Raw genomic sequence first — 72,089 nt, 5'->3', positions numbered from 1 at the left:
AGGTATAAATATGAAGATCTGCAGAAGGGACATGGAAAAGAGTTAAGAGCCTCGGACAGAAGGTCACCAGGTTGATGGACTATATGGAATGGATAGAAAGGACTGACAGAACCCGAGACCAGGGAGAAGAGACAGTTGATGAAGATTGGAGGAAAGTTTAAAAATTTATTTAGAGAAATATTGTAAAATTAATGAGTGTTAGAAAAATGTTGGAATGAAACTATACGGCTTTAGTAGAAATGTTATAAGGAGTTATGTACAAATAAGTTTTAGGGTTTTTTATGGTAAGATAAGGTTAAAATAAATTAAGACAATTAAATGACAGAAAATAGTGAAAGATGGAAAGGATTTGCTGAAATAATTAATAACTAGAATACAAAAAAGGGAGCTGTGAGGAGGTCGATGAAACAAGTTAATGAAAGATAAAGATATGGAAATATTGGATGTGTTTTTAATTGTTTTTGTTTTTGCTTTGATGTATTGTGTGCTTTGTTCTTTTTTACATGTATTGATTTGTATTGTTTAATTTCTTTTTTCTCTCTTTTTTTTTACTTTTTTCTGTAATCTTAAACTTTCAATAAATATCTTTAAAAAAAAAAGAGGTTGGGGGAAGGCGGGGGACATGTGGTGTTGCTATTTTCATTATAGCTTAATACTGTGGCACTGATGGATTGAAGAAACCAATTTAGCCCTGTATAAATGATTATCACAAATAATAAATGGTCTGAATGAAATGGCGAAAAGGAAACTTGATCGTAACATAACAGATTACCATCAGATGGGCTGCTGAATCAATCACTCTTCATACTTGGTGATGTACTTGGCAAACCCAAGGCTGTGTAATAAATTACACATTTGGTTTGCCAGAAGGATTTGGCAGCAGATAACCACCAAGCAGTTAAAAAAAAAAAGCAATGATAATTTAATAGCAGCTTATTTGACAACATGTATGTTGCCTATAAAAACGAAGATTAATCGTCAGGCCTTTTTCTTTTCCAGGGAATGCAGTTTTACTGCTGTTTACATTGCACAAAGGCAATCTCTCCTTGGCAAGCATGCAAAACTTGAGATGGCTCACCGGTTGATACATGGCTTCTTTATACATCCAGCAAAAGGAGTATCACTCTTACTATTAGCTAGAACTTGCACAAAATTCCTAAGCAGCTCGTATCAGGTTGCCAATAAATAGAAAAATAAACATCCATTATTCTTAAGGTATTTTTATTTAAAGAATACTTTCTAATTGCCAGAACCACTTATTGGCTTTACAGGCATGCTTCCAAATAGTTCAAAGGTGTAGAAAAAGCAGATATGGGTGTATTCAGATATTTACACACAGAGAGAGGGAGAGAGGGAGGGAGAGAGAGTTTTACATCTGATGTTGCTCAGGGATTCTAAGAAACCAAAAGATTCTAAGAAATCAGTGGTTAAAATCTGCAGTTTTCAAAGATTCAGTTCTCCACCTTACTTCAAAATGATATCCAATTGTATCCAAACATAGAGGGAAACCTGCTCCTTGATCTTAGGAACAATTGCGCAAATGTCAATTACAATACCTTAAGAAATGTCAAAATCCATAGCAAACAACTTTCTAAAATATTACAGTATATATAATAAACCATATATAGATTGGGTCTGCACTGAAGATCTGCACTGAAGTAGGTAATTTCAGAAAAATTCAGAGCTTGTCCGAACCAAAATAGGATCTTTCCAAAGTGTTCTGAACTGAAGCAGGGAAACTCCAAAGTATTTCGGGGCATTTCAGAGACTTAGACACTGGAAAAAAAAACATTATGGACAGTGTGTCTGCCAAAAGTGAATCTCTTTATTCAGATTTGCCATATCAAGAAAATGTCAAGGTGGGGAGAGGGGAAGGAAGAGATATTTTGTGACCGACAGGTCTAAGCTTTAATCAGTTATAATGATTTCACCAGGGTTCTCTAGTCACAGTGCTTGAGGGGAGGGACACTGAAATAATGTAAAATCTTGTTCTTGTCTATTCTGTGTTCTTTGCTCTTTCTGCTTTGGTTCAGAGTCCTTGCTGATGGATTAGGAAAACGTCATCAAGAGCCATGATCCAAACCAATGACAGGGTGTGGGGAGAATCACATATCCAGATGAACCTTTGCTTACTATTTCTGCTGCATCTGTTCTCACTCTTATAAACAGAGAAGTAGCTATAGCAGGATTTAGACGCAGGGTTGCCATCAAGCAATTTGATGCTTCAGATTCATTGGGACCTGATCAAGCCACAGGGATGATAATTGCGCTGCATTCACTTCTCAAGTTCCTATAACTGAAACCAGCCTTTAAATAGTTTGTGGGGGTATTAGGTAGCTGCCATTTCAGCCTGTACGATGCTAGCTGATACATCAGTTGGAAGCCTTTACCTTTCCAAAGGCTAAAGCATTTCTGAAGCAATTAGTGGTTTTTAGCAGTCGACAAAGCTTCTTACAAGCCTAATAGCAATTACTCCCTGGGTGTTCAACCTTTTCAATGGGTATTCAGTACCCCCATGTAATTCAGGGTGTTGAGAGAGGACATGGGAAATCCAGGATCAAGCTTACTTTCAATCATGGAGCTCACTGGGTGGTCTCAAGAAAGTCAATAGCTCGCTCGCATTAACATACCTGGAATTTTATTTTATTTCTGGTGAAAGTGAATGGGAAAAAACTTGTATTTTGAATCAATTATTATATTTCGTACCCACCCTACACCATAACGTCCCAGGGCAAGTTGCAAGAATTTAAAAATACAGGGTGGAATTTAATATCATGCTAAGGAGGTTGGTCCATCAGTATGTGACTTCTGCTCGCCAGACAGAATAGTCCCTCCCCCACACCGTCCTGTTTTGTGGTTTTTCTGACCCTTCTGATCAGATCTGAGGAGGGTGCAGGGGCACACAGGAAGGAGAAAGGAAGTTCCATTGCATTAGGGGTAATCCTTGCACTGGTTTCCACTAGCACAACAACTTAGTTGAGCGCACAGTATTTAAGTCCACTAAAGCAAATTATAGCCAAGAGAATAGGATGGGAACTAAATCTCTCTCTCTCTCTCTTTCAGTCAAAGGTTAGGATAAATATATTTATCTGCAACAACCTGATACAATGAAGGTGCAAGGAATGCCACAGTTTAAGGTTTGCCTAAACTGCATTTAAAGAATGCCCCATTTTAGGCTGTCAATCCCTCCTGCCCACGGCTGCTGCTGAATTTCTGAGGATGATGGAACCGAATGGTGTTGCTCACAAAAATTGTGAGAAATAAGGAGGACAAAAATGCATTTCTTTTCCCAATTATCCTGTTCTCCCTCACCACCCAAAGACATGTCCCCGCTGTCTCCCTCCACATTATGAAATTGATGCACCTATGTTTAAATCCCCATCTCCTACCTGCAGCCTAGGCATGTTGAAACAGTACTGGCAATGAAGAAATTCCATCAAACATTGGTCTGAAGAGGCCCTGTGTGTACGCAGGGAAAGCATGGGGCGGCGGGGGGGGGGGGGGACACGACATTATAAGAACACTTCTTCTGTTTTGTTCAATGATCTTTTACTGCAGAATTTAGACTCTGCACAGATATTGGTAACATAACTGGCTTATTAACAGGGTTTAGTACAGTTTCCTAGCAGGGCTGTTAACGTACAAGGAGGAGGAGGAGGAGGAGGAGGAGTAGGAGGAGTAGTAGTTTGGATTTGATATCCCACTTTATCACTACCCGAAGGAGTCTCAAGGTGGCTAACATTCTCCTTTCCCTTCCTCCCCCACAACAAACACTCTGTGAGGTGAGTGGGGCTGAGAGACTTCAAAGAAGTGTGACTAGCCCAAGGTCACCCAGCAGCTGCATGTGGAGGAGTGGAGACCCAAACCCGGTTCACCAGATTACGAGTCCACCACTCTTAACCACTACACCACACTGGCTCTCTGGTGAGGCGGCTTCTGTAAGGAAGAGCGAGGCTGGGGTGCACTTAAGGGGGAAATGCACAGAGAATTACCTATGTCTGAATACAGCCCACCCACTTTACAAAGTGGTAGCTGGTAGCTGGTTGCTGGCAGTGTCTTTGGTCATACGTACATAATGGGCATCCATACAAATGGTCATCCTTCCATTTTTTTCAGACTGAACCCCCCATATCAAGAGTGCCTCTGGTGTTGCAAACACAGCCATTACCACGTGCAGCCAGCTGCCCCTCTCAGCCAGCCACAACATGCTCTTTCACCAGCACCATCTTATCTATCACTTTAGGCATTGGGGGTGCAGTTGCTGCAGAGTAGGAACTAGCAACCCCACATCCCCACACCCCTGACCCCAAAGTGTCAACGCCCTCCTTGCTGGCTTGGATCAGTTTGTGCATCCCAACTTGTGGAACCTTAAATAATGACCTTTTATTCAGGTCCAGAAGAGTCCTCTGTTTAAACTTCCCATTTAGGAGCGCAGATGGCAGTTCCTTATATCTGCTGTCTGCCTCCGGTGAACTTTCTGTTGACAACTGTAATGGAAAAGAGGAGAGTGTTGTATATATTAGTGTTTGGTGCTGATGCCAAAAAAGCATTTTGGAATTCTGATTAAACATATCCAGATAAAATGCTTGACCATAGCAAATGGAAGATGTTCAGAAAGATAAAAATGACTCTGGACACTATGTCTTCTCTTCATAGGACCCTTCTCCATAGCACAGCAGGATGTAGGTCTACTGTTTATTATTAGTCTAGATTGGCTCTAAGGCGAAGAACACTAAAACACAGGATTCACTGTCATGTGAAGCACGCTTAACACATTAGTAAACTAAGGATCCTACAAGAAATTCCCAAAATTGAGTTTCTTGAAATTGCAGGCTGTACTGCTGCCAAATGACAGATATGCCTGGGCTGGCCCTGGTTACCGTTCATACATCAGCGACTGATAAGACTTGTCAACCAGTTCTTCCAAAGTCTTCCTAAATTATAAAGCTCCAAAATACAGGCCAAAAGAGAGGTCTAGGAAGAGCGAGGCATACAATGGGCACCACCAGTGAAAAGGCCCTGCTCCAGGTAGCTCCTGGCCTGTCATTTGATAGCGTGCCCATTTGCCCTCCTTCTTGACATGGAATGCTCTCTATTGGAGTTGCCAGGCCCAATATAAAGACCATAAGAAGGGAGAGCAGGGCCCTTGAAGTTCCCAATAGCTGTTAATCAAGCAAGCAAGCGCACAGGTCACCTTTGTCACAGTCAGGACGCCTATGTCCTGGCCAGGCCTGTGCCCAATCTTGTTTTTGTACAATCTTGTTTCTCCTCAGTAACCAAGATTATATTATCAACATATACAAGCAGAAAAGTTGTTTTCCTTCATTTGCAAGGAATCGTACAAAACAAAGTGGCACTAATAAAGAAAATTTCCAGGGTGGCAACAGAAAGCAAACTAAAAATGCTTTTGCGGTTCATCAAAACTATCCAGCAATATCAAGTTGTAGGAAAACTAGTGCTATTAACAGTAATCCTTCTAGTTGGTTAATTGGTTCAGCAACTTCCATGCACATGACGTGTGGTGTTAATTTTTTCTCCCAAATTACCGTATCTGTGAAAGGAAGAGGAGCAGGTTTGCTCAAGTGTGTTGCAGGTAGAAATACTGTTTGTTATGAAGTGAGAGCAGTAGTTTACTTGCTCACATTAACAAATAAGAAAGTTTTGAGAATTTAAATTCTAGATTAAAATGGATTACTTAACTGAGAAGGGGATTGTAACAAAAACACTGGGGCCTAATTTGAATAGTAGAGTCCCTGGTATCTGGCGGGCAGACCAAAGCACTCGTCAGGAGAGCTATGAAATTCAGGTGAGGGTCAGATGCCTTGTCAATCCCAGCAGGTATATAATATAACAGGAAGACCCGGCCTACTCAGGCCTGCGGCCTTCCCAGGTTTACAAAGTTCAGTTATTGCAAAAGTTTTTCAGTGCTAATTTTGTGCATTTTTAAAAATTCACCATGGTATTGAACAATAACATCTTAGGTCCCTGAGAGGAGCAATTGCAGAATTTTAAATACCCGTCATCATCCTTGGCTTCACTCAGTTTTGTTTATAATACTCTTCCATTTTCTTCTAGTTGTGAGGGTGGGGAATGGGGAGGGGCCTCACAAATAGAGCTGCCTACCCATCAGCCCCAGTCAGCACAGCTAATCTAGATTTACTATTATATGATGTCCACTAAAGCGTAGGTTGTGGTCCAGAACATCTGGATGGCACCAAGTTGATGAAGGCTTGTCTCTAAAACATGGAGGAGGCTGCAGAGAAGTTAAGAAGAGTCTGGTGGCATCACACCTTCAGGGCTAACAGATTTATTGCAGCATACTAGGGTGGGTGTGTTTGCTGTAACAGACTAACATGGCCATCCCTCTGGGATTTGCCATAGTAAAGTTGGTACTTCTAAATGGTACATTCTGCTGGCTGGAGCTGATGGGAGTTTTAGTCCAAAATGCCTTGAGGGCACCAGGTTAGCTAAGAATGAGTTACAGGAAAGCCTTGTTGTCAATACTTCTTCATATATTTGCAGTGTGTGTATGTGTAAGTGTGAGTGTGTGTGTGTGTGTGTGTGTGTGTGTGTGTGTGTACAGAGAAACACTGGTTTGCTTTTTAATACTTATTAAAGCTCCAAAGAGTCATTTTGTTTCTGTGTTTGGCCTGAGGTGCTTTAATCTAATTCTTAAACAAACTCCATAAAAAGAATATGAGATGAAACTGGTACACTGAGTTCCCGTGGGCTAAAACATATGACAGGATATTAGTCAAAATGCACCAGCAAAGACCAATTAACACATATTAAAGCCACTTTATTACTCTTGCATTGTTCTAACCAATAATAGGAACTAATTGACAGAGGAGAACGGATAATTGGGAGCATTGCAGGTGATGTCATAAAGGCTTCACTCCAGAGCACAGCACATAAACAAGAGCATGCTCTTATTTTAGATCTGCATCCAAAATAGCTGCTGTCTGCAAGCTCTGTATACAAATTTAAAATGTGGATTAGAATTGTTGCTCTACGCATAGCAAAAACATCCACTTCTTACTGTTCTTAACCATTCTGCTCTATCCACAGTCCTGGGGTCAATAAGCACCAGCTCAGGCAAATGCTGGGGCTGCAATCTAGTTTCTGTTGATCTCAAAACCTTTTAATTAACCTTGCAATGGAAAACAGCGGCTGTAGCTACAGCCACCAGCCACCTTCTTTTCCCCAGAACGCCTCTAGCTTCCTGATGTAGCAAGGCTCAGGGCCGTAGAGGGAAAGGAAGATGCTGGCTGACTGTAGCCTTGGCTAGTGCTTAGCTCCCTAGCACACCTGCCATGCTAGCAAGTAAAAAAATGAACTTCTGCTTTCTGCCACCAGGTAAGCATACTGGGAGATGACCCGGGTGCCAGGGATGGGAACTAAATTGTGGGGGAGGGTAGAGTTGAAGGACCCTTGTCCAGTGCATCCTCAAACCTGCCACTGGCTCTACAGATGATTCAAAGGGAGAAGGTAATGTCCCAAATTTCCCATGCAGAAACTTTGGAACTGAATTGAAGAATTTGGTGCCACAACGTGCTATGATAATGGCTGCAAGATCTGATCCCATCCAGATCATAGGCACCACCGAAGTCATTTGCACCACAGCCCTAGACTAGACGATAGAAAGCATACCCACAGGGGTATATGTGCCACTTTTATACACATAGATAACAGAGAGGCCTTAAGAAAGGGCCATTGCATCTCTGGGTGAAACTGTGAAAGGCACTTGTCCAAAGCCCTGGAGAGCCACTGTCAAACAGTGAGTAGTAGACAGTACTGAGCTGGGTCAATCAGCAGTCTGACTGAGTATAAGACCACTTCCTACTTTTGAAGAGAAGGAATTACAGTGGTACCTCGGGTTAAGTACTTAATTCATTCCGGAGGTCCGTTCTTAACCTGAAACTGTTCTTAACCTGAAGCACCACTTTAGCTAATGGGGCCTCCTGCTGCCACTGCGCTGCTACTGCACGATTTCTGTTCTCATCCTAAAGCAAAGTTCTTAACTCGAGGTATTATTTCTGGGTTAGCGGAGTCTGTAACCTGAAGCGTATGCAACCCAAGGTACCACTGTAGCTGTTTCCCTTTCTTTATTGGGAGCGAGGGGCTCACAGTCAGGCATTGAAAGTGAGGAGCAAAAGAGGGTTGTGCCAGGTAGCCCTATCCCTTAATGGCATGTGCACCAGGCACACACACACAGGCAACAGCCATATATTGGACAGCTGCATGAAGGGATCCTATGCATGTACAGGTGTATTTGAGTAGGGCTCATCCACACAAGCAGGAATCCTGGGCCAGTCACGGATGAGGCCTCTATGCAGGTATATAAGTACAGAGGTATATATGTGTGTGTGTGTGTGTGTGTGTGTGTGTGTGTGTATGTGTATGTGTGTGTGTGTGTGTGTGTGTGTGTGTGTGTGTGTGTGTGTATGGTTCCTTTACATGGCTGCTGAACTTATAGCTGATGGGGAAGTGACTAGTTTATACAGTGTTTGTGTGGGCCCTTACAATATGTGAGGGACTTTGAGTGAACTCCCAACTCCCCAATAAGACATATGTATACATTCCAGTTCTTTGCATTTATAAAGGGTTTAAAAAAAACACACAAAACAAAACAAGGGATGGATACAATTGGTTTTAACAGCTGGGACTCATTAAATAGTAGCCCTTCAGCCCTCCAGATTTACACTGATTTTTGTATGCATTGGGAAACCTCCTCATGCCGCCTAATAGCTGGGAAGCTGTCTCTTCTTCCTCTGACCAAGTTTAAACAATTATTTTCTAAGATGAATTTACATGAAGCCACAAAGCAGTAAAAAAAAAAGTCTGCAAATTACATCCACATTTAGAAAGTGCACATTTTCTTCATGCTGAGGAGATAACATCTTTTAAACTTTCCTGCCAGCTAATCTTGTTACTAAATGTCAAAACAAAACCTTTTTCTGCAATATTTTATTCCCTAGTTGCTTCATCTAATATTAGGCAATGCTAAAAAAAATTAATCAAGCAACGATGTTCTCAGTCTAGGTGCAGGTTCTGGCCAGCTGAGGTTCCTGTTCTTCCTATTTCTTCCTTCATTCCCGAGTTGGGTAAAAAGTCCTTGAAAAAAATGGTCTAATCTTTTCAAAACAACTGCTAATCTCTGTCAAAATTGCTACAGGTGTTTTGCACTGTCAAGAATTAGGTCCCTCATCTGCACTATATATTTAAAGCAGTATCATACCACTTTAAACAGTCATAGGTTCCCCCAAAGAAACGTGGGGATTGTAGTTTGCTAAAGGTGCTGAGAGTTGTTAGAATGGATACCTCAATTTCCCTCACATGGATGCAATTCCCTGTGTTCCCTGGTGGTTAAACTACTCTGGAATTGTAGCTCTGTGAGGGGGTCTCCTGGCAACTCTCAGTACCCTTAACAAACTACACTTGCCAGGATTCCTTGGGTGAAAAAGCCATGAATGTTAAAAGGGGTGTGAGGATGCCTTGAATGCTAAGTGCAGGTGAGGCCACAGTATTAATATTCACTCACGTACTAGTTTTGTGGTTCAGCATCATGCATGGAGTGGCACTAAAGAAGTTACACATGGATGTGAAGAGGGCCTCTGCATACCAATATAACTTGAAGGCAGATCTAGGTAAAGGTAAAGGACCCTTGGACGGTTAAGTTCAGTCAAACTATGGAGTTGTGGCGCTCATCTCACTTTCAGGCTGAGGGAGCTGGCGTATGTCCACAGACAGCTTTCCGGGTCATGTGGCCAGCAGGGCTAAACTGTTTCTGGTGCAACGAAAAATGGTGACAGAAGCCAGAGCGCATGGAATGCTATTTACCTTTCTGCCACAGTGGTGCCTATTTATCTACTTACGCTGGTGTGCTTTCGAACTGCTAGGTTGGCAGAAGCTGGGACGAAGCAAACTTCTGATCGGCAAATCCAAGAGGCTGAGCGGTTTAGACTACAGCACCACCCACATCCCTTGAAGGCAGATCTAATCCACCTTCACTCACCCAGCAACAGATCTACCCAGAGTGTGAGATGCTCAATTAGGAATGTCTTGTCATTAAATCACCCAGTTACGAGAACCCAGAAAGCTTTTGTCAGGGATGTGAAGCCTGTTGGAGCCCTGGATTTGTCCGGGCTGCAACTCCCATCATCCCTGGGCATTGGCCATGCTGGCTGGGGCTGGTGGAAGTTGACATCCTATGACCTCCCTGGTCCATGCCAAGCCACTTTATGTATTCAGCTAAAGTAACTTCTGCATTCAGATGCTCAGGCTTGAACATTGAGTACTGTGAACACAAGCTGGCTTAAAAGTCCTTGTTGCACTGCAGTGCTAATCAGAATATTTTAAAACTGGAAACAAACAGTGATTTCATTTCCCAGAAGTGTAAGTGATCTGCCCCAATTATGGAAACAAATCTCTTAACGGAGCAAAAGGTGGTGGTGGGGGAGTCGCTTGTCCTGTTCTCCTGGGGAACTCACAAGCAGGGCAAAACTTCTTTTCCAGAAGAGATGACACTTGTTTACATTTTCGTATGGAAGAATCCAGCCAGTCGGCAAGTTTATTTTTAGTGAGTATAAACTTGACTACTTGCCTCTTCTCTCTAAAGCTGAAGCTTGAACATAAAAATGATTTAACACCAAGGCCAAGCACTGTCTGATCTTCCAACAAGGGAGGCAAGCTTTGTGAATTCTAATAAACATTCTTTGAATGGGGAAACCTGAAGAATCCTTTCATATTTTTTGGTTGGTTGAATTCACCAGCATATCATGGATCTGGCAACATCCCAATGACCTTAAAAAAAAAACAACTAAGGACATAATAATTCAAAATATCAGCTCTGGGATAGATGTAGAGGTGTTTAGCTCCCACAGAATGGTAACACTAGCAAAGGAAGAAATCATCGTAAAGAAATGTGACTGCGTTTTGCCTTTGGCTTTCTGACAACTGCAGAGGTTATTATTGCACAAACTTTTGCTCTGCTTTTAAAGAAGGACGTATAAGGGCTGCCTCGAGTGTGAACTGTCTGCAAATGGTGCTAATGGTTCTAAATAAAGTTAGAGAATTAGTAGCTCTCCCCCCCCCACACACACACACATTGGCCATTACAAGGATTCCTGGAATGATGCGCCTTCTCTCCCATAAACTCTTTTAAGCCTTTCTGCATACTTCAGAAGATGTGTGTGCTCCAAGCTCATTGCAGGAAAGCCCTGATATGCAGCCGGTACTGCTAAATCTCATCCTCATATAAAGGCAGGGGGGATTAGTCTTTCTTTGGGAGAAGAGGTGCCAGGAGAATAAACTAGCTATTTGAAACGTCTGCATTTTTTATGGACAAACACTTCAGCACTGATTCTGCACACTATAAATGACTTACATTAGGGTGGAGGAACCTGTTGCCCTGTAGATGTTGGCCTACAACCCTCATCATTTCTTACTCTTGGCCATGCAGGCTGGGACTGATGGGAGCTGGGGTTCAACAACATCTGGAGGACCATAGGCTCCTCACTTCTGATGCACACCAAGCAAGGGGTGGTGATTCCTAGAATGGCAGAGCAGAGCAGTCTCTTCAGACTTTTTGTTTTGTATTGTGCAGCAGCTTAGCACCACCAAATGACCAGGGGCTTGAAACAAAGTTCCCAGGATGACACAAGGCAATGTGCTCATCTTTAGAGGCATGTTAGGTGTGTGACCATATGCTCCATAGTCCTTGGGATGCGGGTGATGTTGTGGTCCAAGCCCCTCTTGGGCTTGCCAATCAGAAGGTTGGCGGTTCAAATCCCTGTGTGTGATGGGGTGAGCTCCCATTGCTCTGTCCCAACTCCTGCCAACCTAGCAGTTTGAAAGCACACCAATACAAGTAGATAAATAGGTACTGCTGCAGCGGGAAGCTAAACGGTGTTTCCATGCACTCTGGCTTCTGTCACGGTGTTCCATTAGTCCTGCTGGCGACATGACCCAGAAAGCTGTCTGTGGACAAAATGTGGCTCCCTCGGCCTGAAAGCAGAGGTGAGCACCACACCCCATGGTCTCCTTGAACTGAAATTAACTGTCCAGGGATCCTTTACCTTTTACCTTTTTTTTCACCCATAGTTCTTCTATGCTCTACTACTACAAAACTCAAAGACTTGGCTTCTTTGCTTATGCTTTTCTCTCTTTTTTCCCTTTTATTAAAAAAACACACACATTCTCCTTAATTTTCTACAGGGCAAAAGCTCAAATCAAAGACAGCCATGAACAATGGATAATCAAACTGGGCCGTGAGCATTCATTTGGAAATTAAGTCCCAAAAGTAATAACCAATCAATGCAACCTCAAGCTAACACATGTCGCATTTCACCTGCTACACTTCATTATTTTATCAGGAACTAAATTTAAACAGATCGCCATGGTGGAAGATATTGCATTATGAAAGCTTTCCAACAAGCTGGCAGGCTAGGCTGAACTGCTCGTTCCACATATTTTATTTGTCCAGCCCCACAAATGATGTTGATGTAGTGCCTGTGTTTGCAAATTACAGGGCCACTGTGGTTGCAGGAAGCATGCCAAGAATTCATTAGACTTCTCTTTGACATATTGGCCTTGACATGCCAGGGGTTCTATGTGCCCTGGGCCCAAATGTGATACTGAAAGGGAAATTACAGGCTTGTGATATATTCTGAGATGAGGCAGGTTATGACCGGTGAGTGCATCTAATGCATTAACTTTTGAAAATGCACAGAAACCAATGTGACATATTCTCTTCCCCTCTGGATTTTATGTAATGTTGGTTAAAAGCTACAATAACCCTTTCCTTTCCCCCCAAAGATGTGCTTTGATAAAGCACTTCACATGGAAATAAACATTTCACAAAACTAAACCTGCCTACAAAAGAGGCATTATAAAGAGAAATAAATATTAGGTGTGTTCTTCCTCTGATGTTTTACTTTTATCATTTACTGTATTTTTCGCCCTATAGGACGCACCAGCCCATAGGACGCACCTAGGTTTTTTTGGGGGGGGGATAAAGGGAAAAAAATTATCCCCCCCCCAGCCGCGAATATCTGCCCGAAGCGCGGGGCACTCTGCTTCAGCGCGCCCCGCGCTCTGGCCAAGTAGGCTGCTATCCGCAGCCTAGGGAGCCCTGCGGGAACTCCCACGGGCTCTCCAGGCTTGCTGATAGCTTCCTGGAGCGTGGAGAGCGAGAGGGGTCAGTGCGCACCGACCCCTCTCACTCTCCATGCTTCAGCGAAAGTCTGCATTCGCCCCATAGGACACACACAGATTTCCCCTTCATTTTTGGAGGGGAAAAGGTGCGTCCTATAGGGCAAAAAATATGGTACATAAAAGCTAGATAGAAACCATCATAACTATGAATGTAAAATACTTAATGGAGTCAATAGGATTAATCCAGAGCAAGTTAATTATGTGTAGATCCTATCAAAACAAATGTGAAAAATTAGTCGTGATGACTAACTTCAGCCTTAACCCGATTACAGTAGCCATGAAACCAGTATTTACCTTTTGTAGCTATTAACTTGTATTTTATGGATATTTATTTATTTATTTATTTATTCGTTTGTACATACATATATACCCCACCCACCTGGCTGGGTTTCCCCAACCACTCTGGGTGGCTCCCAACATCATATTAAAAATACAATAAAACATCAAACATTAAAAACTTCCCTAAACAGGGCTGTCAGTAGTTGGTTATTTCCTTGACATCTGATGGGAGGGCCTTCCACAGGGCAGGCACCACTACCAAGAAGGCCTTCTGCCTGGTTCCCTGTAACCTCATTTGCCAATAGCTCTGTGGACCTATGGGACATCATTATCATCACCACAACCACCATCATTTCTTCATACTTAGCATTAAGGTATATGGCAGTTTACAGAGTAATAGTTACAAACAAAAATAACTCACCTATTATCTCTCTGACCCTAATTTTTCAGGAGTGGGTAATCCTCAGCTGAGGTGCCTGGGTAGCCACTCCCACCAGCAAATTTTTCTGTCCCCTCAAGAGCCCACTGATTTTGATGTTATCAAGAAGAAAGGAAAGGATTAAATAAACACAGAGCTGAGGTGGGCAGCATGGTTAATCGTTTCTGTCCAATCCACCACACTGGCAAATTGCCAAAAGATGACCCATGCAATGAGGAGAGAATCTGTAAAAACCAGCTGAGGAAGGGGACTGTGTGTGGGTGTCCTGGTGGTCACACCCACTTTGGGCCACACCCATTACTGGCATGTGGGCCTCTGAGGTCTGGACAGACTTCCTCAACCTCGGCCTTCCAGATGTTTATGGCCTACAACTCCCATGATGCCTAGCTAGCAGGACCAGTGGTCAGAGATGATGGGAATTGTAGTCTCAAAACATCTGAAGGGCCGAGGATGAGGAAGTCTGGGTTTGGATAAGGGTAAATTCCCTGCCTATGTCAATCCCCTGCCCTTGGGAATTTTAAAGTACAGTATGCCAAAAATGAGTAGAGGGAGTAGGGAACACGACACTTACTGAGGAGCAAGAGGGGGATTGATGTGAGCAAATTCAGCTACCTGTGCTCAGATTTCATAATGACCTGATACAGAGACTCAAAGGTTAGGCTAATGGTTCTTAAATGTCATGTGCTGTACTGAGGAGGTGGTGTCACCTATGGGAGTGTCCCTTTTCCTCTTTCTGCCCAGCTGAGGTCCAATTTGTTTGTAGTTGGTGATGTACTCTGGAACAGATAAGGGGTGCTTAGTTACTGCACCGTTGGGAACAATAGGTTCTGATGGGGAGCAAGAGCTAGGTTTTCATGGATAAGGAGAACATGACTGAATGTAGAGCAGGCAGACTGAAAGTTCCTGAGGATGTGAAGGATAAAGCCGGGGTTTTCAAGGGGCTCATGAAAGGGAACAGTCTTATTCACTGGACATTGAAGTAGATGGGACAGCATCTAAGAAATGCGCCCACACCACAAGTTTTGGTTTGGGGAAACCGCATTGTTGATGATTGAGTCAATGTGCAGAATTTAGCAAAATAGGCAGCTGAGGTAAAGGAAGAAATCAGACTCAAGTATCCTTCTAGCATGTTATCCATTCATTTTGAGCCTCCTCTCAAGCTGAGCACATATATATTTTAATAATTTGGATGGAGCTCTGGTGCTGTGCATTATGGAATCAAAACATTTCCTGATGGCATTGTAGGTTGAAGTCAAAGATTTTTAGCATGACAATATGCACAACTACATGAAAAGGAATTGTTTTTGTTATTTAAATTTCTCCTACCTTTGGCTCTCGCTGCAGAGTGCTGCTATGTTAAAAGGCATTGTGCATGCTTTAATTATGTGTGTGGTTTGAAAGGAATAGAAATAATGATCTTTGAGTGCAGGCTTTGTAAGACCTACCTTACCTACGAACTGGTTTTGCTTTGTACAAAGATGTCTTTTTGCATCAGCTCCAGAGGGGGGGAAACAGAAAGGAAGATAGCATTAAGCTCTATGAAGTATAAAGCCAATAGATAGGACCAGTGCACACTGCTATAGCTGATTCTGTCCTAGATTAAGACATTACCACGTCTGCAGAAGTAAACTCGGTCATTGCTTGACAAATAAATCAAGACTTTAGAGAGCAAAATCTGAGACTATGTCAATGTTGAGATTTGGACAGTGGCAGACCTATGGGTCTCAAATTTCAGTGGCACACTGTGAGATGCCAAAATTCGGCATCCTCCCACCTCTCGCTCCATTTCTTCCACAGATAATTGGTGCAGTCTGAATCAGGACCAAAGCAAATGGGTACAGTCATACCTCATGTTGTGTTTGCTTCATGATACTTTTTTTCAGGTTGCATTCCATGGCAACCCGGAAGTACCAGAAAGGGTTACTTCCAGGTTTCACCGCTCGCACATGCGCAGATGTGCAAAATGATGTCATGCGCATGCGCAGATGCAGTGAATAGCAACACGCGCATGCGCAGATGCACAGACGCGGGTTGCGTTCTTTTCAGGTTGCAAACGGGCCTCCGGAACGGATCCCGTTCGCAACCAGAGGTATCGCTATATATGGACTTTCAGTCTTTGCCGACCCCCCCATGCCTGCATTCCCAAACTGGACTGTAATCCTGCTGTTTACGTTGGGGGGGGGCTCCCACTGAAATTATTGATGAGAGCTTCCCCCCTCCCATAGAAATAACAAGACTGAAGTGAGAGGCAAAGTGAGAGGCTCATCTACTGCCCATGGCAGGGTGCAGATACGAGGTCCTGCACCAGCTGCCTGTGAAAGAGAAAAGGAGGAGGAGGAGGAGGAGTTTGGATTTGATATCCCGCCTTTCACTCCCTTTAAGGAGTCTCAAAGCGGCTAACATTCTCCTTTCCCTTCCTCCCCCACAACAAGCACTCTGTGAGGTGAGTGGGGCTGAGAGACTTCAGAGAAGTGTGACTAGCCCAAGGTCACCCAGCAGCTGCATGTGGAGGAGCGGAGACGCGAACCCGGTTCCCCAGATTACGAGACTACCGCTCTTATCCACTGCAGCACACTGGCAACAAACCAAAGAAACAAACAGGTCAATAAATGCCCAAACCTTAGTATTTGGGACCATGAAAAGGAACATACCTAAGAATATCCAAAGTAAATCAAAATTCCTTAGATGTCATAGCTCATGTCCTTCATTCACACTGACAGGGAAAGTCTTTCTATATAAATATACTCTATATATGGTATTGTAACATTTCACCTATGAAGCTAATGATGCCCTCTGTATCTACTAATCTCATTGCAAAAAAGAAAAGAGAAATACGCCTGGCAATTTCCATTGGAGCCTTTTTCATTTTAGTTAAATTATGATGACACTCTCTTTACTAGTAGTAAATCAAATAAAGAGAAGTTCCGTGGCTGTGAATAATATAATTCATAATATTTTCTGCCACCACAGCCTCACCGGACACTTCTCATAATAATTCAGCCCCTGTAGTACACTTTCGGAAGCTCAAATAATTTGCGTTATAAAACATTCTCTGCTCGCTTCTTTGTTGACATTTCCAATGACTTCTGTAGGCAAGGGATTAAGAACACAGAAAGCGTAGTTATTTATGCAGTTTGATAGGATTATTTCTGTCAAATTACAGTTTTCCCATTCTGTGAATGCTGACTCCCTGCAGAGCTATTCCACAGAGCTAATGCTACTGGCCTCAATGAATTGGACCAAAATGTTCCTTACCTCCACCTGATTATGTGATGGCAGTAGGTATAAAGCCTATTATATAAAAAAGACAACTATAGCTATGGAGTCCAGATATGTTTTACCTGTTATATCAAGCACTTGTCCTGATTTGTTTCCACAAAGTTTGCAGGTAGGTAATAATACAATATTCACTGTCCATTAGAATTCATTCTTGTTTGTTTACAGGGAGGTTATACAATGTTGAATCAAACATTGTTTCCTAACCTTCCAATGCATTTCTCCATCATTTCTCCTTGCCAGAAAAAGTAAATTTGAGGGAGAAAGTGCTGCACAAGCGGGGGAAATCCACTTTAATTGCACAACCTGAATTTGCTGCTATGTGCTTGAATCCCACAGCCCAAAATAATGACAGTCTGGAAGCGGCTTCTTGCCTAGACCTACACAGGCATGATTTATTATTTTAATTGTTCCTTTTGGGTTGAACGTTTAAATATGTCAATACTGAAAATGAATTCTGTTTTATAGAAGAAGAAGAAGAAGAAGAAGAAGAAGAAGAAGAAGAAGAAGAAGAAGAAGAAGAAGAAGCTCCTTAAATCATTTCAAAGAAATAATAACCTTCCACCAGCCAAACAATGAGGCATTTTAATAAGCAAGAAAATGCATTTAATTCTTTCCAAGCTCATTGTCAAACCATCAAGTCAGGCAAAAGATGGGGGAGAGTTATTTGCATTCACATCAAGCCAAAGGCCTGTCTGAGAAAAGTCAGTCTATATTTTTCTCAAATGTGCAGCTATCAAAGCTTTTCTCTTTTCTTTCTTTCTTTCTTTCTTTCTTTCTTTCTTTCTTTCTTTAAAAAAAATAAGGTCATAATCAGCAAATCATTTTTAATGTATTATTTGGGAAGAGGAAAATTAGATCTATTCTAGAATAACCGTATTTTAAAAATTCAAATGAAAGTAAATGGGAATTGTGCTACAGTTAGCCTGAAGCAGTACTTCAATGTTCTAATCAGGTACGGTGATAAAGGAAATTTTATTTTCGAAATGGCATAGATAGGTCTTCCTCATCACATTATTTTGAAGGGTTTTTCTAATTGTATCATTACAATGAAATAGCCTTGCTAAAAAGTCAGCCGCTTCAGAGATAGTGCTGTGTGCAACATGTGTCTAGAAATGCATGGAGGTGGAAGAGCTGTCATGTTAGCCCCAGCTGATACATGAAGATATGCATTTGTATTCATATCAAGAGAGGGAGGTGGACATCTGCTGTCAGGATCACACTCAGCAGAGAGGACTCTCCAGAGGAGGAGGAATTGGCTGCAGCTGAGTCACCAAGAAGTAGGAGGCGGAGCAAGTGATTAGAGCAGAGGCGGGCCAGCAGGAGGCGGGGAAGGATGTGGCGTATATCTGGCCTTGGGAGGGGTCAGAAGCCAGTCGAGTCAACTGACTCCGATGGCGAAGGATGGGTTGTGGAAGCTTGGACTGCTGTAAGCCTATTATTGAGAAATAAACCTCAGCTACTTAAACTGCCAACGTTCCATGTCTTGTGTGGGAGAAGCACTAAACCTGACATCTGCAATCACACACTGCCAAAGGGGTGGGAACCATAGCTGGATTTCATGTGCATGCATAGAACACCACAGATGTGTGCATTGACACTGGCATGTACCAGTCAGTTTACTTATGCACAGGTAAAAGACCCCTGGACAGTTAAGTCCAGTCAAAGGAGACTATGGGGTTGTGGCGCTCATCTTTCTTTCAGGCCGAGGGAGCCAGCGTTTGTCCACAGACAGTTTTCTGGGTTATGTGGCCAACATGACTAAACTGCTTCTGGCACAACAGAACACTGTGACTTAAGCCAGAGAGCATGGAAATGGCGTTTACCTTCCCACCACAGCAGTACCTATTTATCTACTTGCACTGGTATGCTTTCAAACTGCTAGGTTGGCAGAAGCTGGAACAGAGCAACGGGAGCTCACCCCATCTCAGGGATTTGAACTGCTGACCTTCTGATTGGCAAGCACAAGAGACTCAATGGTTTAGACCACAGTGCCACCTGCTCCTTCACCTTTTTTTCTTTTCTTTTTTTACTTATGCACAGTAGTAGCTAGTGCACTTGGGGATGATGGATGTCTGGCCTACCATAATACCTAGGAATGGAACAGGCTCCTTTCTGAGATGTCAAAGAGAAAAATAACTACCAAACTTTTAGAAGAATCTGAAGGCAACCTTGTTTAGGTAAGCTTTTAATGGTCAGTAGGTTATTGTATTTTAGTGTTTTGTTGGAAGCCGCCCAGAATGGCTGGGGAAACCCAGCCAGATGGGCAGGGTATAAATAAATTATTATTATTATTATTATTATTATTATTATTATTATTATTATTATTATTATCATCATCATGAAAGGTAAGAAAAGCACTGCGCTTTTACCACTTTTCCTTTTGGCCCATGTTGATCTCTGTAGGTTTTCTTGTAAATAAGCCAGAGAGACAGAGGTTTGGCTAGCACTATGGAAGACTCCAGTGCTAGGGCATTTGTAATTCTTCTAATTATGCTAGAAACCTGATGAGGAAGCAGGATCTGTGGGATTCGTAATGCCATGGGTCCATCTGTCTTATGTTTATATGTGTGTGCAAATCAGATGTGGGGAACCTTTGCCCCTCCAGATGTTGCTGAACTGCAACTCCCAGCACCTCTCACCTCCGGCCATGTTTGCTGAGGCTGATGGGAGCTGAAGTTCAGCAAAACCTGGAAGGCCAAAGGTTTCTTGCAACCTGGTATAAAATAGACCTTATATAAAAGAGAATAACAAAAGTCTTTTGTGAACTTTATTCCAAGCATATCATATGCAAGGTATAAGTTGGGACCCCTTCATCATTCAGAATTTGGGGCTCAATCATGCTAATTTATCTTTACTCTAGGTTACCCATGTACTTAGCTCCAACCATGCAGCTGGAGAGGTGTGGGATATGAGAAATGGAACACATCAGAGTGAAGGGAGAAAGTTCCACATTTCTGTAAGATCCTCTGAAAGTGGCAGCAGTGGCAGGCAAAGGTGTGAGGGGGAGAGAGTGAGCAGGTAGTCAGGTAAGCAGCGGGAGGGGGGCTGTGATCAGGCAAACTGCAACAGCATGGTGGCAGGAGTGGGGGGCTTGGTGCATCCCAACACCTTTTTTCCTAGAAATAAATTGCTGCGTATACCTAAAGAAAAGCAATGGGGTTTTTTATTTTAAAAAATCCATGTTAATAATATAAATGATGGAAGTGCCACACAAAGATCTATGCTGCCACAGTGAAACCTGCAGACATACCTACCCATCAGCTATAGGCAGTAGAGGATACAAAGGAGAGATGGGAAGATTAGAGGTTATAGTGACAGCATAATTAGAGTAATGCAGAATAATTGCAAATGCCCACAAAACTGTATAAATTTTCAGTTCTAGCCTGATTAAAAGAAGCTCTTCAGAGAAAGATGGTGTCTAAATACAATGCTCTTGTATGAATTATTTGATACAGCTAACATTGTGGAATGTTTGCTTTGATGAAAAGTTTAGCACTGTCCCAAACCTTTTCTATGATACTATAATCAGAGGTCAGAAATTTCTCATCCTCTATTTTAGCAATATTTTGCTAGAGCTATACAGATGCCAATGGCTGGAGTTTTTTTAAAGGAAGACTCGTGTTATATTAAATTACAGGCACATCAAGGCTCATAAGAATCCACATATTTTTCTTGGCATGATTATTCTACAATGTATTAAAAAGCACTCTCTTCCTTCATTGCATTTCTTCAATTTAAATAATTACCTGAATAAAGAATCTGAATCATAGCTCTCAGGTCTCCCAGTTTAATCATGCTAATTTATCTTCTAGCAAAGGATTTCAAACTCAATTATTGGTTTGTTTTTTTTCCATGTGCAGCATTAATGGAGCCCATTGGGTTGGATCCAGGCTTCAATATCAGCAGTGGAAGGGAGGAGACAACTTTTTCTGATTTTCCCTTTCCCCTCAGCCCCCAGCATCACCTTCCATGCTGTTCCAGATGGTTGGGGAATCCTCTAGAACAGTGTAGGTGGTGGCATGGATGAGGTTTTTGGGGGTGGGGAATTGGAATAAAGCATTCCCTTCCATTATCAGGATTCTTCCACCATGGACCGAAGGATCCTTTTCTGTTTGCACAAGACAAATGCCTCATTCATTTAAAGCACTATGATACCATTGTAAACTGCCATGGCTTTCCCCAAAGAATTATGGGAGCTGTAGGTTTTTTAAAGAGTGCTGAGAGGTCTTATTCTGTGTGGCAGGCCTGGCTCAGCCATGAGGTGGCATGAAGCAGCCACCCACCCCAGCAGGTGCCTCCACCACTGGCAGAGAATTGGTGCTCCAGCGAAATCTTGTGAGATATTGTGGAGTATGGAAGATCTCATGAGATTTGGGCAAGATCTTGTGAGATTGGCACTACTGCTGCAGCTTCTCCATCTGTAACAGAGGAAGGGCAGCAGGTAGCACGGAGGTGTCAGGGCAGGATGGCATTTTCCATTTTGCCATAAGGGACAAAATGGAATGCGATGCCCCTGCTGTGTGCTGTTGATGGGTCACTTAGAACTTCTGTTACAGCAGGAGGCACCTGTGGCCACTTTGAGTTGTCTTCAATCCCATGATTATTAACTATTATGTTCTGGGCTAGTCTTCAGTTTCATGAGTTTGCTGAATGAATCTGCCTGTCCACTATCCCCTCCCCCCCTGACCCAGTTTGTCAGAGCAGCCTGGAGAGGAACAGTGTGCAGCCAGATTCTGAGGGAGAAGCAAGGACTGTGAATGAGGGACTGGCAGCGTTTCACTTGGCAGCAGGCCTCCCAAGTCTTCCTTCCCCCAAGAACTGCACAGAGAAATGAGACCATAATCACCTGCTTCAGGGGGCCATCAGTGTCTTTGTGACATCAGCAGGCGGTATCCACTCCCCACCCTCAACTCAGGTTTACTTGCAGATCTAGTAACAATAGCAAACTGCTCTCACTCTTATCTAGACCACTTTTTGTATTTAGCCCCACCATCTGGTAGGCTTCTCACTACAGATGGAGAGGGGAAGGAGGGAAGGAGGCAGGCATTTGAGATAAAAATTCAGATGAGGCAGTAGAGTCCCTGTTATGTACTGAAGTTCTCACCCTGGGCCAGCAGGGGGATACTGTAGATAGTTTTCACTCAGGTCCGCATATGCAAATAAGGAATTGAAAGTAACGTTCAGTGATTGGATAGTTACAGAAAGTTGTTACTGTTGCTTTGTAGTTGAACGCTGTATAAGCAGGTTGGCTGAACCCTTCAGCCCAGTTCTGTTCTGGCCTGTGAATAAACAAGAGCTGTTTGAAGAATCGCTGTGTTGTCTGATATGTTCACCCACAACTTAACAGTCCCCTCCTTCTTACCACTGTCAGCACAATTCATTCATTCATTCATTCAAACAAACAAACAAACCCCATCTCCTTCCAGGCCCCATCTGTTGGTCCGGAGGAGAGGTCAAGGCATCTGGAGCCTTCTGCTCCTCTCCCATGCTTTGACAAGCTTCACATATTTGGAAGGAGCAGGTGAACATGCCAAGGCATCAGACCAAAGGGCTGGCAGTGGGCGTCCTGCTGATGTGTGGACCTTGGCAGGTGCCCATCAAAGCCAAATCCTGATGCTGGTCCTGCTGTGGCATAGCTTTAGTGAGCTTCATGTCGCAGAGGGGATTTGAACCTGGGTCTCTCCAGTTCTAGTATAATACTTGAACTGCTACACTACGCTGACTTTCACTTGTTTAGCTTTGCTAACATCCCATAGTTCAGTGGGAGAGCATCTGCTCTGCATGCAGATTCAATCCCCAGCTTCTCTAGGTTGGGCTCTGAAATCCTAGAGAGCCACTTTTATAGTGTAAACAATACTAAGTTAAATGGACAGTATGGAGCCAGTGTGGTGTAGTGGTTAAGAGTGGTAGACTCATAATCTGGTGAACCGGGTTCGCGTCTCGGCTCCTCCACATGCAGCTGCTGGATGACCTTGGGCTAGTCACACTTCTTTGAAGTCTCTCAGCCTCACTCGCCTCACAGAGTGTTTGTTGTGGGGGAGGAAGGGAAAGGAGAATGTAAGCCGCTTTGAGATTCCTTCGGGTAGTGATAACTTCTTCTTCTTCTTCTTCTGTTCCTTCATTTCTTTTGTCAAGTCAAGGCATCACATAAGAACATTCAAAATACATTCACAATAGATAGGCCAGTGTGATCTTGTCACCACCCCAATGGCACAGCATTTCTTTTGTGCTCTTCATCCATGCCCACCACTGCCCCAACCCTTCCAGAATCAAAATGTGCACCCCTATCTTATGCGTGTTTGCTCAGAAGTAAACTGAATTCAATGGAACTTGCTTCCTAATAAGAATGCTTAGAGTATTCAGCCTTGGCTATACCTCAATCTCCTTCCTGCCAACCGCCCGCAAATGTATCAAGTTCAGGATGAATTAAGTGAGCATGAGTATTTGTTGACATCACAGAATGTATTCCAAGCACAAAATCCATCTTCCTTTTGGCAAGATTCTGACTTGCTGGTGCAGACCACTCATATATCCCTAGATAGAGCCTTTTAATAAAAAAAAAAAAACCGAGACCTATTTATCTTCTGAGTCAATACGTTCCTTTCAGTGGGAAAGTGGACAGCCCTCCTTTTCCACGAAACTTCCAAAAATAGTTTGGCCTGAGATATTTTTTCCTAACGATTTTTGACATAGCCAACGGACATTTCTGTCGACGTGCCAAGTGAGATGGGTTGCTGATTAAAGCAGCTTGATCCCACTCTTCACAGGCAGGAGCCCTCCCAGGGCGCTGTCTCTTTCCCCCCAAACAGATCTGCCTTTGTTTTTGCCTTGCCAGCACCCTCCATTAATAAAAATGAAGCAATGTGTCTGGTATGCGCTTTTATCATTAAGATAACTGCTGCGTTCTTTTGCAAAAGTTTGCTTTAAAATATGCTCCTTGCATTATATGATATAAGCTCTTGAAGCCAGGAAGATAATACAATGTATTTAAAATGCAGGATTTTTGTTTGTTTCTCTGTTTGTTTACATCTGCACAGTTGGGCCTGAGTCAAATGTACTTCATTAAACCATTTCCTTCCTTTTGGCACAGTGGTAAAAAAAATGTGATTCAGTCACTAAAGTTAAGGTCATGTCTTTGCTCCGTGCAAAACAATGGATGGTTAGTTCTCATTCCCGACCCACACCTGGAATATTCATTGCAACAGCCGTTTGATCTGCACCATCCTGTTCAATCTGAGTTTTAGCATGACACAAAAGCAAACACTGTACTAAAGCAGCAGTGAATTTAGGCTACAGTACAGAACATTGACATCATGCTGTAGTATTCGAAGACAGTTCAGGAACTGTCCCTGATGCAAAATGTGGCTTCCAGATAGTGATTTGGAACCTGCAGGTAATGATTGCCAGTTGGTTTTTCAACCCAGTTTGAAGAACTACTTTTGACCATTGCAGCAGTAAATAGCCTGAGGCCAAGATATCTTGAGCCCCAGCTTCTCCCACACTAAGATCAACAGCAGGTGCCCTTTTCCATGTCCCAGTACCACCAGCAGCAAGTTCAGCAGATGTGTGCATGAGACAGAACCTCTTCAGTTGTAATGTCAGCATTGTGGAGTGCCTTCTTGGAAGCGGTCTGCTAGATCTTAAACCAGGGGTAGTCAATGTGGTACCATGTTGTTGGACTCCAGTCCCCATCAGTCCCAGCCAGCACGGCCAATGGGCAAGGGTGCTGGGAGTTGTAGTCCAACATCTGGAGGCCATCCCTGCCTTAAACAATGGCTATTCTGAACATTTGGGGTTTATGTCTCCTAATTTGAAAATGCTATTTCGACGTGTGTTTTGAACTATGCCTTTGATGTTCTTGTATGTTTTTATTCCTGCTGTAGTTTCTGTCATGTTTCATGGTTGGCATCTCCTGGTATGCCCCGCAGAGGACCTTAAGGTCCATGAATAACCATAGTTTAAAGGTCCCAGGCCCTAAGGAAGTCAGACTATCCTCCACCAGGGCCAGGGCCTTTTCACTGATGGCTCTGACCTGGTGGAATGCTCTGTCCCATGAGACTACGGCCCTTCAGGATTGAACCTCCTTCTGTCAGGCCTGTAAGACAGAGCTATTCTGCCTGGCCTTTAATTTGAATTCAGCCTGATCTTTTATTTCCCTTCTCTTCCCTCCCCCTCCCCTTTTATGAAGATCACCTGCTCTGAGACCCCACAGCTAATTCTTCCCTGGCCTCCTCGCTGGCCCAAGTAGGACCAATTCAGCCAGCTAGCCCTGGGGTTATCTAATTAATTTTTGATTTTTGAATTTTATTGTTGTTCATGTTCTTATACCGTATTTTATGCTGCTTTTATAATGAAGTGTTTTAAAGTGTTTTAAATTTGTTTTTAGCCACCCTGAGCCTGGTTTTTGAACTGGGAAGGGCGGGGTATAAATAAAATATTGTTGTTGTTATTGTTATTGTTATCTGTCTGTCTGTCTCGAGAGATAATGGAAGAACTGGAGTTACAACACCTGCTGTGGCTTCAGAGACTGATATGGGAAATACAAGGGGGGTTTTGTAGATGGGGCAGATGAAGGCGTCCCATTTCACTGTTACAGTTACACCATGGCATTTCTTCTCTCTGTGCTTCATTTCTCCTCTGGTCACTGCAGTGGATATACAACCTGAATGTCTCCAGGCACTGTAGTCATCTGCAAGGGATTCCCACACAATGGAGTTAATATTGGCAGCCTTCATGTCCTTTTTGCAGACATCTTTGTAACACAGAGTTGGTCTGCCAACAGGCTGGTGCCTGAAGCTGGCTTCCCATAGAGCACGTCCTTGGGGATCCTGCCATCTTCCATTCTTTGTACATGACCAAGCCAGCAGAGAAGTCACTGAGACAGGAGTGTGAACATGCTAGGAATGTAGGCTTGGGAGAGCACATCTTTTTTTAAGACTCTATCCTGCCATGCAATGTCCAAAACCTTCCTGAGGCAGCACATGTGGAAAGCATTGAGTTGTCGCTTCTGACAGGTATATGTTGCCTACATCTCACTACCATAAAGCAGCGTGCTCAATATGCAAGCCTGATATACCTCCATCTTGGTATTGGTTGTTAGCATCACATTCTTCCATACCGTTTTGGAGAGGAGAGTCATTGCTGTAGCTGCCTTGCCAATACACTTGTCCAGCTCAGTATTGATGCAGAGGTTTTCATACTGTGGTTGTAGTGTTGCTGTTTCTCACCCACCCCACCCCACCCCCACCCCAATTTAACCACTTTCAATATCCATGTATAGAAAAGTGGATTATACATTCTTGGAAGTAGATTAATAATCTGTCCTGGTTCCTTGTAAAAGGGACCAAATGCCTTCAGTATCATGCCCCTTGAATAGACAGCGTGACTGCTGGGCGAAGCTTCTCACTTAAGAGGCAAGGATGGGATTCTGAATCCACGCTGACCACATTTGGGGATAAAAGGGAACAAAACTGTGGCATGGGGATATGACGTTGGATGCTTTGCTGTGAATTGGAATAAATAAATAAATAAATGTGGACTCATAACCTGAGCAGCAGAAAGCTCAACTTCAAAAAGGGAAGATACTTAAAATAAAACCAATTGACGCATTTCTTCCTCTGCCAGCATGTTTTAGTCTCCACTGGCTGCCAGTTTATTTGTTGATAAACTGTGTTTGGCTTTCTCCTGAGTTTTCTCTTTATGGTCCTGATCAAAATGTACAGCTATAGGTCAGCCTCGCAACTCGTTCCATAAAAAAAAAAATGTGTGGGTAAGTAAACTGTTGCATGCCAGCTCACCCACATATCATCTGTGCTAGTCACATTGATAGATATTTTATATATTACATTTATCAATATTTTATTAACTAGAGGATTTTATATAATAGCTGTACAGTACAGTATACATTTAATTTATAAATGTTATGTGCCACCTTGTTGCAAAAAACCCCCTTCTTTTTAAGAAGATGGGATTTGAATTTATTAAATAAAAATAAAAACCCGCTAATGTAAACAACAAGGATATTGTGCAGTTCACCCACCCATCCACCCACCACAATAGACTATGATCTGTCACTATGAAGTGCTTTGTTTCATGTGAAAACATTTGTCACATGTAAACTTGCACTTTATTAAGGGGGTAAAGATGATTCTGAGATTGGTCCAGGTGGCTATCTCATGCTCTCTCTCTTTCCAGCCAGTGTCCAGCTACAGCAAATTCCTCACCACAGTAAGTTTGTGTGTGTGTGTGTGTGTGTGTGTGTGTGTGTGTGTGTGTGTTTTAAGCGCTGAATTTTTCACCTGAGTTCTCATTCACCATGAACACAATTCTAATTTATTGTAACGGAACCTTATCCAGCTCTCTTTGTTAGCCCAGAGAACCATTAAAATTCCACTTTAGTGGAATGTCCCATCTCTTTGGTTAGGTGCAAAACATCAGTTTTATCAGGGTGTGCAGGGGTTTAGGCATAGAAAGGTGAAAATTCAGCACTCGTCAAGGGGAAATGTTGTTTTTTATTTAAAAACAAACAAACTGAGCCTATAACTTCAGAAGAAAAAGAATGAATGCATGGCTACTATGCTAAACTTAGCTCCCGGATGGTAATGTAAGAAGGCTGATCTGGATGAACCTCAGTGTCCTGATTCACTTCAGGAGCTTGGTGTGGACAGCTCCTCAGTGATGGAGCAATGGGGTTTGTGTGTGTGCCTGTGATTTGCTTACATGCTCAGGTCATGAATCAGAAGCTGAAATGAGCTGAAAGAATCTGCAGTTTCTGCCTACTTGGCAAGACTGTGGGGCCAGCGGATGAATTACACTGCTAAGGGGTTACCTATCAGGTTTCTGAGAACACATCTATCAACAAGAATTTCCCTGACACAATACCTGGCCAGCCTGTTGAGAAAACCCTGTTGATAGCCTGTGATATTCAGGTGATGTGTCTCTATAGGAACTAAGATGGGCTATGAAGACTAAGTAATGGTCAGAGGAGATGGAATATGCTTATTCCACCCCTCCAGCTAGACGGAGGAAGTGAGGTGTACAAAGGAAAATAGTCTGTAGTTTAGGCAGAGACTGGAGAAGATACAGTGAATCGATTTCAGAGGTTTTGAATGCATCTTTGGATCTCCTTGGAGAAAGCTGTGACAGCCATGGATTTCAAATCTCTGCTGGAGTGCTTAAGCTGTGTCTCCATTTATGATCAATCCATGTCTTTGTACATAAATTCAAATATTTCAAAATTACGATCAACCTTTCAATGACCTCCCAATGGCACTAGGCCTAAGTGATCTCTGCATAACTGGAACATTTCACTGCTCAAAGAAGTAGAGTGAACCTAACAATATATTGTGGATGACAAAGGAATTCTGCCCCAAAATAATACCCACATCAAGTTCTCTCCCTCTCCTTTAAATATATTAAGGAACACTTAACTGTGTTGTGATGTCATCATGTTGTTCCCTTGCGCCAAATCATTGGCTGCTGTTGGTAGGGTCTAGGAAACATCACCACTGTGACATTCACCACAACGCAGGGTAAGCATTCCTATTTACTGATGGGAGAGGAGAGGGAAATCAGTGCAATGGTGTGGCTTTGGACCCCTGTAGTGTGTAGCTCTGCATTTATATATCCTAAAATTCCTTGCCTGAGTAGAGTCTGGACTGCAGACAGTAGTCAACAACCCTTGTATAAACAGACCCACTGCTGCAGCTTTCCTTTATTTGAATCGAGCAAAGTACGTTTTGCAAATATAGAGCTGTCGCAGATTCGGAAGAACACTCCTTAAATAGTAAGCACAAACAAAAGCAAGCACATTTGGTGGGGGGGCACTCCTCTAAATCTGAACATAACATCTGCCTGAAAGAAAAAGGGCTTATAGGAGTGTATGTCAGAATAATTCACAATCGGTGTCACTTGACATTACGATCAAGAGCAAAAACGGTGGCTACTGGCAAGAGTCATGACACACAATAGTCGGCTAGTGGCAAAGACACGCCACTCTCTGTAAATGAACTGCAGAGCAGCAGGGTGGCACGGGATCCCTCTGCTGATCCCAAAGTGCTTTCCTGGTCTAAATGTAGGACTCATGTTGATTAAGCCGTCTGTTTTGTTTTAATCTCTTCTAATCACATAGAATGAGTTTGCAGCCCCTGCAAGGGGAATTATCTGTGACTCATGGGAAACAGCTCTCACAATGAATGGCAGCTCGCAGTCAATCTTTGCACAGTAATGATCATATTGACGATAGTGATTTAATATGTGAGTTTAAAGCTGATTTTCATTATTGAGAAAAAATGGAGAAGGGAAAGAATGTCAGCTTCTCTTGCCATATTATTTTTATGCATTATAATAATAAAATTATTATTATTATTGGGATCATCATCAACAACAACAGCTACACTTTCCTTCCAGGAGTTCAGGCGGCTGCACATACTTCGCCTCGCCAACCCTGTGATGTAAGTTAGGCTGCAAGTAGAACAGCCAGTGAGCTTCATGGCTATGTAAGGATTTCAGCATGACTCTTCCCTTGTCCAGCACTAACCACTACACCACACTGCTTCTCTTTGAATGCAGCTCTTATACTTGTGACAGAACCTTTTCAGGGAAATAGTTGGTAAGTGGTGCTTCTTCTGTCACTGCAGCATTGGGATAGAACAGATGTCACACATGTCTCTCTCTCTCTCTCTCTCTCTCTCTCTCTGTGTGTGTGTGTGTGTGTGTGTGTGTGTGTGTGTGTGTGTGTTTCATATATAACACTTAAACAAGCTTCTGAGAGAAAGAGAAATATATTATGTGGATTGATGGCCCACCACCCTGAGAACATATCCGAATCCAGGAAATTATACCCACACCAAAAGCTTAGGATGACTGCTACATCTTGATGGGGATAAGCATTCATTTACACATTATACATTAATGTAGCAGCATATAAACCCAAGTCCATGTGCGCATTCTTCCTAATATCCTACTACATTCACAAACCAAAAAAGAATAAATTCCAAGAAGAGAGAAGGAGAGGGAGAAATGTTATTCTAAAGAAAAATGAGAGCTTGTCAATTTGGTGTGAAACTCCAGAAAACAGAATTGATATTAAAGACGTACCTCTCCAGTGCACCAAGGTTAAATGATAGTAGTTTAACAACCAATAACTTCATGAGGAACACTGGGAATTATAGTTCTGTGAGGGAATAGAGTCCCATAATGGCTCTCAGCACCCGTAACAAACTCCAGAGATTCGGCTACATTAGTAAAACAAAAAACCAAACACCCCCACCCCCAACACTTTGAATGTGTTATAAACATGCAACGCCAGATGGCACTGGAGAACAAAGAAAATTACTTATGATTTTACATAGTGCTTTTTTCTTTTGTTATAACGATTTAATTTCTGAATTTTTTATAGCGGTTCCCCCCCCCCCCCGTGTGCAGCTCCACCCAGAATCCTTTAGGGGAAGCCATAACTGTTTCCAGTGGTATGAAACAGCTTTAAATGTATTATTTGAATGTGGCCTAAGAGTTGGGTTTGCTTAAGGTTACAGTCATGCCTTAGGCAAAGTGTTTTTTCCCCTTTAATTCTAGTTCCTGCTTGATTGGAAAGTTTGGCATAAATAGGTTTGCCCCGGTATGTCACAATCCAAATGTTTGATTTAACATTATAACTGAGTTCTGTCTTTGGCAAGAGAGAAAAACTATTTCCTGATGTGAAAAGATTACCTGATTAGAGGTTTTGAACCAGTCATCCTTTATTTTGCCAATTCTTACCAATTTCTCCATTGTTGTAACATGTCAGAGTAAGGAGCCAGGCGATGTGGCCTCAAAAGACACGTAGAGGTCATGGTAAGGATAAAGAGGGGTGATTCCCAGCATGCCTCCCTGGTCTCTCTCGTTTCCCAGTCCATTATCTAGAATCTAAGAACGGGCTTCAGTTCCCATCATTCCTGGCTGTTGATCAAGCCAGCTGAAGCTGATGGAATGCAGACTGCCTTTCCCTAATATTAACAAATGTATTGTTTGTTCCCCTTTTCTCCGGGAGGTGAAAAATTCCAGGCATGTCACTACTTGGATTTAGATTCCTTTAAATGAGAGAGCATTTGAAGATTTATCGGTTTTCTTTTCTTTATTGTAATATTTCCTTCTATTTACAAATGTAATAGCAGAGCATGGGTAGAGGCAAGTAGAAGACACTCCCAGGACTACTGTTACAGGCTATTAAGTGTTATTTTTATGCTGCATTCTATTTTTACTGCTGGGTTGAAGGGTGACTGGGAAATGTTTTATATAAAGACGTAAATAGAATCCAAATGTATGCATGCCAAAAGCTCCAATCCTATTATTGGGGGAGGGATGCCTATTTGTCTGGCATTACTTTTGCAATAGTTATTGTAAAATAATAATAATGATGATGGTAATAATAACACCCAGCAAATGCATTTAAAATACACTGTTCTTTTGCAGTTTTGCTTGGGATGGCCTTAGGTCTTGCTAAATCTGTCTCTACCCAATACACACATATCTGCCCACCTCTGGATTCTGAAAGGGTGTGCCTGTTTCTTCATCTACAGATTGTTCTCTCAGGAGCAAAACAACATCTGCAGGTATCTGCTCCCCCGCCCATGAAGAGATTAAGCCCCTCCAGCTTATTTTGTGCTCAGCTTGATCCCCTTTTATCTTCTCAGCCATGTTCCCTATAATGGAAGTGACATTCGAGGGTGGCTGCCTGCCTGCTTTCTTTATTTCTTTCCATTTAATTAATATCCACACCGTAGTAAGAGCTGGGGGTGGAACAGTTCTAATCTACATCTTGCAGTTAGCGTACATCCTGCTTTCTAGCAACAAGCTCAGGTGATACAACTTGGTGTGGGCTACGCTTTCATTGCATTTCATCGATGGCAACTCTGTAAAGAGAATATGTAGCTGATAAGTGGTGGTGATGTTTGAAATAAATGGGCAAAATGTTGGTTAACATGTTGTTCCTTTGCAGTTAAAAAAACACAAAGTTTTATATTAATGAATAGAGTGGGGGGTAAACTGGTCTTATTCAAAGTGTATGTTTAGTCTGAATCTTCTTTCTTGTAACTTGAATCCATTGGTTTGGGTCCTACCCTCCAGAGCCGGAGAAAACAAGCTTGCTCCATCTGCCATGTGACAGCCCTTGAGATATTTGAAGATGGCTATCATATCTCCTCTCAGTCTTCTCTACGAATCATAATGTCTGTCATGGTTGCACTTTCCAGAACTGCTATGGCTCTGGTCCTCTATAACCCTGACTGAGCCAGAATGTTATCGTGAAATAGCTTATAAACCTGGTGTGTGCAAATGGAGGTGTTTCAGCTCATCGTGTGGCCAGAAGGCAGAGAACAGACTCTTCATGTGGTTAGAGTTACCAGTCGGCATAGCTGTCAACGTTTCCCTTATTTAAAGGGAAATTCACTTATTCCAAATAGGATTCCTCACAAGAAAAGGGAAAAGTTGACAGCTATGCCAGTCAGTGAGTTTTAAAGTTGCTTCCATGCACTAAATCAGGGGTGTCAAGAAATTAGAGCCTTATGAAGTTCCTTGGGATCCCTCCTTATTGTGGCTGTGATAGGCAGGGTGTGGATGTGGGTGACTATGATGGCCTCCAGAACAAGGTTCTATCAGAGCAAGAGCAAATTAAAAATGTAGCTATGCCATGTACTTTTTCTGGACTGCCAGCAGCTGAGCCTGGCTTGATGCACACAGTCTCAAGAATTTGCTCCTTTTTGCCTCCACGGTGACCTTAATCTCCAAAAACAATATAGGGAGTGCTTTAAAGCAATCAATCTCTTAAGAACTGAAATACTAAATCAAGAGTTTGTGGAGCGGAGATGAGCTTACGCAACTAAATAGTACAATCCTACCCTCAAAACGCATCAGCTGAACGAGACCAGGGTTGCTACTAAATCCCCTGTAATGATGAAGCTCCAGGTTGAGGCCTTGCCCTCCTCCAAGGCTTGGACCCCCATCCCTCACTGCTCAAAAGATACACCAGCAAATGGGGGGATGGCACTTACCTGATCTCTCGGCAGCTGAGTCGCTGCTGCTTGCTGCAAGGGAGCGTGGGAGAGGTAAGGAAGCAGAGAGGTTGGCAGCGGGCCTACATTGGCAGGAGTGCCATAGCGACTCTGCCAGGGTGTTTGTACACCGCCAACCTCCCCACTGCCTTGCCCCTCCCACTCTCCTCAGTAAGCATCAGTGAGACACCTGTTGGAAGACCAGGTAAGTGCTACCACTCCACCCTGCCATTCGCTCCTGGTCAAAACGAAATGCACACCATTTGGAGTCAATGGAGGGCACAGGATAGTTCTCACCATCACCCTCTGCATTTTTCAGTCAGTGTGGTGTAGTGGTTAAGAGTGGTAGACTCGTAATCCGGTGAACCGGGTTCGCGTCTCCGCTCCTCCACATGCAGCTGCTGGGTGACCTTGGGCTAGTCACACTTCTCTGAAGTCTCTCAGCCCCACTCACCTCACAGAGTGTTTGTTGTGGGGGAGGAAGGGAAAGGAGATTGTTAGCCGCTTTGAGACTCCTTGGGGTAGTGATAAAGCGGGATATCAAATCCAAACTCTTCTTCTTCCTCTTCTTCTTTAGCCACATTGGAGGCTATGATCCCAGTTTAGACCCCTTTCAAAGGTGCCTTCCACATGATCACTGGAGGATGTTGGGCCACGCCCAGTGATTCTGCCCCCAACGTTGACAGTCCTGTTGGCTCCAATCCTTTTCCCCACCCCCTGAAGGGGGAGCCTATATATATGCAGTTGTGTACACCATGCTAAGGTAAACCATGGCTTAGAGTGGATGTGTGAGAACTGAAAGGAGAACCCAAGAGTAAACCTTGGTTACAGCTCTTGCTTTGTGTGGGGTGGGACAATCCACAAGCTTGGGTCTGAACATCACACTAAGCCACATTGTGGCTTAGCTCAGAACAACATAAAAGCAGGAAGACTACAAAGGGACAACACAGCCTCAATCTCCTCTCTAAGAATCCATGTGCTTCGCACTCACACTATGCCATAGTTCGGCTTTGCATTATGTGGAAACTAGCTCATAGATTTCTACTTGTGGTCAGGTATCATGCACATGTAGGCTCCTGATTCAAACCTTTTTCAGTGGATGCATGAAAGTCAGGGGGCAGACCTGTTAGGCATGTTGATGTTGTTAGGTGGGTCCAGCAGACATACTCTGGCTCCCCATGCCGCAGGTTGAGTGGATGTGGGAAAGTCAAATGTGAAATGCAACGCCACATCACCTAGATACGTTATCTCAGTCTCCCCAGATGTCTATAGAAATATGGATACAGAAGTGGTGGGTGAAGAAGTGGGGATAGTCAGGGCTTGTGCCAGCCTGGTGTTGGGGCAAGAGCTTTTCCTAGCACCTCAGTTGTGCATCATGTGTGGGGTGGCTTCTATGATGTCATATCAGTGTCCCTGCCATAGCTGTGCCTCCCATTCATAACTCTTGTAGGGTTATCATGAGGAGAGTCACCAGACTGTGACTGGTTGTGGCAATGGGATCACCGTGAGATGAGCGGCATCATTATACTGCCTCTTCCTGTTGCTACTGTTGTCATTATTGCAGGGTGCATGAGGTGTTAAGGGAGGGCTAGTACTTCCAGTAAGGGAATATACCATGCTGTTTCTGGGGTAGTTTGTCCACCTTTGGCTTCACCATGCACTAAGCTCTCATTTGTGGCTCCTAAAAGCTGCCAGCATGCGACAGCGACCACACCCTTGAAATGGCTTTCACTGGCTGACTAAGCCGGGTGAGGGTAGCCGATGGGCCTCAAACACTTGGTGAGTTAGGGACTTGCCCTGCATGCAAAGACAGGCTTTAGCTGATGGAGGGGATGAGAGCAATAGTGGGTCCAGCAGTCAAGAAGGTGGTTTCTGCATGTGCTGCAGAGGGAAGTGAGGGCCAGATGGGGCTCATCAACCTGGGAAGTAGCCCATCTCAGAGAAGGAAAACTCTGATCCTAAACCTCTACTGTTTTGCGAGATCTCTTTGGGAGAAGAAAAGGCTAAGGAGGAAACCCTACACAAATCCAGAGTGGAGTCCCTAAGATGGCTGGGTGCCTTGTATGTCTTCTTCTGACAACTCCTGCAGCCAAGCTGGTGCCAAACATATTGCTCTGCTTTCCTTTGGACACATCAGTGAGGCTGAGAGGAGGGTCTTGTCATCTGGGCAGTCCAGGACCTCCATTCACACTGCCCAGGCTTGCACCCCGGGGAAGTCACTTCAGTGCTGCCATCGCAGCTGTTTAACTTCACGCCTGGAGACGCACTTCATTGTCTTACGAGACAGACTGGTGCCAACAACTCTTGATGCTTCTGTATGGGGAAATCATACGATCACAGCTAGCTATGCTGATGTAAGCTCTGACACAGAAGCGGTCATTTCAACCGACCCCCTAGGACCGCTCTGACTACCTTCTGTATAATAATAGCTGAAAAGCCACATGATAATACCAAGTTCCTGGCATATCAGATAGAAAACTGGATAACAGAAAAACAGTTTTGTTCTCAAAGGGACAAAATCATTTAAATGTTGAGCCCCTAAAGATTCTTTCCTGACCAGATGGAAGATACATTTGATCTGTCAATATTTAATTAAAAGCTGACACGTTTGTTTCACTCTAGACACAGTGTGTGTTCCTTGAAAGGACATTCTAGGGGGAAACAAAGGTTATTGGTAGATGTCATGGTGACAACAAGGCAGAGAGACAAGTGGGCATGAGCAAAATGATGAGTGTACAGTTCTGTCGCACTTCCTTGTTTGACCATGCAAACAGAATCTCAGTTTCTCAACACATTTTCCGTAAGATTTTTTCCCCCAAGCACTCCCTTTCAATTCACTGAATGTACAAACCAAAAGAGGCAAGAAAACTAGGATAAAAGCTGTTAATGTGATTTCTGAAATGCAATTAATGCTATAATCTACAATGTGTCACTTTGTAATTATGTGAAACTTATGTTCCCAATAAATATACTGGACCCCCTTTTGTATGTTGCTCTAATTACAGTACAATGCTCTGCATACCTATTCATGTCATTTTCGTGGGTTGTGACATCCCTGCAAGAACATCAGAATCCATAGGAACAACACCTCCTATGAATCCTTGCACTTACTGCACATCTATGTCTCAAGGCAGAAGCTAAAAATGGTACAGCATTAGATGAGGGGGCCAGACTGAAGGAGACCTTCAGAAATAACCAGGGTTGGATGCCTGCATTTTGCAATGTTTGAATTTGCATTTTGGAAAGCACTTCAGTTAAATGCAAAGATGCCTTTAACATCATATCTAGTTTGCCTTTTACAAGTCTTGACAGTGCTCTTACCTGTTTATCTCTTGGTGAGAATCAATTTTAAAAATGGAAGAATTTGCTTTAAAACCAATCCTAAGATAAGAAAGCCTTCACTGCTGCCAAAAAGATTGTATATTCAATAAAGTTTCCATGATATACCATATAAAATTTCTAGCTTGATTTAGTGACATTGAAGTATATTAGCTACAGAACTATATTTAGCACACCATGAAATCTTTCACACCCCATAAAATTGGGGGGATTTTGAAACTTTTACTGCCATGCTTTGACATCCAACAATGTGTCCTTCAGAAATACACACACACACACACACACACTCATTTCTAACCATTTTAAGCATGTAATACTCATAAAGTAATGAAAAGAAGAGCACCGAGAAAGGAAATTTAAATACTTCTGAATCAGACACACTTGCAGAACTCCCAGTTCCAATAGATGATGTTTAAAAAGCTAAATACAACACACAGTGCAATGTTGTTATACATTCTCTTCTACTTTTCCAATAAACAGGACTATTAACACAGAACATTTACCTACAAATTCTTCTATACTGATGCCCTTGAGATCTATAACAGCGGTAAAGTTAAAGGAAACTATTTGTGGAACTGGTTTGTTATAAGTGCAGAGCAATGAACCAATAGATGATGGAGCTTTGTTTTGTTGTCGCTGCTGCTGTTGTTATAATTATCCGTGTACTGATATGCTCAAAACTTCTGGGCTGCAAATAATCTGGAGATCAACTGGACTATGGCAATGGTTCACAGACTATGGGTGTAGAATATCAGGAATGTTTCTGAAATTCTCTTCAGTCAAATTTCTCTAAGGTTTGGGAGTTCCAAATTACTTCTGGAAGTAAAGTTGATTCATTAGGAACCCTTGTGATTCTGTTTATTTTTTGGCAAGGATAATTAGCAGACCAACTTCCCCTATATGCCCTCAGCCCATAGATAAGATCCACAGAGGAGGCTTTTTGAATATGCCATGATTATTAAAATGTCGTCTTATGACATCTCCAAAGCAGGACTTATTGGTGGTGGCACCCACCCTCTGGAACACTCTCCCACGTGCAGTTCATGAGACCAATAGAGTTTTTAGTTTTAATCACCTTCTGAAGATGCATTGTATTATACAGGTTTTTCCTTGCTGAAACTGTAAGGTTTATCACACTGCTCTCTTCTTGCTGATATATTCTATTGAGATATTTTTGACTGCAAACACTATATATATAAAGCACTCCCCCAAAAAAATACAATTCCCAGCACCCTTTACAAAGTTCACATCCCAGGATTCTTTGAGTCAGGAAATGTGCTTTTGTGTTTAGTGATATTTAAAGTTTTGGCTTCTATTATTTTAGGTAAACTGCTTAAGGATTCTGTGTATTAAATATTATAAAGACATATTTCTGATATATTTTTTTACACAGCACTATGCATACTCAGTTTATCACACTGTCAGGTCCTTCTGTTAAATAACATTCCTATTGCTCATGTGCATCTTTGCGTTCGTCTCTCTCTCTCTCTCTCTCTCTCTCTCTCACACACACACACACACACACACAACCCCCAATCTAGACGTGACTGGCTGTATGATTATATCAAGATTATTTCTGGGTGGTGTTTTACTGATACACACAAGTGCTTGTGTGCACCAGGAAACACAGCACAGAAAGCATTACTGAGCAAACTGTGGACACGTCTATAGATTGTAAGAAAACTGTCCAAATTTGCTGAATTTGCTGAGGCACTGATTCCGCGTAGTAATAAGTTGGTGCAGTCCACTGTACACAAAGCAGGGACTAGTCACCTATGGAACTTGAGCCCAAGCTCTACCTCCATGCGCCACTGTTATGGCTTTGGACAAATCACTGTTTTTTGTCTCAGCTCCCTGTCTGTAAAATGGGGAAAGGTCCATGAAGTCAAAACAGATTTCCCAAGCTAGATTATCAACAGATTGTAAACTTGCAGACTTTGTTTAGCCTTCCTTTAATTTCAATGAAATTTGTATTCATTTGCATCTCATTACCATTGCTTCTGAAAGGAAACACAGTACTTTACCGCCTCCCACCAATTCTACTTGATGTGCTCAATTTTTGTTCAAACTGGTTTGTGGACTTTCTTGCATGAAGCAGTAGCAAAGAAATGGTGGGGTAAGGAAGATCTTAATTAAATCAAAGGGTAGCATATAATCAATTTAGCCATTTTAATGAAACATGCAAAATAGTCCCTCAACCAATTAGCTGCAAGACTTTTAAGGAAATATTTAAACTCTGCAATGTTGTGTGGAGAGATTCGCTCACAAGCTATTCTGAGTCAATCCCATATTGATCTGCTTTCCGCTCGCATGCACTTGTCCGAGCTGAATTTTGTCATGAAATTCCTTTGAGTGAACACCGCTTTCCTAATGGAAATAAACTCAAAATGGCTGGATAGAAGTATTGTGCTTTGCTCATGCTTTGCAGCAAATTTAATCTTTAAGCCCTGCCTACTTTTGGGAAATGGAAAGTATCAGTCAATATAATCTTTATTCAAAATATTGCATGAAGGGCACTAAGTGTGTTGGAGAAGGGGCAGGCTGACTAGGTTCGCACAGTGTGCTAAGCTAACCCATGAGAGGAGATCCATGAGAGGAGATCATAGCAGCTTTGCTCTTTCCTCATCATTCCACTGCTGGGCTTGATTTAGCATGCCATCCAGGCTCATGGTTCAACACTCTCCAGACTTAACCATGAGCTGAAACCAACGTTAGTTGGCTCCATCCAAGTAGGAGCAAAGTTGGTTGCGGTCTCTGGGAACCTCTACATTCACGCTAAGTGATAGTTTAGGCTTAGCAAGGCATGTCAAGCAGGCTTCTATCTGAACAACTGTTCATGCACACAGATTCTTCTTAAAACAACCATGTTCAACACATGGTCATTGTTGGGTTGTACAGCTAGCTTGATGTTGGAGTTTGGTGAGCAAAACAGCCCCACTCCTTTACCACTGAGTGTCCACACATGAGTTTTGGGTGCAAAGAGCTGCAGATCTGTACAAATCTGGGGTGGCAAACGGCAAGCCAGCTCGTAAGTCATTTCAGACAGCCCCCAAGACCCACTGAAGCACCAGGAAATGTTCTGAATGGCCAGAATTTCATTGAGCTTCTCACCATCAGTAGCTACTGACAATTGGGGTAGATTGGAGTGCTCCAGCAACAGGAAAGAACTATTTTGTTTCCTGAGCAACTGTGTACACAGAGACATGGGGGAAGACAGCAAAAGTTCAGCACATTTTGAAGACATCACAGTTCAGGTAACTAAACTTGCAAAACGGATATGTCTTTGTAGGTTGTTCTGCAGTATTTGCTACAGCATCTTCCTCCCCAAGATCTTTAAATAGTTTGGTGGTGGGAACCTTTTTTTTTTTTTAAGCAAATCTTAAAGCAACAAAATCCATCATCGTTTAGTTTGCGGCTTTTAAAAAAGTCCATTGGTACAACTTCTGGGAGGAACAGACAACAAAATATTACTTGATTAATGAACTTGGGAGAGAAACTGAACAACAGCACATTAGAAGACTACACATTATTCTGGTTCAGTGTCAGAAATCCGAGGCCTTTGGCTGCTGCTCATCTTGTCACTTTAATTATTCATGGTTTAGCACCAAAGGAACAAATGTGAATATTTACATGACTCTAAAATATCATGCTGCTCTGCTGTAATTTTCCATTAGGCTTCCAAAATTTAAGAAAACAAGCAAGCACTATTTAGCATAAACATTTACACTTTTTAAGAAGTTGCTAATTTGTTTGCTGTTACTGGTGCCCTTTTTAAGACAAAAAATGTTATTTGCTTAACACCATGGAAGACTTAAAGAGGACACATCAGTCAGGAACTTGGACAAGCTCTCTATGGTCTGACAAGGGAAACGCCTGACTCTGTTCAGATGCAACTAAGTCCATTGCCACCTCATGGCTAAACCTTGTTACGACCCCAACCGCACACTCAAAAAAGAAGAAGAAGAGTTTGGATTTGATATCCCGCTTTATCACTACCCGAAGGAGTCTCAAAGTGGCTAACATTCTCCTTTCCCTTCCTTGCCCACAACAAACACTCTGTGAGGTGAGTGGGGCTGAGAGACTTCAAAGAAGTGTGACTAGCCCAAGGTCACCCAGCAGCTGCATGTGGAGGAGCGAAAACGCGAACCCGGTTCACCAGATTACGAGTCTACTGCTCCTAACCACTACACCACACTGGCTCACCACACAAGAACAGTACAAAATCATGTGACGTAGGAGATTCCCGACTGGAGGTCTCATTGTGTTCATTTTTACTTTGGAATTCTGATGGAGAGTGTTAAAACATTCTACCCCCAGCACTAAAACTCCAGTCAGATTCAGAGCTTGAAAGTTGCCATTTCCCCAGAAAGGGAATTTCAAAGCAAGATTAATGCATAAAAATGCTGGATTAGAATTTATCAAGAAGTTTGCTTCCATCCCTTTAGGTTGAAATAGCGATAATGGTTTTCTGTTCCACTACACATGGGCTGGGCAATGCTAGTATAATTGTGTATTTACCACTGTTTTGAACAATCGCTTTGCTTATCTTAAGCTTTGTGTAGAATCGTCATGAACTTCATGAGGAAGACATCATAGGGCTGTCCTGAAGACCTCTCTCCTGGACCCATGCTTAGACACCCATGCAACAGTGAGGATGTCTGCACTAAAGAAGCAGACACATAAGCAGCTGCTTGCACAGTGCACTGGCTCCTACCTCACCAGATGTAAGCAGAGGCTCTTGTCAGGAAGAAAGATAAATATTCAGGCAAGTAATGGTATGGGCTCAGTGGCAGACACAGGACTCAGGAGTCATGGTCCAGGAGTTCAGGAGCAGGGCAAGAAGTTCAGAATTGGATGGAAGTGGCAAAGATGTCCCAACATATTTCCTGCCAAGGTTTTAAATATGAGGCATAGTGCGCTCACTCACGAGACTCTCTCTCCTTGTGGGAATGTTGGGATTGCAAGCATGCACCCCACTGGGGAAGGCGAGTCTGTTCCTATCTGCAAAGGTGGCACATGGTTTTAGGCAACGACACAGCTCCTGACTCCTGTTCTGCCTTCTTGCTTGGCTGATCAAAGCCCCCACACCCAAACCTCCACTGAGGCTCTCCACTCCATAGGAAAGTTGTTGTAAGCCGGCATCCTTGTTCTGCCTCCTAAAGCAGCAGAAGTTGTGGCAGAAGGGGGAGATCCCCTCTTCTGGTTCCTCCTCCTCCTCCAGTAGAGTCTGCCAATCCAATCCCAACACTGTTCTGGGGCTCATGGTATGCATAGACTTCCACACAATTGGGACTGCCAATTTCACAAGCAAATCACACAAAGCCTGCTCATTCGTGAGTTTCTTGAATGCGGGTATCTGAATATCCACCCCTATATCTTGCTGGCCCCAGATGTGCGTCATCAAGTGATGCCCACTTCACACAATCCACATTTGTCATTTCCAGGGCCGGCCCAAGACATTTTGCCACCTGAGTTGAACCGCAAAATGGCGCTCCCCTCCCTGCCAGGGAAGAAGGTGTGCTTGAAGATCTACATTAGGAATGATGTGTGGGATTTGCTGCCCCTGTGGATCCTGACGCTTGAGGCAATCGCCCCACCTTACTCTGGTCCTTTTTGTATTTCACTGTCATTTGATTCCACTGTTCACATTTCTCCTCTCTATACCCATATAGATTCCTGAGAACTGAGGATACAGCTTCCTGCATCTGATGTAGTGGGCTCCGATCTACAAGATTTAAATGCCACAGAAACTCTGTAAGATGTCACAAGCCTCTTTGTTGTTTCCCCCAGGGAAATGTGCATTAGAACTGCAGCCTTTAATCATAACTTGTTTCCAGACAATCATTTGATTTCAGTCCCTGCTCCAAATTCATTTTTGCTGTGAATGCTTTGCTCTAATTTGTGGTAAAGTCATTAAAAATGCCTCTTTTCCTGATCTTGACTATAAATGGTGACATACTAAATTAAACAGCAAAAATGTCTCTCTCCATTTGCAGCAAAATCTTTTGCTGCCATCCTCTGGAGATGACAAGAATTTCTCTCTCTCTCTCTCTCTAAATGGAACTACCAGTACTTTGAAATGCATTGCATTGTCAGTGTAATAGGGTTTGCATGGTTGGAAAATAAAATGATTATCAGATATTTGGATGGTCACATGTTCTGGCATTTTATAGGTCATTCATATTTTAGAAGCTATGACCATAGCAATTAGAAAACTTACTATGAGGGTACGTTGTTTGTCTGAAAGGAGGGTAAAGAGGGATGTGGGCATGTGTGTTGAAACCAGCTTACTATTCAAGAGTGAAATGTGCATTCATTGCTCCATCCCTGCCCAGCACTGACATGTGGCCCTTCCAAGGTTGCCCAGACGCGATTGTGGCCCTCAGGCTGAGAATGGCTACCCACCCATGGGTGAAAATCACAGCTGCTTCACTGCTCTCCTGCTGGGGGGCAAGTCATGGTTTCACCTAGCATTCTGTCTCTCTTCAAATAAACTGTAGTTTATAGCACCTGGTTTGTCTGTATGTTGTGGGGGAACCACAAATGAAATGAAATCATGTAATGCTAAGCCGGATCATGGGTAAGCTTAGCTGTTAACAGTGCCACAACAGCAGAGCAGAGTGAAATTGCCACCATTTAAACCCTTTGCACGGTATGTATTTACCTTTAAACTATAGTTAAGCTTAACCATAGTTCAACTGAAAAATGATGTGTGAACCATAGCTGTCAACCTTCCCTTTTTTTGCGGGAAATTCCCTTATTCCAGTGCCGTTTTCCGCTGCTTCCCGCTGCTATCCCAGATTGTTAGCTATCCTGTAGACTGTCCCCGGGACAGGTGAGGCTGCTGATTCCTTATTTTCAAGGCTGCTGATCCCTTATTTTCAAATCTCAAAGTTGACAGCTATGGTGTGAACTTATCCAGTGTTGGTGATGTTTTTCCTCACAATCCCAATTTCACCTTTTTCATTGCTGCTGCACATCAAAGGAGAAAATACAGATTGGCTCTATGGTTTGTACTGCAAAGAAGCACACACAGAAAACAAAATTAATATCATGGAATGGTAGAGTTGGAAGGGACCACGAGGACCATCTATAGCCCAACTCTACTGCAACTAACTCAAGATCGGTACAACCTGCACTCTTAGTAAGCTCAAGAACTATACCCCCATTTCCTTCCTTGCCCCTTTGCAGAGCTGGCTAGTGAAAGGGGGCGGGGCGAGAAGAAAGAGTCTTTATTTCGTCACACCTCGGCCCCTCCTCCAGCCCCTCCCCCGTCAGCCGCAGATGAAACCAGGCCGGCGGAGGAGGCGGGGCTCGTTTCCCGTGGCAACCCTCCTCGGGGTCTGTGCTGTCAGCGCCCGCGTGGCGGGCGTTGCTAGGTAACGCGCGCGGCTGAAAGGCCTACGTTGCCCTGTGGCCGCGCTTGGCGTTCACTAGACCTGTAGCCGGGGCAGGGGCAAGATCGGAGTGGGCGCTGCTCAGCCCTCTCGCCCGAGTGCAAAGAAAGAACCTTCCCGCGACGCGAGGTACCGGGCGGGGAGGGAGGCAGGCGGAGCCCGAGGCCAGCTGGGAGGCGGGAGGGCGGAGCGCGGCGGGGTCTCCTTCCCCAGGGACCTTGGAAGGAGCTGGCCGTTATGGGCTCGTTTTCAATGCTCAAGGCAGCTGCCCGGTGTCTGTTTTCTGGGGGATAAAACCCTGCGGGTCTCCGTGGGGCTTCTGAGCAAAGTGATCGGAGCTGTATTTGCTGCGCCCCTAGGCTGGATGATGATATTATTATTATTATTATTATTATTATTATTATTATTATTATTATTATTATTATTATTATCATCATCATCATTATACCGCCCTATACCCGGGGATCTTAGGGCGGCTCACAGAATAAAATCAAGATATAAAACAACCACATACATAATAAAAATAAAAACGACAACCCAATAACCCCATTACCACCACCACAAAAAAGGGGCATAGGAAAATCCCCGCAAGATCACCCATGTATGCGGGTCTAAACTATAGGTGTGGCTTGAAGTTCCCTGCGGGGGGAAAAAACGTGGTTCCACCGTTCGGAAATGTTCTAAAGACGCCAGTATCTCAGTTTGTTGACAAATGGAGAGCGTGCTAATTTTTTTCTTCCCCATTTTTTCATTCCCCCAACCTCTACCCTCCTCCTTGATAAAACTGGGGATTGTGCTTGGATATGCTTTTATTTATTTATTTTTTTAAAAAATGAGTTTCTAGAGCTTTGAGGGAGGTGGGAAGCATCTATAGTTTAAAACGAGTGCTATTTTTGGAGAAGGGAGTAGCTTTTTAATATTTTGGCTCTCCGCAGTCTACATGGAATATTCCTGGTCACACTTAACTATGAAACTTTTTTACGCTTGAGTTCCGATCCCTGGTCCATATATTGTCTGCACTGACTGGCAGCAGCTGTCCAAAATTTCAAACAGGGGTCTTTTCAGTTATTACCTGGCGGTGCCAGAGACTTGACCTGAAACCTTCATGCAAAGCATGTTATCTGCCAGGGATTGTGATCCCATCCCCACTGCCACCAACACAATTGGCAATTTTTAACTAGGCATGGGTATATGGACTGAATGAGGAGTGCAGGACCAAAAAATAACCCATATTAGATACCTCTATAAAGTCCCTGTTCCTCATTGGTTAACTGGAACAATTGTGTCATTTCAGACACAGGTGAACAAATTTATTCTCTGATGTAAGTAGATCCATTTTTCCTTTTATGCAACTCCTCTGAATGATGACTGCAACTCAGTTACTCTTTGGTTGCTACTCACCTGGTAATTTTGATGGAAACAAATTAGGTGCAGAGGCTATAGATTAGGAAGCTGTAGAACACCAAAGTTCAAATTATTGCACAGGTATAAATATTGAGGATTGAGCAATTCACCTCAGCCTAATGTATCTTTCAAGTTGTTTGTGTAGAAAACTGAAGTATGTCTTGTAACTCATCTCAAGGATAAGATGGGAAAGAAATAGAAATGAACAGTAACATTTTCATGCTACGCAACTAGATTAAAATTTTACTGTTCATTTCTATTTCTTTCCCATCTTATCCTTGCAAGATGCATTATGTGAAGCCCTAGAGCAGCCTTCACCAACCTGGTGCCCTCTAGATATTTTGGACTCCGACTCCCATCAGCTGGCTGGGCTGATGGGAATTGCAGTCCAAAATATCTGATTGGCACCAGGTAGCTTTCTAGGGCTTATTTTAAAGGGCATGCTTTGCACTTGCACTGTTCACTCACATAGTTCATGCACAGGAGTATTATTATTATTATTCTCACTTGCATCTTGTTTAGTGAAGTTTAGTGAAGTAATGCGAAGGTGTTTCAGAGCTTTCCTCTGTCCTGCTTTCCAGTTTTTCCTGTTTTTTTCCTGTGGTGGACAGAGGCACTCCTGGGAAAGGTGACCTTAACATGAACAAACTCTGCAGGAATAGGACCTGTTTTTCTTTACTTTAACTCATCTCCCATCAGGAGTGCCAACTTGGCCCCGCGACCATGGATGCCCGGGGTCGTGGGTGCCATGCAGCATGCAGGGCCCTGGCCCTGAAATTTGTGAGTGCCTAGCACCTTCATGGGGGCTTTTGTGGGTGCTTGGGCACCCAGGGCCCCAGGGAGTTGGCACCTAGATCTCCCATCAAGAATTGAATTGGAATTGCTAAGCACTGAGGATTTGTTAAAATAAAATAACTGTGTTTGAATTATCTGCTAGTGATTCTGCAAGTGTTAAGTACCAATTAAGAAGTTTTGATGGGTAATAAAATGTTGGCTTCCCATAGACACTTGGTTGGCCACTGTGAAAACAGGATTCTGGACTAGATGGGCCTTTGCTTTGATCCAACAAGGCTATGCTTACGTTTCTGATGCATTTTCTATATAGCTGCAAGGAATATAAATACATTTATATGTGGTTCATTCTATATTCAAGATTCAAAGTCTAAGGGGAGAGGGGAACTTTCCTTCAAGAGAATGTCAGTGTTGCCAAAAAAAAAAAAGACTCACTTCTCTCTCTCTCTCTCTCTCTCTCTCTCTCTCTCATTTAAATCCACAATGAAGATTTGCCTTCACTGGATCACAAATTGAGCATATAAGATTAATTTCCTCAGATCAAGAAACATGTCTGATGAAGATATCAATACTTTAGCCTATACCAAAAGCCCAAAGTTCTCCAAAAGAACCACTTTTCAGGTAAAAGGTTTTGATCTGTAAATTATAACATTTTATTGCTGTACATTCTGTTACTTGCAAACTTAAAGTTGATGTGTCTTGGTGCTGCATTATGTTTATTAGTGATAATTGCCCAGAGCTTGTGCATATTTCATGTTCCGGAACCATAAACAGTGAACATAAAAATGAAAAAACTGGATATACCACATACATGCATATGGATGTATGGGTCTTTCAGAAATATAGGAGCTTTTCATTGTTGGTGGGCTGATCACAGAAGGGGAAATCAGATTTATAATTAATGAAAAAGATACCCCACACATTTGTATATCTTCAGTGTTGATGGTTTTATTTATGTAAACATTTGATACACTGCTTTTTTCTCTTAGGTTCAAAGCAGCTTACTTAAGCAATTTATAAAACAACTCACAAAATCCCTAATAAAACCAGTTACTTATTTTTAAAAAACCACAACCCTACAACAAGCAAGTTAAATGTTTCAGCAGCCATGCAAAACCTATTTTCAAGCCAATTGTTTCAGCATCTTGAGAGAGCTCTTTCATATCCTCATATCCTGTTGAAAAGATCTTAGAGATTCCAAACAGATCAAAAACATATATTTTTTTAACCACTTCAAGGCAGAACTCCTAAGGAACCCATGGAAAAATACATGAAACTGTACCTTAGACAAAACAAACAAATTCAGGTTTTATCACTTTATGGTAAAAAGATTAGGGATCATTAAATTGGCACAATTTTAGTTTGTTCTAGGTATATATTTTTTGAAGCAAAACAATTTACAGTAAAATTGGAACTACTCTCTGTTTCCTTTGAAATAGTAATGCATTATCTTCCCACCTCTCCTCCTGAGCAAGTATGTTTACAATTTTTTAGGAAGAACTACAAGAAGCACTTCTTGCTCGCGCAGCAAAACAGCAACCTTCTGAATATTCGGAAGATTTTGAAAGTGATGAAGAAGGTAAGTTAAATAACATGACACCTTGAAATATTTACGTGTGCCCTTTCAGTGCTTTTTGTCGTATAAATAATTGATCAGTAACTACATGCAGAATGATCCTAGGCATGTTTAATTAGAAGTAAAGCAGCCATCCTAACCTTGATTTCTGTGCTGCTGGATTGGTTTAAGACTGGACGTCCCAGTCTTCTGGCTTCTGTTGTAATGACTTCTCATATGCACCTTCTGCCCTGACCAGCTGGAGGCAGCAAGGCTAAAGATGCAGCAAAGAATTAATCACTTCACACCTCAGCCCCTTAGGATTGTTCTGTATGTTTCAATGAGTTTCATGGGATATGTTCCTTAGAGTTCTTTTAGTAGCCAAAACACAGTGGTCCTGAAACTTATTGCAGAGCTTTCTTTGAATCTAGGCTGATGTGGATCAAATGTTTTGCTTTACACTAGCTCAGAGGCTATTATAATTTCATCCTTTTTTCCCTCCTACACAGAGACATAATGGCCTATCTCTTTCTCTATAGGGATTTGACTTTTATGGAAAACAAATCAGACTATAACAAAATGTTGTCATTGATATTTTCTTATTTATGTTTCTAGTCACACCACCGCCCCCCTTCCCAGGTTTTTAATTTGAGTCAACAGAGCACATTCACTCTTAAATGGGCTGGTTTTGGTGTTTCTCCTTCCACCTGACCCTAAAAAGGTATAATCATGCAAGACTTGGGGTTCTCTGAAGCTTGCATGGTTACTGCTGTGTTGGCTACACAACCCATACTCAGAGAATTAAACTCACTATATGTGTATATATATAGTTTGACACTTGTTCTTAATGTACATTACAGTACACTGCGAATCTCTTTGGGAGGTTTTTCTCTGCCTATCATTTTTCTCATCTTTTATGCTGTTTGGATTTGGATGGCTAAAAACATCTGTTTTACTGTGTTATTAATGTTCTTCATGTTCTGAATACTGAAGTGGGACAAGGTCTATAAAGGACATTCATTCATTCGCACTGATCAAACTACTTCAAATTCCATATTTGAAACCTGTTTCACTCTAACATGACATATGACTTTAGGAATTGGAAGGAGAAACATACAGTTTTGGGTTGGCACCATAAACCGATATAAATATGTCAGGATCAAAATGCATGGCAGAATTATGCTTTTAACCAAATCCAGTTTGATTCCCTTTCTTTATCCACGAAATGCCAATCGACTCTGTTTTCAGGTTCAGAGGAGGAGTTTCCTGAAACTGTGGAAAACACCCCAAAGAAATCAATTTCCTTTGCAACATCCAAGTATAATCTTCGCAATATGAGCACTTTGAAAAGAGAAAGTGCAGATGACTTGTCTTCGTCAGATGAAGATGAGAGACCTCAATATGTGTCCAGGTTTGAGAGAGAGATTTTGAGTGACGAGAGGCAAGCTGAACATTCTGGGTCAGGTGAAGGGAGTGCATCAAAAACATCCATTTCATTTGAAGTATCTCTGCCAGATCACTACTCTTTTGAAAAAAAACATGCTGATGACTTGATTTTGACAGAAGCTGAAGAGAAGAGACTTCAAGAAACAGCCATGTTGGAGAGTAAACATCGGATTGAAGAGAGGCAAGAAGATGACTCAGTTTCTGAAGAAGGGTCGGGTTTTGAAGAAGAAGGTGATCAGCAGGAAGAGGAACCAGAGTTTGATTTGCAGATAGAGAGGGATGATACAGTTCAGTGCAAAACTGAAATCAAGCCAGTGCCAAGGCCAAGGGAATTTAAGACCAAGGCGGCATCAGCATCAGGTAAAGCAAGCATAATAAAATTCTGCTGCATGGATTATAATGCACTTTTCAGATTTTAAACAATATTATTAAGAAAAGTCCTTGTATAGATTATCCTTCTAGTGGAAGATTTTTTCCTTTTATTGTGTGTATTTTAAAGGGAAGAAATCAGCAGTATCAAGTTAATTTTTTCCTTTTGGCATATTGTTGTATTTCTTTATATTCCAAGAAAAGTTTAAGCTATATTTTATAATGTTTTATACATAATAAAAAAGTTGTCATTTTGCAGTCTGTTACAACAAAGCTTATAATAACTTAGAACAATACCCTGGTGACCCATCAGTTTCAGGCCATTACACCTGTTGGATAAGAGAGTTACTGCCAGTTCCCATATGACATATCATAACTAGTTCTGGATTTGTCGAAAGAGTGATCAGGATCTACAGAGCTAGTTTAGATGTGTCCAAAACCTTAGATATGCACTAGGGACAAAAAAGAAAGATGACTCAGTTCACTTTTAAGGCAAACTGACCTAATTTGTACTTACTGGAACACAGCCATCCTTTGAATTTTACAATGCAGTTCTCAATGCAAGTAATGTGTACAGAAATGCATATACCAAGGTAAAGTGTGCATTAAAGTGTATATTGTGGAAAGTAGCATACAAAAATATATTAGGGGGGATTGCTTTGAAAAATTGCATGTAGATGTGTGGATTAAGAGAAATTCACATTAAAATGCTGTTGGATTTTCACGAGGACTTTTTTTTAATTAAAAAATGCAAACTGATGTTGAAATGGGGAGAACTAAAAATATGAGAAACTGAAATTGAGATTCACCCATTCCTAGATGTGCCTAGTGCAAGGTTAATTTTTAAACTCATGACATATCAGAAGCTATTTCTGCAAGTTTTTAGGTAGGTTTGGCTGCTGACATGAAAAACTGCTCTTTGAGAGGCACAGCCCCAGGGCTACCTTAGGTGCTCAGGAGTCTGGCAGTTCTTTGGATCGCAGGCAATGGCAGAAAGGGAGCCCCAAGAGGCTATTGGTGTATGAGGATCTTGCTTTTAGCTCTGTTGTATCCTATGAGTTCTTAAAAGAGTTCCTGTTTATGATCAAGTGTGTCTGGCAGTCAGGGAGTTGTGCTATTTGTATTTCTATCATTGATGATGTGGTGAAGTACAAAGGTTACCACATTGTTTAATTTCTAAACCAAGATGATTTAGCACCAGTGCTAAAGTCTGAAGTCACACACTGTGTCCAAAAGCCTTGCCCCCTTAATTCAGATATGTGGGGCAGGTTATACTTACTTGGTGAGTAGGAAAGGTGCATGTTCATGTGCACTTTCATGATTACTATATTATTGTAAGTGGATACACACACTTTCAAGAGCTGACAGCAGCTGTGGCATAATCATGGTAATGTTAGGTTTGTGCTTGGCAGTAGTTATAACTATGGTTGTGCTTGGTGATGTGGACATTCCAATTTGGATTGTGGCTGCTGTCTGAAATGGCCCTGGGTATGAGACCAGATTCTTAGGATTGAGCCACATGTGACCCTTTAAGGACAGTCAGCACTTCCTGGCAATTTAAGATACTGAGAGAGTCATGCCTTAAGCCACCAGCGTTTTACTCTGAGAATTCTATGATCCATTTTTCATTTTGGAAATAATTGCACATTAAACATTGCAGGTTGCAATCTGACTAAATAGTTGGGGGGATTATTGTTTTGTTTGTTACTGTGTTATGTATTGTTGTGTTTTTATATTGTAAACCGCCCTATGAACCTTTGATAAGGGGTGATATAGAAATTTAATAAATGAATGGGTTTTTTCCCTCCACTTGGTGGCAGCATAGTCCATGTTTGGCTATCTCCAAATTCAAGTCTGGTTTGCATGTCACATTTAATCAGGGGTAGTGAATGAGGTGCCACAGAATCATAGAATTGGAAAGGACCACGAGGATCACCTAGTCCAGTGCAGGAATATTTTGCCCCTCCAGGTGTTTTGAACTACAACTCCCATTATCCCTGGATGTTGGCAATACTGGCTGAAGCTGATAGGAGTCATGGTCCACAGCATCTCAAGGGTCCTTATTAGCTCAATCTGCATTAAACCATAGCCAGTGCTTTATTTGTTGAATGCAAGTGAGCACTGCTCTGGTCCACAACGTTCAAAAGTTCCACTTTGCACCATGCCAGCAGCAACAAACCACAAGCTTTGGCTTGTGGTGTGAACCAAACCCATGCTTTTGGCTCATTTGGGGGCAAGCAAACTATGAGCCTGGGTTCAAATGGCACAACATTTGTGGTTTGTTGCTCACAGCAAAGCCAGGAATGTCGGACAGGCGTAGTAGTGGGCACTTTGGGACAGTGCACACTCACACTTCTCATTCATACCTTAACTATGGCTTAATGTGGTGCTAAAATGACTAGTGGGGCAGGGCAACACCATGGAGCCAGGCTTTGGGCAGTAGTATCACTGCTACCTGGCGTGCTCTGGTCCATGGGGGTCACGAAGAGTCGGACATGACTAAACGACTAAACAACATCATCACTGCTCCCGGGTGGGGGGCACTGCAGGCACAAAGGGGGAGCACCAGATAGCTTTCACTGTTGCACCCATTCTGCCCCAACCTTGATGTCACTCTGTCCCAGTAAGCACCAGAGATGCCACTTCATGGTCGTGCCCTGCCCCATTGATCACCCTACATGTGATTCTGCTTCAAATATTATTACTTTTTGATGCTTGGATATTAAAAGCCAACTTTCTTTTTTATGTGTCAGAACGTTTTCAGCAGCTAAGCAAGTTGCATTCAAACGGAAAGTGTTTTGCTGTTTTTATGCAAGTCATAATCATACAGTAGCTCTATCAAGGCTTTACAAGAATTCCTGTAGGCTGGTTTTTAATGGCACAGGGAACTGCATTCCTTGTGCAAGTCCAGGGGCACAGCTCAGGAACGCTCTTGAGCTTTTGGAGCAAGGCAGCTGTTTAATCTCTGTGCTCGCTTGTCTGATCAAATTAGGGGAAGCTCTCTGACCTGAATAAAATGAAGCTTAGATAGAGTCCCTTTATAGATATACCTGTAAGCTCATTTTGCCAGGGCTTGTCACTGGTAAAAGCCCTACCCCTTGCTCTGTCTGTACCCGCATGAGCTACAGGGATGACTTAAGAAAATGAGGGATTCCGTGGGTAACCTTAGTTGACTCAGTGGAAACTACAATTCAGGGACTTCCATAGTTTGAATTTATTCCTCCCCCCCCCCCCCAGTTAAAATGCCAATTTACAATTTCTTTCTTTGTATTTTTCTCAGCTGAGAATATTAGCATTCCCGCGCGATATGATTATGCAAAGCCATCTTCTCAACCTAGGAGTGTTTTGAGAAAAAGCAGCCATGTGGAGGATTACGAAGGAACTAAGGCAGAGGATAGGACATCTCACAGCCACAGATTTTCACTGTCTGCACCATCTTCTGAAACAAGGCTAAATGATCAAGTGAAGAAATCTGAAAATAGAGCACTTTCTGAAAGTCCTGGTCCTGAGGTCAGAAAATAATTCTGATCTATTGTATATGAATAAAGGGTGGAAGGCAGTCTGAGTGAAGCTCTCACAAGTCCCATTGCTATCCATGGAGAGCTAAACACATATTTAACTCTCTTCTTCTGAAATCATTGAGATAGGTGGTTGGATCATGCCTAAAGTTACCAAGTTTATATTTTGTTCCAACATATATGGATGATTTTACCCTTTGTGTTCTACAATCATTCCATCGCTTTTCACCAGTGAAAAAATGTTAACTTTGACAAGAACAAGCTAGGAATGGTTACATACATATTTTCAGGGTGGAAATGTGCTCCAGTGTGCAACAAAATGATGTTCTAATGTATATGATTCTTCAGCAGTCAAGAGGTTGGAATTCAGGATCTGAACACAGTGAAATATTGTTAAAACGAGCTCTGAGAAAAGGCTCAGTTTACACATAGAGGCTGCATACACACCATACACTTAAAGCATATCCCCTGGCCCCAAATAATCGTAACTGTAGATGGTTAGGGGTGCTAGGCACTGTAGCTCTATGGGGGTAAATTACAGTTTGAAGAAGTGTGGGAGTGCTTTAAATGTGTGGTGTGTGCAGGCAGTAACTCCACTTTCCCAAGATTAACTCCCATTGAATTCAATAGGAGAACAGCCTGAGAGACGGGGGGGGGGGGGATAAAGAAGCTGGTTTTTCAGTTCTAGCAACTGAATTTCTGTAGACCTGAGGTAGGCTAAATCTTACATTGTTTTTAGTCTTTATTTTGGGAGATACATTTGGGGGATTTTCTTTTTTAGAAATCTTTTTAATCTGATATGGATTAATCACAAGTAATGGTAGGATGGCCTCTACTTTCATTTTGCATTTTAGGGCCCCTGGATTGCAAGCTCCTCATCCCCATTCCCTATTCATTTTTCATCAGCGGATGAGAGAACTGGAGATTCCAATTTGGCAATATCTGCAGAAGAATCTTCTTCAAAAGGTAAATAATATGACTACATAATATATTTTTTTCATATTTTTAAAATTGATTTTCCAAGTTTAAAATAAACATATCAACAGACATAAAAGAAACAACATCAAAAAAGAAAAAACAAACAAACAAACATATAACCTAACTGTAAAAATTCCATTTTTGTTAACATTGTTAAGTGACTTCCTTGAGTCCCCCTGGCTGAGTTTCCATATAAATCATTGTAGCAGTTTTCCAAAACTAATTTCACATAAAATTTACATAGTCCTATTAACATCTTATGACTACACAATATTTAAAAAAACAATTACAATTCAGAGAGTGTTACTTTGTAATGCTAAGCGCCTTATAACTTAAGTCACCTTCAAGAACTTAAATACAAGTTGCCCTGAAGTAATATCTGATTGTTAATGGGGAAAGTTTGAAATACACAGTTAATAATGATCTACTTTAGTTGTCCCTTGAACTTCCATCACTATAAAGGGAATTTGGGGGGGCGGGTATTGCTAACATGCTGAAATAGAGAAAGAACACTTTATTTCAAGTTATTCTTAAAATACATTTGTCTCATATAAAATTAATTTTGAGAAAAGCTTGCAAAACTCCAGATACATTCTCTTATCTCTTTCCTTCCCTGGCCCTGCCCATGTCTGATCATTAACCCCTGTGAGGCTTCTTTTCTTTCCATGTCAGAAGATGAACAGAAAGAAACTGATAACTGCAATGATCTGAAATTGCTGGAAAGTGGCAGAGAATCCCCTTCTGTGATAGAACTAATGATGACAACAGTTTATGAGAAAAATAAGAAACTTCACAAGTCAACTGAGGATTATTTGGAAGAAAAGCTGCAGGCATTAGAACTCAGTGCCGTTGAGGATGGATCAAATGAGACCACAAAGGAGGATAAACTTGAACAAAAGGTAGCACTAAGTACTTCAAAGGCTGTGCTGGGTACTTCAAAGGATTCATTAAAGGTGTGTTTCATGGACTATTGTCATATAGCCTTAAATTGATACGTATATGCACACATATTCACATTTAAAAAAACTCGTTTGGCTGCTACCCGCTTATGACTAAGGAACGATGTTCTTCTACCAGTGGTCAACTAAACTGTGCTCTAGTAATAGACATTTCGGGTCTATTTCAGTTGTGGTTGACTTATGTTTCCTCTTGCTCCATTCAAAAAAGACATTTGATAAAACAAAATCAATGCTCGTGGATAAAGACCCCATGGTAATATTGCCAGCAGACATAGGCTTGGATTCAAAGATCCCACTGCACAAGTAGAAGACATTTCTGCTTGTTCAGAGTAAGGTCACTGATTGGCTCACACCCAGACATGGTTAGTAGTCCCTGAATTCTCTTCCTTCAAGTGCAAAAGATGCTCTGGGGTGTTCTCCAAATTTCTAGAGCCATTTGGAAGCTATAAATAGAAGGAAAATGTGGATCTTGCAGAAATTCTTAGTCCTTACTATTTGGTTTATATTTCATGAAGGCAGGATTCTGCAATTTTATATTGTGACCGTTCTCAGTATACAGAGGCTTTTGATTTGGCACACCCAATAGGTGCTACATAAGTTGTACTATTACTTTCCAGGCTGTACAACCACTTTTTTCTGGTTTTATTAGGAGGAAGGTGAAGAAAAAGAGACATTTCCACCAAAAGCAAAATCTCCAATAAGCAGGTAGGAAATTTGGTACATCCTTCAGAAGCCTGGTTGTTTTCTTCATTACATATTGGACACGATCACACTGGAAGGTGACATAAATGTTTCCAATTTTCTAAGTCACAAATGGCAAATTTCACCGGCTTAATTCTCTGTATGAGGTAGCATCGGTTCAGCTTAATTCTCTGTATGAGGTAGCATCGGTTCTCTGAGCCCACATTCTGAAATATTATTATTACTATTATTATTTTCCCACCCTTTGCCCTAAGGTTCCAGGACAGGTTACAACACTTAAGATCCAATGGTAAAAACAGTTAAAAACAATGTACCATCACAGAAATAAGGTGTTAAGTAGTGCTTTTGCCCCAAACCACATTGTTACTTTATATATATATTAAAAGGTCATGTGAATGGCTACAGTTTTTTATAAGTTTCTCTGGCATGAATGTTTAAGTGCTGATTATTTTCCATTTAAATTCCTCCAGATTGATTTATTTATTTATTTTTTGGCCCTGAAGCATCATTCCAAATACAGTGGTGCCTTGCAAGACGAAATTAATTCGTTCCGCAAGTTTTTTCTTCTTGCGAGTTTTTCGTATTGCGATGCACGGTTTCCCATAGAAATGCATTGAAAATCAATTAATGCGTTCCTATGGAAACCGCCTTCAGACCAGGTCCCCCAACCTCTTCTGAAGGCTGGGGGGGGGGACACAAGGGCTTTTCTTCCCACCCCCAGCATTTTAAAAAACCACGGGACAGCGGAGGACTTCTCCGCTGTCCGGGGCGATGTAAAAGCCCCTGGGAAGGCAGGCAGGGGGGACAAAGACTTTTGCCCCCCGCCCGCCTTCAGAAGAGGTCCTGGACCTCTTCTGAAGACGGGCGGGGGGCAAAAGTCTTTGCTCCCCACCGCCTGCCTTCCAAAGCCGTCCGGGACAGCGGAGAAACGTGCTGCCTTTCTCCGCTCTCCCGGGAAGGCAGGCAGGGGGGAGCAAAGACTTTCACCCCCCGTCCGCCTTCAGAAGAGGTCCAGGACCTCTTCTGAAGGCGGGCGGGGGGCGAAAGTCTTTGCTCCCCCCCGCCTGCCTTCAAAAGCCGTCCGCGATAGCAGGAAGCGCTTCCCTGCTATCCCGGACTGCTTTTAAAATGCTGGCGGTGGGGAGCAAAGCCTTTCGGCCCCCGCCGGCCTTCCTGGACCTCTTCTGAAGGCCGGAGGGGGGGAAAGGCTTTGCTCCCCACCACCAGCATTTAAAAGAGGTCCCCGGAGATTTCCCTATGGGCTTTCTTCTTGCGAAGCAAGCCCATAGGGAAATTCGTCTTGCGAAGCGCCTCCAAAACAGAAAACCCTTTCGTCTTGCGGGTTTTCCGTCTTGCGAGGCATTCGTCTTGCGGGGTACCACTGTATCAGTTTTTTCAAACTTCTGATTCTTTGTATAGCAAGCATAGTTTTCCTTAAAAGGATTTAAAGCATCTAATGATATTTTATATTTCACCTTTTCTGAAATTCTTGACTCATTAACAAACACGCTCATCCTCATAAAAGACAAGGAGGAAACTTTGAGACTCCTGTAGATCAGCCCCAGACCAAAACCTTATTAGCTAAAGGACAACAAATACCCTCATCTGTGTAGGCCAAGGGATTCTAATGTCAATCTCCAGCTCACAGAGTTAGCTCACAGTTCTTTGTACCTACAAACTTGGGGGCCATTTCTATTATTCCAAATAATTTCATGAGCTAGTTTCTCTCTACAAGGTACAATTGGCTCTGCACATAATGCTTTGGATATCTGAGTCTTGCGCTCAGACTTGACCCAGTCAAGTGCTTTTTGAGACTATTATACACCTGAGAATGTGTATAGCTTCTCGGTAAATGGGGACACCTATCTGCTTTTACATGTCATATACAAAATTTGGTATGTCATTTTCATTTTACAGATCTTTCAGCTCTACCTACTTGAAGAAAACTGGGAAGCACTCCCCCATCCCGATAAGTACATCATCTCAGTATTTGGGAACATTAAAGGTCTTGGACAATAAGCATTTGCAAAAATTCAGTGCCGAACTTGACAAAGCAGATAGTTTACGGGCAGCTGTCTACCAGGTAACCATTTAGAGCCATTTTAATGCTCTGTCATTAATAATATTTCCCAATTTGCTTTTAGGGAGACATGAACCTTTTTAATTTATGTGTCATTTATTCAGAAAAGATGTGAATATAATAGTCTGCATTTCACCTTGCTGAAAATCAGTTCTAAACATTTAAAGGGGCAAAACCTTTTTAAAAACTACAAAAGTTGTTTGAAAAATAATTTCATACTGTATTTCAGATGCTTTAAGTTACAGAGGAGGGCTGCCTGCTAAGTTTTCTTGAAGCAGCCAGTTCAGATGTTATATTATCCCTGGGATTCTACTAGGATTGGGAGTGGCTCAGGAGCTTGTTCTCCTTTCCCCACCTCTCATTATAGGTAACAAGAGGCAAGATTAACATTTATTTATATGTAAATCTCACACACCCCACTTCCTGCCTTAAGGAGTCCTTCCTGAAAGTTGGTTAAGCTTAAAGGAGCAGCCTTTAACACTGCATGAGGAGTTATGATTTGGAAAGGGGATTGCCTGATAAGAAAGACTTGTGCATACCTAGGACATTCTTTTTAATCTCAGCACAAAAGTCCTGCTCTTCCATATATCAAATTATGAGAGCAGCTGGGATATCCTGTGTAAGAAAAACAGATTATCCCTCTGTGAAAAGGTAATTTCATCCTGTTAGGTCTGAAAATTGCCTTTTACAGCTTTCTCCTTTTTTCATTCCTTCCATAGGACTGGTTGGAAAAGAAAAGAATCTTTCTGTTGGAACTACAAAGAATAAAAAGAAACAAAGCTGAGAACTTGAGGGAAAAGAATGAAAAGGTATGTTCTGAAAATAGTTCGTCTTAAAGGGACTTGTTATAGCATATAGTTTTCCACATGCTAAATGCTAACATTGAGATTCAACGTTGTGTGACCCACGCATCCACTGATGCAGTAGAGCTAACTGCTTTCTCTGTTCCTATCCACAGCCCCTCACACACCCCTGTTGTTTCTAGCAGCAGCACTAATGTCTTTGTAGGATATGTTTAGTGAGCACCTTGCTTACAGGGCTTTGAGGAGACTCCCTCATCGGCTTAGTGCCCAGTGCGTGTTTCCTGCTCGCACAGCCCAAAATCCGCCCCTCTTGTAATCCAAAACATCTGGAGGGCATAGGCTGATCTGAAAGGACAATGAGATTGAACAAAGGTAGCATAACAGTGGTTGCTGCTTGCGAGAAACTAGAAGAATGTTCCCTGGAAATTTTTCTTCAAGGTGGACAGAAGCAAATTAAGAGGGACACAGACTCTTCTCACAATAGCGACACATCTATGTAAACGCCTGCACATTTGAGGCAAATAGTTTTGAAATAACTTTAATTAACCTCAAGATAGTTTTCTGTTTAAACAAAACCAAGGCCTAGCCAGTAGATAGGATGCTAAGTAGTAAATTTCCTGCATTACGAGGCAGATATAGTCTTACTAGAACAGTAACTAGCAGGGCACACAAATTACTGTGGTACACGTTTGCTTGACCTGTTCCCAATTAAGTCCAGACATAATAATACTGAGCACTCTCTTTTTTAACAATGCCAATGTTGCCTCCCACATAGGAAGCAGCTGCTAAGAAAGAAGAAGCACTTGCGTCCTTTGAAGCCTGGAAGGCCATGAAAGAAAAAGAAGCAAAGAAACTGGCTGAGAAGAAAAGGCTAGAAGAGGCCAAGAAAAAGATGGAAGCAGAACTGAATGAGAAGAAGAAGGAAGAGGCCCAAAAGGCAGTGAGACAATTTCATATTGCAAACATTAAATTGGGGAGAGAGGGCTAATGCAGACAAATGGACTCTGCCGCTAATGTTCACGATACTTCCGCACATTTACAATTCATCTTAATAAGTGTCGAATTCTGTAAATGAATTGCATACATAAACCAATTACCCACAGTAGGATACCTTCCTTTTCTTTACTCTTGACAGCAACATATGCATGAACAAAACAATTTTGCAAGTGGATCTTGTTATCTGTGAGGCCTAGTAATGGGACAAAATCTATAAAACCCGGCTGCAAGCTTTAATCAGTACACTAATCAATAAAACTTCAGTGAATTAATTGGCAAGGGCCAGTTCTCATTGGTGATGCTGAGAGTTAAGGACTTGCTCGTTTCTAACCTGGTTTGATTCTGGTGCGTTACCATAATACAGAATAAAAGAAAACATTGAGGACATGGGATAGCCTGAAGACTGTATGGGAGCAAGTTAGTGCAGAATACAGCAGCCTGGACAAATAGAGTATATTGTGCCATTTTGGAACTACTACACTGGCTGTCAATACATTTCCAGGCATAATTAAATTGCTTTTTTAAAACTATAAAACTCTAAATAAGGACGATGTGCCCCATGCACCCTGTTCTCAGATTCAGCCTCTCTTCAACAACTGTCCAGCAGCGGGTCATTTTTTTCTTTTCCCCAATGCATTCCTCCAAAAACACCCCCATCCAGAAATAGTCGGTAATAAAATTCATTCTCCTTTGGTTGGGGCGGGGGGGGGGGAGCATAGCAAAACCTAATCAAATTCCTTGTAAAGCATGAATCAAAAGCCTCCCCTCTTTTTCGAAGTATCAGAGTAGCAACTACACACATTTTTTCATTAGGAGGAAAACAGACTATTTGAAAATAATAATTATAATTATTTATTACTTATACCCCGCCCATCTGGCCAGGCCTCCCCAGCCACACTGGGTGGCTCCCAACAAAATATTAAAAACACAATAAAACATTAAAAACTTTCCTAAACAGGGCTGCCTTCAGATATCTTTTAAAAGTCAGATAGTTCTTTATCTCCTTGGCATCTAATGGGAGGGCGTTCCACAGGGCAGGTGCCACTACTGAGAAGGCCCTGTCCTCCCCCTTTCCTTTCACAGCTGTTGTAGGGATTCTTAAGCTTCAGAAAACCATTTAAATAGTTTCTAAAACCCAGTCCCGGTTCTTTCGGCAGCTGATTGATTGCAGCCCATTTGCATGTGATGCTTTGGGAGCACCTCTTGATTAATGCCAATTATCCAGATTGAGGAGGAACCTTCCACAAATCATGCCAGTAACAGAGGCTCGTGCAAGGCGGGAGCACATTCTCAGGTCACTCCCCTTCTGCCTTCCAAATTGGCAGACCCGGGATTGTGCGACACTGCGGGATTCAGTGAACTTCCCAGACCCCACTGGAAAGCATTGGGAGGCTTTTATGCCCCATTCTCTCCCTTTTCTGAACTTCGCAGCCTCCAGAGGGCTATGAAGAACAACAGCCATTGACTCGTAGGCATGGCCAGAAACCGGATTTGTTTAATCGTATTTTAATAATTTTATCTGTCAAACTGCTCTGGGAGCCATGCTGAAAAGCAGCTAATAAACTGCTCAGATTAAATACATAAAGCACAGGTGCCATTTCCTTCTTTTAATGTTAGGTTTGCTTGTTAACTAATTTTGCTCTGTGCACATTTAAGCAATCAATTGACTGGTTTAGAGCAGATTATTAATTAACTAGAACTTATTAAATTGCTTGACAACCCTGATAAGATCTCCTCGGTTCACATCCCTGATGGACTTGTTGCTTTCTTTAGGCTTTTGAGAAATGGAAAGAAAAGAAAGCTGAATATTTAAAACAACAAATAGAAAGGAAGAAAAGAGTTGAAAGATTAAAGAAGAAGAAAGAAGAGGAGGTTGTTGCAGAGAAGAAGAAAGACAGCACATCCGCTGTTGAAAAATGGTACAGTTGTTATAATCATTGTTGGTAGCAGCAGCAGCAGCAGTAGTATAAAAGACTTTAAAAGTACCTGACATTTTCTAAACACTGCGTATATTAAAAGATAAAGCAGTCCTTTCCTACAGGCTCTCACAGTCTAATAGACATGATACAAAAGGGAAAAGGAATGTGGAGGGCAGTAGAAAACAAGCATTGGAGTCATTTCTCCTTCTCTGACCAGTGGATGTATGGGGCCAGGTCACAGAATTGCAGAGTTGGAAAGGGACCCTGAGGGTCATCTAGTCCAACCCCCTGCAATGCAGGAATCTCAGCTAAAACATCCATGGTCTCCCTGGAAGGCAGGAGGTGCAGCTTCCCCACGGCCCTTGATACCCTGGCTGGTGGCAGAGGCCTGCATATGCCTCCATTTGGTTTTTATACAACATTATAATGATTCAGACAAGCACCTGAATCTCACAGTGCTAAGTATATGTCTCTGTGTTGTTTTGTGTTATTTGAGTAGGATGCATACATTTCCCATTTCCTTTATGTATTAAAACATTTTCTTCTTATCCTTTAGGAACGAGAAAAAAGAGGAATTCCTGAAGCAAAAGAAAAAAGAAAAAACCCAAGAAAGAAGAAAACAAATAGAACAAGAAGTTGAGAAGGAAGAAAAGGATAAAAGAGCGATAGAAGAATATGAAAAATGGCTGGTAAGTGTTTGCACTTGTGATAATATCCAAGATTTGACATACTGTATAGAAATTTTGGGGAATGAACTTTCATTGTTTTAAAATCGCCAGATGATGGCAGTATAATCTCTCTTCCTATGATTGTTGGATCTAGACCAGTGTTTCCCAACCGGTGTTCCGCGGCACACTACTGTGCCGTGAGACATTGGCTGGTGTGCCGTGGGAGGGAGACGGGCGAGTCGGGCGGTGAGAGGCGGTGGCAGCGAGGATCCGCGTCGAGCCGGGGGCGGCTCCGCGGTGGTGGTGCCGAGCGGCGGGGCAGCGCGTGCAAAAGGGAGGAGCGCGAGACAGCGGAGGAGGAGGAGGCCGGCATGTCCGGGCAGCAGCAGCAACAACAGCAGCAGCAACTCCCGGCGACGGCTCCTCAAGCCCCGCCGCCGCCCCCTCCTCCGCCCGCTATCGCCGCCACCACCACAACAGCCGCCGCCGCCTCAGTTGCCGCCGTCCCTCAGTCCCTCGCTCTGCTGCCTCCTCCCACCCCCAAAGCTTGGAGGTTCCCCGGCAAGGGGGAGGGAAAAAAACTTTCACTTTCGTGCGTCCCTCCCGGCGTGACGCTGCGCGCTGACGTCACGGGGCGGGGCTTTAATGGTGGTGTGCCGCGAGATTTTTTTCAGTAAACAGGTGTGCCGTTGCCCAAAAAAGTTTGGGAAACACTGATCTAGACCTTAGAAAATAACCCTCAGGTGTATGTGCAATACCTAGCATTCTGCAGACATGTATTAGATTTCTGCCTTTAAAGTAAGATGATGCCTAGATGATGTAGAGGAAAAGTGTTATTTTGCACGCTTTGCGGGATTTCCTGGAAGCATGTTTGAATTTCCCAGTAGACATGCTTTTGTCTTGAGAGATTTGGAGAGTGGAGTGCAGAGGGCAGCTACTAAATTTAAGAGGGCACCTGCTCAACATTGTAGGGTCTGGTGACCCTTGACATTAAGAATATGTAACAAGGTTTATTTTAGATATCATAATCACCTAAGGATGGCTGGGATGGCTAATTTGTGGCCCTCCAGTTGTTTCTGTTTCTGTAGAACATGACGGCTGCCTCACAAAGATTTTGGTATGTATACCACTGCCTTACTAGCAGTTTCTTGTCCCAATGCTATAGTCGGTGACAGTAGAGTCTTCTCTTCTCCTGTTCACTGTCAGGAAGAGCCACTGCTTCTGCAAAGCCTTGTCAGCCCAGCAAAGAACCAGCAAAGTCTAGCAGCAGCAGCTGCTGCCCAAGTGAGTGAATGTAGATGCAAGGAAATGGTTTCATAGATGAGGATTTCCATTATTCAGAGTTGATAGAATAGTTATGACTTAAGCTTTATACTTATAAATAGACGTTGTGGCATAAATGTGTGTGGAAATTGGGGGGGGGGTTAGCTATTAGCTATTAGAAGTCACTTCACTCTGAGCCAGCCTTCACCAACCTGGTGCCTCCAGATGCTGGCTGGGCCTGAACATCTGGAGGGCACCAGATGCGCAAAAACTGCTCTAAGAAGTTTCACAGTGGACAGGAGCCAACATGTCCAATACTGGCATGCAAAGAGAAGCAGTAGCATATATAATGTGAGCCACGTTCTTGGAACAAGAAAAGAAAATAGTTTGTGTTACACAGTGTGGTCACATCAAGCGTGCATTAACTTGTGTGAATTCAGTTACATGTGCTTGGCTCTGGCAGTGGTCTTTCTAATGACTGTTGCAGCAGAGAAAGGGGAGAGACTAAGGGAAGAGGGAGTCAGGCAGGCAGGCAGAGGAAGAAGACATCCCAGCTCCCTTGACTTCAGAAGGAAGGAAAGAGGCAGACAAAGAGAAATGCAGTCAGAAAAAGTCTGGAATGGAGCTGCAGCATCTGCCTAAATCTAAACAAGCCTAGTCCTTCCTCTGCCAGATACAAGTTAGTCGAGTGGCTAGCATGAGTAATCTGGATCGCGCATGGCATGGTTTAGCAGCTACAATGTTAGGGTGCAACTGCAGAGACTGTCAGGGTTCAACTCCCCATTCGGCCATGGTGCTCTCTGTGTTGCCTTGTGCCAGTCTCTCTCTCTGTGTGTATCTAAACTTAAGAGTCTGCCTGGGCTCTGAGGTCTGCAGGGACAGCCCTTCGTGTTCTCCCAGTTGATGTAGCCTGCAGGACAGGGCCTCCTCTGTCGTGGCACCATGTTTGTGGAATTCTGAAGCAATGTCACTATCAGGCTTCCAACACCACTTAACAAAACATCTTCCCACCCAGGCCTTTGGAAAAAAACTGGTGTCAATGCCAGCTCTCAATGATGTAGTCTCTTTGCTGTACTGTTACTGCTTGGGATTTCAATATGAAACACCGTATTTTATTGTTTTAATGTAATTGTAGTAAACCACTCTGGGATTATAATTGATGAAGGGTGGTTTGTAAATTGACATATAAAACAAGATAAAATAACATTCATTGGGTTGGTTGTGAGAATAAGAAGGAGGAGGGAACCACATATGCTGCCCTGATCTCATTTTAGGAGGGGTAGGGTGATGGTTATGATACATATGAAGATCTCCTTTTCCCTCTTATGGCCTGTTTTGCCTGTTCATAGAAACCGAAAGAGAGAGATTAAAGAAACATAAAAGGACTTCCGGTTCTCCATCCTGCAGCTAAATATATTATTCACGCATTAAAATCCAACCATTCTGTAAACCAGAATTTTTCAATCTTCAAATCTCAATATTACAAGTTCATTTTCTCTTTCATGCAAAAGGTCCGTAGGAAGTTTCCAGTCCTGAATAAATGTTGATAATGTGTGTTTTTTCTAATTAAGCACATTAACTTTGCCATCTCAGCCAAGTCCAATAGTTTTATCAGCAATTCCTCTATAGTGGGTAGGGCTATATCCTTCCATCTTTGTGCAAATAGCACTCTCACTACTGCAATAACATATTGGCGTAATCTTCCTTAATCCCTTTCCAGTTGTATGTCCATTAACCCTAAAACAAAGAGTTCCCTGGCTTGAATTGAATATTAACGTTTAAAATCTGTTGTATCAATATATGTATTTGTAGCCAATATTTTTTAGTCTTTTTACATGTCCATCAAGCATGATAAAATGTCCCTTCGTGTTCTTGGCATTTGAAACTCCTTTATACATTCTCAGGAGATAAGTACCAATGATACATCATTTTTTAAAAATTCTCTTTAGTTTGTTCCAGGCTATTTAAAGCTTGGTTTGTTAGTGCTGACCTTATCCTACGCACAAACATCAGCTTGGTGATCTGAAAATACATGTATTAAGATTAACATCTCTAGGGTCAATAGGTCAACGGTACATCTGCTAAATGTTATTTCAGCATTGTGCATGTTTTAAATCTGTACATCATAGCTTTATCTATAACTTTAAAGTTTAAAAAGGGCCCCTTGAGTCCTCTCAAGAGTACTGATTATGCTCCTATTGTATAAGAAAGTTATGTTTATGTACAGCTAGCATATAGCCAAAGAGTGAAATCGAGGAATAAGCTAAAATTGCCCTCCAAATTGTATGCTTTGTGAGCATCTGTTATGCCACATTGAATAGATTGTTGTGCTGGTTTTAAATGGATGTATTTGAAATATTTGCGATTGTGCTGTAAAGGCATCTATCTTTATAAAGAGCGTCATAGCAACTGCTGGTGTTCATTAAGTTACAGGAATTTATAAATGTACTCCACCAAAAATTGAAAATATTTATAACCAGAACAGACTGGATACTTTGTTTAAATGAGTGAACTATTGAAAAAAAAGGTTGTTTTAGCTGCCTGGTGCTATATTGGAAGCTATAACAAAGCCATTAAGACTGCATGGAACTGTTAGCATGAAATGGGGATGACTGATTTATTTTAACTTAATTATTGAAGTCCACTTTCATAACAATGTATGGCACTGTAAATAAACATGCAGCTCTGCCAAGCTAAATAATAATTAAGAGACAAGTACATAGAAATAGGCATCTGGTGCATCTGTAATTTTGTAAAGGAAGCTAACGTTGTCTTGTGGAGAACAAATTGCAAACTAATCTAGCATTTATCCAGGCAGTGTGCTGCTAACTATCTCAATGCGCTTGATTGTAAACAGGAGAAGAAAGAAATGAACCAGATGATACAGACAAAGCAAAAGAAACTCCAGGTCATCCTTGAAGATGAAACTCCACCTCCATGGAGCCCACCTGGCAAAGTTGTTTCTTCAAGAAGCTACTGAGATGCCCAGGGCCATGAGGGAAAGTTCCAACCTTCTGCCATTGTCTAATCACCGTTATTGCACAACATCTGATTTTAACATGAATTGAAATTGGCTCTTTCATTCTTTCGGTGTAGGTGGTGATTTGGGTCTTTGGTATGGGAACGCCATCTGTCCTAAAGACGTGGTGCTCAGTGTGTAGCACACCATTTCCCAGAATGCAAGCTGCACGGTTTATAGCACTACGCTAAGTAGGTCAGAGTGTTTTTTTTTCATCAAAGCGATCAGCAGATTAAAAAATACTGAGTGCAGTAGTAAACAGAAGCTGCTATAGCACACTGTTGTTGATGGAAAAGATATTTGGAATACCAAGAGGGCAATAATTTTCAATTAGAGGGGAGCAGTTTAAGGAGCTGTGATTTGTCCCGAAAGTGCTTCTTAAAGCCTTAGAAGATCTTTTTAAATTACAGCGAGCTCCTCTAATACTTTGTGATGTAAGATTTTATTTTATTATATACCACCATAAGGGCTCTTGAGGTGGTTCCCAACAAAAAAAATATATAATCCTGATAGAATAAATATTAGAGAACAGCAGAACCACTATAAAAATATGCAAAAGAAAAGCAGTAGCCAGAAAAGTTAACATACGGCTAAAACTCATAAAACCTAACAAAAGAAAGACATCTTGACTGCCTGCCTAGAATTTGGGTTCGTCCAAATGAATGAAGAGAAGGATTGGCAGTGACAGGGGCCCAATGTGTGGCTGCAGTGAGAAAGGTGAGCTACGTGTCACAGATCAGAAAAGGAGTTGAAAACGAAGCAGCCAGTATCATAATGTTTTAATACAAACCTGTATGCAACCACACTTGGAATACTGTGTACAGTTGTTGTCAGCACACCTCAAAATTCATAGTGTAGACCTGGATGAGGGTGTAGAAGGGGCGACCCAAATGATCAGTGGGCTGGAGCAACTCCCTCAATAGGAAAGGTGACAAGATTCAGGGCTTTTGAGTTTAGAAGAAAGGCAAGAAGGGGAAAGGACATGATAGAGGTGTGCAAGATTGCACACTGTGGAGAAGATGGATTGACTGGGACTAGGACCCCAGGTCATCCAATGAAGCTGAATGGTGGGAGAGACAGGAAACTCCTCTTGCAGACAGCCCATAGGTATACGATGGAATTTGGTACCACAAGATACCATGATCACCAACTTGGATGGTTTTAAAAGGGAGTCGGACAGATACACGGAGGAGAAGGCTGTCAGTGGCTGCTAGTCATGATTCCTATTTTACTTCCAGTATTAGAGGCAGTATCACTTCTGAATACTAGCTGCTGGGGAAATACTGTTGCACAAAAGGATTCGTCACACTGCTCACTGTATTTCCCTATACACAATGCTATAAAATTAAAAATAGATGCTTGCATGTGTGAACAGACCTTCAGCTGCAATCTGTAGCAAATGACTTCCAGGGTTTATCCACCGTAAGAGGCTAGATGAACCAGGCATGTGCATTTACTGTGATACATTTTTAAAATGTCTTTTTTTACATGAAATCCATAATTTAATATGTTCTTTTCAGGCCTGTGTGGATCTAAAAGCTTGATCTAAAAAAGACAGAGAGAGAGAGAGAGAGAGATTTCATTTTAGGCACAGGCTATTTCTAACAGACCTAAATCCTGCTTTCAGATGCTTTCACACAAACAGTCCCTTTACCAACATTGTTTTCTGACAGAATGAACATTCATACTTAACGTAGGTTTCATGAAATTGCTGAATCACGATTGAAGCAGTTCAAGAGCCATAGCCTTGTCTTTTGGTTTTAATCACAAAACCTATTTAATTGGCAGTTTGGCATAGAGTTGTGGCACCTGCGCCATTAGCCCATGCCCTTCTGTCTGCAGTTATTTCAGAATCTGTGTCAGGGTACTCTTAATCACACGGAAGCAACTACAGCTTCTGCTGACCTCAAGAGGGAATGGTGAAATATTTGTGAGCCCTGACTCACAGATGGGAATTGTAGAAATAAGCCCACTGCACAAGGGTAGTGCTTCCATTCATTGCCCCACTCACTTTTGGATCTGGCCCCAGACCGATCCAGGCATTGGGAGCGGATTAGGCAACATGCACCCTTCACAGTGCAACCCAAGATCTCTGTGCGCGTCCCTCATTGTAGAGGCAAAGCACAGGAAACAGTTGTTGCCTTGCTCTTTAGTCTTTCAGCCTAAAGAGATCTCAAATCAACTGGATTGGCAGGCAACTGCTTCTCTGGGTACTTTTTGTCAGGTGAGAGGAAAGCAGGTGGAAAGAACAGTTTCCTTCCTTATCCCTAATTTTTTTCCAAAGGTCTCCACTTGTTCTCCTACATGTGAGTCAGTTACAAAGACCAGCAATGCTTTTATTTTTATCTTGGCGCACAGGATAATGACTGTCTAAAAAAATGAAAAGAAACCAGTAAAAATAGAGAGGGCAAATCATTTCTACTAAACTGTTTGTGGGTTGTTTTCTGTCTTTTAGCAGAGGCAGGCACCTCAGAAGTTTGCTTTGTTACACCAGACTTTGCAATAAGTAACAATCTTGTTTCAAGACCCTGGCAGACAATGGCATGTGGTTTTAACATTCTGTAAAGAGCTAATTTCTCTTTGGATTTCAGAAGCTATTTGAGGGGCGTTACAAAAAAAAATATTGTTTTTTAGGTTGTTTTGCCAGAATCAAAATAGAAATTGTGTGAAACTCATTTCATCATAACACATCTGACAGTTAGTTACAATAGTAAGCTATTAAAACCACTCCTGCTTTTATTTTGGCTTACTTTCCTCAGCTTTTAAAACAATTCTGAGGTAAAACAGCAGTGTTTTGAAGGGACTACCATGGCTCCTGCCTTCTACTTTTTAGATACCTTCTGCTGGTTAAAAAAATGATGGCAAACCTCTTTGCAGAGATAATATACTTTAAACACCCTACTTAACACAATTAGGTGTGCTACCCTTTTTCTTTTTTAGATCTTTAAGAAACTTTTCCATCACATTAATGCTACAATCATTTATATGCATCCTGTTAGGCTGTCAGCCTGTGCTGCCGAGCATGAGATAAACAGATTAGCTATGCAAAATGTTATTTAGCTCAAATGAAAGGCTCCTTCAAATGAGACAAATTCTCTACCTGGAAAGCACATAGTGATGGGGTAGTCTGTCCCATAACCCCACATAATTCTTTCAAATTTGGACACAGTGAAATTAAACACAAGTGTCCATCGCCGTCTGCATGCAATCTGCATTCTCTTCCATACACCAGTGTTACTTCCGTGTGTGACATACTGCATTTAAAAGTGGTTCTAGATGGGACTGGTTTTGCCCAGAAAGAGGCTGTAATGCAATACTTAGGAAAAGTTACAACTGCTGCTGTTACTTTGCTTTCCATCTGGAGGAAATAAGTGCTACTGTTTATGCTAAGCGATGAATGTGCCGCCATTATAGTTAGAAACAATCTGTCAGTGTTCAACTTGTAATATGCTGTGTAGAACAGAAAAAAATGATGTGCTTTTTTGCCCAGAGGGTTTTCTGTTTAAGAAAAGTTGGTCAAAACTGAGGGGAAAGAAGGAACTGTCAACTTTAATGTCAATTTTGATACACAGCAATGGGTAAACGGATTAAGTGGTACAAGGAAGACAAAAAGGTAGGTCTGTGTTAGTTCAGAAAAAATGTCTTTCTGTTGTTTTTTCAAGTTTACTTATCCTTTATATTTTGTGTTAAAATGTTTCAGTGTGCAAAAAGATATTTGTTCTCTGGGTAGCCTCTATTTCTCCAGCACTCTGAAATCATAAAATTAATTGCTTGGCCTCAACCAGAGATTTTCAACCTTTTGAGCCCACAGCTCCCTTGATCAGCTACATTCTTTCTGTGGCACCCATTTGGGACTCAGGAGCCCAGTTATATCACCCCTTGCCTGCAGAGCTGGCAGCCTCCCACCCTTTTTCAAACACCCTCCTTTGTGGAGTGTGCCCTCCACCTCCTCTCTCCTTTCCCCTCTCCTTGGGAGCTTGTAGCCAGGGCTGCTACAACAAACAGCCGTGCAAGCCTTTGGGAGGCAGAGATGCAAGAGGGCATCAGGAGAGAGAAGGAAAGAGAGACAGAGGCCAATGTTGCCATTGGCACCCCTGATCATCATTCAAGGCATCCCAGGGTGCCGCAGCACACTGGTTGTAAACCACTGGCCTAGGCAGTGAAACTGATAGGGAGCCTGCCTGGTCATGGTCACTCTTTAGTACTCTGCACATCCACCAGTCACTGGTAAGTGTGTCCTGCCACTGCCTCCACTCCTCTTGATAGGTGCAAGCCACTGAGCTAGACAGTCAGCTCAGCTGGGGAAGCAATGCTTCCTCATGACTTGCCTCTTGCCCATGCGACCACCTGCCAACACCAGACCATAGTTGCAGCGATCATCCTTGAGAATGTTTCCTCCTATAAAAAGAGTAGGAAGTTTCTACATTCTAAATCCCCTTTTTTAATTTCCTTCTGTTTCCTCCACTTCTTTCATGGTTATTCTCTCAGAAACTGTCTGCAATTTTGCATGGAGGCTTCACTCACATTTTGGGGAACTATAGTTATGATACTAACCTGCACACAAGGCAAGTCCTTTTTCTGAAGTACCACTTGCCTCCTTTGGTTACCTCGTAGCTATTTCATCTAAAGTTGTATTTCTCAGCTTCCCGTTTTGATTAGGATCTAGATAATTAGAAAGGTACTTTTAAAGGTTGTATTTATTCAGGAAATTATTGTAGCTGGTGACTCAGAAGAGATAACAACGTATGCCTGAATGTGGCATATTAAACAACAGCAAATTCCAGTCTTCAGCAGCTAGAAGATAATGGTTTGAGGAAAAAGGATGGTGGAGATGACACACTGCCTCTGTGGCATGTTTCCTTATTTTTTAAGATGGGAAGAAAAATTATAGGCAAGTTAAAATATATGTTATTTTGTGAAACTGGCTGTGTATGATTACTGTGCACTGATTTATTTGTTTTTTAAAGAAACTTGTGTGGTATATTTTATTTATTTCTACAAAACATGTTTTTCCCCCCATAAGCAGATGCTGTCACTATATTGCACATTTTGAATATTTTTATATGTACAATAAACTCTATTCTCCTATTTGGATTATGGTTTTATTTAGCCCTTAGAAGAATGAAGCACAATGAAGATCTTTCTATTTAACCAGAAGCCCTGCAGATACCACCCAATTCCCATAATCCCTAACCATTCCTAATTCCTCCAACAGTCTTTGTCCACTGACACTGCAAACCCTTAGGGTGATAATTCAGCTCAGTATTACTGTGGACCAACTGAAATTAACTTAGTCATGTTAATTGATTTCAGTAGGTCTCCTCTCAATAAAACTTAGTTGAATACCACTTCATGTTTTTGCATTACAACCCTATTCCAGATGGCACCAACCCTCAGATTCCTTTTAAGCAGAGTTCACATTAAGCAAAACCCAAAATGCATGTCTACACTACCGATCTAAACCGGTTTACTTGTCATTCCTTCTCCCCCTGGGAAAATGTCATTCTCGGAGGCTGAAGGTGAGGGTAGAACTCCCAGCTCATCAAACACCAATGGACAGGATTCTTCGGCGAGAACCTCAACTAGTGAAACTAGCAAAAGTCCAACAAATGCTTATATCCTGGATATGACATGAGACTCCC

General features: G+C 42.3%; 1 protein-coding gene and 1 long non-coding RNA gene across 6 annotated transcripts; both read left to right on the top strand.

The window, feature by feature from the left end:
- The first annotated feature begins 30,989 nt into the window (after window positions 1–30,989).
- On the top strand, window positions 30,990–42,345 carry LOC310686208. The gene is made up of 3 exons (XR_014515765.1): window positions 30,990–31,212; window positions 41,132–41,344; window positions 42,252–42,345. It is a non-coding gene; the product is annotated as an uncharacterized lncRNA (long non-coding RNA).
- A 1,576-nt stretch (window positions 42,346–43,921) lies between these two features.
- Window positions 43,922–66,510, top strand: MAP9 (microtubule associated protein 9). 5 transcript variants are annotated; one of them, XM_083460818.1, is made up of 16 exons: window positions 43,922–44,105; window positions 46,662–46,793; window positions 47,667–47,751; window positions 48,976–49,191; window positions 49,294–49,533; window positions 52,823–53,052; window positions 53,915–54,026; window positions 54,711–54,991; window positions 55,647–55,702; window positions 57,617–57,782; window positions 58,499–58,588; window positions 59,358–59,522; window positions 61,352–61,497; window positions 62,054–62,186; window positions 63,372–63,449; window positions 66,286–66,510. In XM_083460818.1, the coding sequence occupies exons 2-16, from the start codon at window positions 46,722–46,724 to the stop codon at window positions 66,406–66,408; spliced, it is 2,193 nt and encodes a 730-aa protein (XP_083316944.1). In that variant the 5' UTR covers window positions 43,922–44,105; window positions 46,662–46,721; the 3' UTR covers window positions 66,409–66,510. The 5 variants fall into 5 exon arrangements, with proteins under 5 accessions (XP_083316944.1, XP_083316943.1, XP_083316941.1 ...); XM_083460817.1 differs by having other exon boundaries at window positions 49,291–49,533; XM_083460815.1 differs by having other exon boundaries at window positions 48,976–49,533; window positions 59,358–59,519.
- The last annotated feature ends 5,579 nt before the right edge of the window (window positions 66,511–72,089 follow it).

Source organism: Podarcis liolepis (assembly GCF_965112155.1).
Source record: "Podarcis liolepis genome assembly, chromosome: 9".
NCBI classification, from domain to species: Eukaryota; Metazoa; Chordata; class Lepidosauria; order Squamata; family Lacertidae; genus Podarcis; species Podarcis liolepis.
The sequence above is the reverse complement of the archived record's forward strand: the minus strand, read 5'-3'. Positions and strand labels throughout refer to the sequence as shown.

What these genes read in the sequence shown, in the direction of transcription:
- MAP9 (XM_083460814.1), top strand. Translation starts at nt 46,722, where the DNA reads ATGTCTGATGAAGATATCAATACTTTAGCCTATACCAAAAGCCCAAAG. An exon ending in CTGAAAGTCCTGGTCCTGAG is followed by an intron (nt 53,053 to 53,914) that starts GTCAGAAAATAA and finishes TTTGCATTTTAG; the next exon opens with GGCCCCTGGATTGCAAGCTC. An exon ending in ACATCCGCTGTTGAAAAATG is followed by an intron (nt 61,498 to 62,053) that starts GTACAGTTGTTA and finishes CTTATCCTTTAG; the next exon opens with GAACGAGAAAAAAGAGGAAT.